Source organism: Cricetulus griseus, chromosome 3 (assembly GCF_003668045.3).
Source record: "Cricetulus griseus strain 17A/GY chromosome 3, alternate assembly CriGri-PICRH-1.0, whole genome shotgun sequence".
NCBI lineage: Eukaryota > Metazoa > Chordata > Mammalia > Rodentia > Cricetidae > Cricetulus > Cricetulus griseus.
In genome coordinates, this window is record NC_048596.1 from 169774151 (window position 1) to 169846239 (window position 72089).

The window sequence follows — 72089 nt, forward strand, 5'->3', positions numbered from 1 at the left end:
GAATTGAAATGTACTCTCCTAGGATAGGAGTGTTTATTCTCTTGGGCCTGGCTGTTGTCACGTAAGAACTAGACAGTACAGAGGGACTGAGCCACTAGGGTCCCCAGATCCTCCATGAAGCCATCCCCCTTGCTGTCGTCAGTGTCAGTTGCCTAGCAACTGCCTTTGGCAGATGGTGGTACAGAGAGCATGCCAATCTCTCACAGGGCTAAAAATACATTCCGACGACAACAGGTCTATTTTAAAAGATACAAGGCGCTCCCAACGTCTTCCCTTGTCTGTGAGGAACCATACTATGCCAGCTCACTCTGGACTTCTGATTCCATCTGACAGTGTGGAAGGGAGCATTCAAGGGAAAAAACTCAAACAACAAACAACCAAACAAAAAGCTGCAGGCAAAGCACAAAAGGGATGCTCTTAACATTGTCGTAGGATAAGAGAGATAGGAGGAAGAAAGGAGAGAAGAAATAATATCTAGGAGCCAGCAACAAGCCTCATTTAGCCCTATTTTTAACCTATTCAAGAGGGTGGGGTTAAAGGCAGCAAGAGCATAAATCGGAGAAACCTAGGTATGGAAGAAACAAGGTCCCATTTCACAGCTGGGAAAATGGAGGTGCTAAGCATGAAGATGAGGAGAACTGGCTCATTGTCCATGCTCATAGGGCACAATCTCTGGAGACTGTCAGCCTCTGACCAACTTAACATGTCTAATCACCGGAATCAATTCCATCTGAGCATGTGCAAAGCATTTTCATACTTATGCATGGAGCCTCACTTATGCACTCACTTGTACACTCGTGTCTATAGTCACCCATCCATATGCTCACATATATACTAGCACATGTGGTTACTCACTTGCCTAAGCACTCTTTTCTGTGACCATTCATTTATACACACACATGCCTGTGGACATTCACATATACACACATGCATGTGATTATTTATACATTCCTATACACATTTATGCCCACGGTCATTCTTTTATATGTTTACTTGTGTATGCACTCATGCTCGTCATCATTCATTTATGCAGCAAATATTTATCAAGTCCCTGCTGCACTATCACACCGTACCCTGGAGACATAGTGAGACTACATGAGACTACACATGATCCTCATATCCTGTTACTTGTGACCTCCTAGGTAAGACAGGAATTGGGCAGGCAAGCACAAGGGGACCCCTTGTTGCAGCCACTAGTTACACATTCAAGTCTGGGACTATCTACAGTCTCTACAGCCACAAGCCATTACTTAATTGACACTAGAAGATAAAATATAGGAGGCTCAGCCACACATTAATTTCCAGTGGATAAAAATACTAAAATATAAATACATTCCAGTACTGTATTACCCCAAGTCCAGATTTAACCACACATTCTATGTTTTCCTAGGTCTGCTTTATGAAAACAAACAAACAAAAAACCCTTGTTTTCTTACAGAGTTATTCCGTGGATTAAAGGACAACATGGTGATTCCTGTGTAGACATGTAGGTCCCAGTTGCTGCCCTCTCCAAATAGGATTTGTGTAGGGGTCTTTGCTCTGACCAGCCTAGTAGTGGAAAAGGGAGAAATGCATAGATCCAAGTCCCATCCATACAAATCTAACCAGGGGTGATGGGGGGCGGGGGCAGAGAACACAGCTTTATCCTAAGACTAAGCCAAGAGATGAGTGACACCACATGGTGACTTTGACAAGTGAACTGGCAAAGGAACTAAGAACCATGAGACTAGAGGGGGCAAAGGGCAGGGTCAGCCACTCTCTGTTGGCTACTTGTTAAAAGTAAAGGTGCCAAGGCTGTGGCAGAGACTTCCCGAGTAGTGATGTCTATTGAAGGATATGCCCTTCAAGCAAAATCCCTGCTATGATTATGATGTTTGAGAGCCGCTGGCCTGGGCCTTGGAAAGGAACTGTTCTCCCTGGGGAGTCATGATCACAAAAGGCCGCCACGGAATGTGAGGTCCTGGCCTGGATCCTGGAGCAGGAAAAAAGGACCTTAGTGAGAAACTGGGTGAAATCCAAAACACATCAGTAGCTTCGTTAATGGGATTGTGCCCATGTTAATTTCTTTGCTTTGATCGTTGTTCCGTGGTTACATAAGACATGAGCATCAGTGAAGGATCTATGGGGACTCTCTGTGCTATGATTGCTACTCTTGTGTAAATCTCAAATTATTTCCAAATTAAAAGTCTAGAGGGAACAAGGAAAAATAGTCTGCTTTGGCTCAAAGCCCATCATGGGCCTTGCCCAGTCCCTACACCCACCACAAACAGGGTGTGGAAGCTGACTGCTCCAAGCTGGAATTAGCTAAGCCTGCACAGGTAGTCGAGAGCCTCCTCTCGAAGCACACACAAGGTACCCAGGCGTGTTGTTTCTCCTCCCTGCTGCTCACACTGGGGCCTAAATGTCAAGCCCAATGAATTACATTTTAATCTGTCTGTGTTATCAACCTGGCCAAGGACTTAATTGGATGCCAGGCACACCCGCTGGAGGGTTTGCATAATTCATCAGGATGGAGGCTGGGAAGGCCTTTCATCATAGGCCAGGGAGGAGAAAGAAAGGAGGGAGAGGGAAGAAAAGAGCAGGAGATGAGAAGAAGATGGAAGGGGAGAGGGGGAGCGGGAGACAGGAATTGGTGAGGAAAAGGCCCAGGAGAAGAATGGAGAGAGATTAAGGAAGAGAGGAGCTGGAGAAGGAGCCAGGTCATGGAAGGAGAGGGTAGGAAGAATTGGAAAAGGATGTGAGCGGGTGGGGCTGGGAAATAGGCCCAAAACAACCTTCTCATCAGGCAGCTGGCCACTCTGTGTTGAGATCTCCTGAAAGTCTCCATCCACTCTGCCAGGAAAGCTTCCCAGGCTCTCCTATAGTATGCTGGGCTGACTGTTAACATCCTACTGACAGTGTAAAGCATCTGCCCTGGGCAGCCATGAATCATCTCCCTCTGAAGATAACGTCTACCTGGGAGGAGTCTTGGTTGAATGGCCAAAGGATGGGTTTCCAGCTCAGGCCGTAGAAGAAACTGTCTCCACCAACTAACCCAAACAGGACTTGAAAGCCTTCCACTTGAGCTCTCTGCCATCAAACTCTGCCCTGTTCCATGCTGTCCATCTTTCCTTTACATGATACCCATTTACGCATAGGTTTGTAGGAGCCATGGGAGGTCTTTGTGTTCACAGGCATGCACTAGGGGAACATGGAATGTTAACACACAGGGCTGTCCATTCAAGGAAAGGAATGCATAACCTGTTATCCGCCAGGAAGGCTGGGAGTGGACATGTTAAAAGCCTGATGGCCTTTGCACTACCTGTGACCAAGCCCACACAGGATCCTCCCTCAAACCCTTATCTTGAGCTATAGTCAATCTATAGAACCCATCTCTATGGGAGGCTTCAAGCATACTTCACAAAGAGTTTCAATGTAGCCATGTTACCTCTTTATTTAGCTTACTTTGTGATTTACTGTGCATCCAGGATTAATTATCACCAAGAAAGTTTTCCCCAAATTGTGCTGTGCTTAAATATGCTTAAAACAATGCCATCTACTTAGCCATATTGAACCAGTCTTCTTGTCTCCTGTGGATTGTTACTTTGCTGTTCATGTGATCTCAGAGACCCCACATATATTAATTATCAATTACAGAAATTTTCTCCTAAAATATAATCATTTCTATCAATAACGGTTTGTTGTATCACATTTTCTGTAAGTCCAGAATCTGGAAGCCCCATCTGGTAGCCTCTGGCTCAAGCTGTTTCTTGAGACTGGAGACTGGAGACTGCTGGCTTGGGCTGTGGTCTCAACTGAAGACACACAGAGGGAATTTTGCTTCCAAACTGTCCTATGTGGCAATTGGCAGGTTCAATTCCCAGATGGTCCTTGGACTATAGATTTCAGGTTCCCTCACTCAGATCCATCACCCATTCCAGGTCTCCTTCAGTTCCTTGTCATGTGGGTCCCTAAAGAATCAGCTATCAAATGGGGAGCTGAGATGCCTCAGGGGATGGGACTAATATTCAAGAAAGACTACTGAGACAAGAAGACACATCTTTTTAAAACCTGGTCTCAGAAATGATGGAGTGTCACATTTCTGTTTCTTGAAATGAGTCCCTACAGCAAGCCCAAACTTGAGGGGAGAGGATTCCTCAGGACATGAATGGCAGGGGTCACAGGGTATCATCTTAAACAGGCATCTCAAGTGAAATAGAGCACTCTGTCATTTTCCTCCTCAAGTTTTCTCTACCTTGGGAAGTAAGGTACCACCCTGTGATAACTGACATCTCACTTTGGACTTGCTGGAACTATAGCTCCCAGAATCCTTCTATTGTGTGGTTCTGGGATAGATGGGAATCTCTTCAAACCTGGGAAGGTAGGAAAACTGGACAGTTACCAGCCTTGAGCTGTCACCACAGGGAGATAAATGGACACAGAGACACCTGGGTCACCAGGCTTGCCTTCCATCTACCCTGCCTTCCATCTCCTCTGCTCAGCATCCACCTCCTGGCAACAGGCAGTCTTGGCAGCAACAGCCACCCAAAGCCTGTAAGTCCAGAAACACACATAGTCCAAGAGAGATCAAAGTTGCCCATCGGCAGTGTCTGTCATCAGCCTGTCCAAAAGTTCCTTCACAGCCTTGCCTGGGGGGCTGGACCTGCCTACCTTCTCAGCCACAATCAACTCCTTCTTAGTTAAGAACTGTGGAGTGGTCTCTCTGTCCCCATAGTTGGAATGTCTCTTCCTCAAAGAGGTCTTTTCTGCATTTACCAAGCTTCTGTGCTCTAACCCCGCCCCCCACATTTCACCAGATTACTGAAAGCTATAATCAGCTGCCTTACTGGCCTCTACTCTGTCCACGCCCCGCACTCTGAGCTTTGTGCCACTGGCAACCAATTTAGCCTCACACTAAAGGGTGTGCTTTTTGTGGAGAAATGAGGATACCAAGGGGTGAAGAGAGCACCCAGAACCTTATTGACAGCAAGCAACAGAAGAGAAGGGGACATGGCAACGCAGGTCTGCCTACCGTCTAGCCTGGTCTCTTCATCAAGTGGCAAGGACGCTGGGGCTGAAGTTAGACTTGGTATTGCTCAACCTCACTTCAGTGCTGTCTTCATTTCAGACCTCAGGTTGATTAGAGACTGAGGGGGATTCAACAGAGTGTGTTCCCAGTCACATATCTCAAACTGGCTCGATCTCTCCAGTAAGGTGGGTCCCAGAGTAGATTGAAAGGCGGAGCCATGGACCTATGTGCCTTCTTCAGGATTTCGTGGCAGTTCTCATTCTAGAGCCTTGGCCATGCCCTGAAGGCCATTCCCAACTACCAGTGCCTCATTGACAATCGCCAACAGATCAAGACCCAACCCTCATTCACACCCCAAAAACAATCCTAGAAGGCCCAAACTATGTCACTTGACAATGCTTCCCTACAAAATCTGTGTTATTCCAGGGCACAGGCTTTCTCCTCCTGCTGGCCCTTTGCAGGCTTCTTGGAAGTATGCACTGAAGCTAGGTTAGATCAGACCTACCAGCCAGAGTTCTCTTGAGGTTTGTACAATATGTCATGATAGGTGTGTGTGTGTGTGTGTGTGTGTGTGTGCGTGCGTGCGTGCATGCGTGCGTGCGTGTATGTATGTATGTATGTATGTATGTATGTATGTATGTATGTATGTATGTTTACATGTGTGTCCACGTGGTGGGGTGTGTGGAGGCCAGAAGCCAACATCGGGTGTCTTCCTCAATTGCTTCTTTACCTTAATTTTTGAGACAAGGTTTCTCACACTGAGCCTGGAGCTCACCAATTGGCTAAACTGACTGACTGGTCAGCAAGCCCCAGGGATCTTCCTGTTCCCACTTGCCCAGTGCCGGGATTACAAGCATAGCCACTGCACCTGGAATTTTACATAGATACTAAGTATGAGAATTCAGGTCCTCACGCTTGACTGGAAGGTTTACTCACTAAACCATCTCCTAGCCCCTGAGCCATTCCTTATATTTTTGGTTGTGAGTCTAGCCTTTAACGACTAAGCCATCTCTCCAGCCCCATCTGAGCTATTTCTTAAGACAGGAACAGATTAGGAAACTATGGGACAACGAATGTCTGTCATGCTAGTGTCACATGAGTGTCACTGCGATTAGCTCTATCTCACTGCCTGCCAGGGTCCCCGATCAAAAGCCATGATTCAGTCTCTCCCGGGAGATCCATGTCCTTTCCCCAACTTGACCCTGGGATTCTGAGCTCTGTGCCCTTGTCAGGAGGTGACCTATCCTCACCCTTTACCCAGATCCTTCCCTGTCCACAGGTTCATGCCAAAGCCAGCCCACAATTAACCACACAGATGAATCCACTTTTATAAATAATGTTCTCTTAAGATTTAAAAAACACTCCATTTCATCAATTTACACATTCTAGAAATGTTTCCCATCTGTTGTCTCATTTAATCTATCAAAAGTTATCAGGTGGGCTGAAGATAATGCAGCCATTGCAGAGCTGCAGGGGAAAGGCATTTCTGGCATATTCGGAACTCTCTCTGCCTAAGCCTGGGAGTGTGCCAAGTACTTTCCACCAGAAAAACACCCTGAATTCTTCTTAAATCACAGTCGATTACCCATAGTTACTACCTCCATTCTCCAGAGGTGAAAACTGACAAAGATATTTTAAAATAAGTGTACCCACTGTCCTTGAACTAATAAGCAATCAAAGTCATGAATCAATCCCTGCTTCCAAACTTCAATTAGTCACAAAACTTCCCAATCACAGAGGCCCAGGGAGCTAAAGAGATTTGTTCTTGTCCTCCACAGAAATGATCTTATATTTTCTATAATAAAATCCTTGGGGCTGGGTACTTTTAAACAAAAAGAGGTTCTTGTATCTTATAGTTTGGAGGCTGAATATTCAAGATAAACAAACCCCATGGCTTCAGTCTTTGGTGATGGCCTCTTGGTAAATGCCACACAATGGCTAGAATTTGTGCAAAACAAACACATAATAATACAGGAAGTCAGATTCAGGGATCAGAATTGTTCTTTCTTCCTATTCTTGCAGGAACTAATCCGGACCCTTCCAGCATTAACTGCATTAATCCCTTCCCAGGGCTGCACCCCTATAACCTAATCACCTCCAGTAGGAACCACCTCTTAAAAGTCCCACTGTCTTAACAGCACCACTCTGGGGTCCAAGCTTCCAGAGCACTGACCTTTGGGGGACACATTCATACTACACCCAAACTGTAGGGCCCCATAGACCTTAGTGAGTGCATAATCATTACGTGACCTCTGTTTTAAAATAAAGGAACAAAGGTTTTGATTCCACAATCTGAGGAATGACCTTAGATGTCTAACAAGTCCCTAAATGGTGTTAATGATGCTAAGCCAATGGGCATACACTGAGTAGTCAAGTCTCTACACTCCACTTGCTCCTCAAAGGACCTCCTCCTTCTCCTGTGTGGGGTCCTCATAGCTGTCCAGGCTGCAGCACTCAACAGAAAACTCAGATAAAGTTTTGCTCAAGACAAAAAAAAAAAAGAAAGACAAAGAAAGGGGGAAGGAAGGAAGGAAGGAAGGAAGGAAGGGAGGGAGGGAGGAGAGAGGGAGAGAGGAGGGAGGGAGGGAGGGAGGGAGGGAGGGAGGAGGGAGGAGGGAGGGATAGAAAGGAAAGAAAATGGCAGTTTACTAACTGGTGGTCAAGGAGTCCTGTATCAAGATGCCCTTCCTCGTAACTGCTCAGCTTTGTGTTTCACATTGGCTTCACTTCCAGGTCAGCATAGGCTGCTAGAAGGATGAAGGCATACTGAGATGTCTTGAACAAATTGTAGCTTGGATTGGTGAGCAGAAGTCATGGCAAGATTATAAGTAAGTCTGTTAAATGTGGCCTCTGAGCACCTCCAAGTGCTTTCTCCAACACAGGAAGATTCCAGGTGCTTTGCTTTCCCTTCACCTGACCAGGATGTCCTTGATATCCAAGCAGAATAGCAATGTCAAGGCTGTGGGAAAGTTTGAAGACACTCAGGTAAGGACTGGGTAGATGGGAACTCGGGTCTGCGAGTTTGTTCACAACGGGAAAGCAGAGCTCCCCTGGGCTGTAACTGGGGTGAGTAGATCAGAGCAGGTGAGGTCCAACACCTTAGACCCACCCAAGGCCAAGGTATGGCCGAAACATCCGGAGGTGCTTCTCATCCTCCTGAGAAAGTAGCTCTTCAACCTCACTGAGGAAGTGGGTGCTTGCTCACAAGCCTGTTGTCAGGGACACTGTGCAGATGGAAGGCTGAGAGCATCCCCCACATCCAACCCCCTCCTCAGAATCCTCAGAATGGAGAACAAGCAGCAGGCCTACCTACACACACCTCCTGCCTTAAGTACACATAGTCTGGCTGCATCTCACACCTCAAGTGATCTTATAACTTTTGGAGTGTGTGCATGTGTGTGTATGTGTGTGTGTGTTGTATATACATGTGGGGGTATGAACACCTATGTTTGCATGTATGGAAGTCATAGAAGGACAAGAACGGTGGGCATCCTGCTATATCAATCTCAGCATTATTCTCTTGAACAGGGTCTCTCACTGAATATAGAGCTAAGATCAGGAGTCCAGTAAGCCCAAGCCATCCTCTTGTCTCTCCCACCTGATTATACCCCGAGTTATGAGTATACATGAGGTCACATCCAGATTTTATTTGAGTGCTAGGACCCAAACTCAGTTCCTCATGCATGTGCAACAAGCTCTCTTACTCACTGAGCCGTCTCCACAGTCCCCTCCCTTCCTCATCTTGATGGTCCATGTCCAACCTCAGCCCATGCCAGAAGCTTCCTTGCTCACACCTCTCCAGCCACGCTGGGTTTCTCCCTGTCACTTTCAATGTGTTGATCCATCTGCCTGCCACTGCCCTGGTTCCAGACACCACCATCTCTTACTTGGATCACTGAAAAGTAGGAGCCAGGGGAGCTTCTGCTAAAAATAAGAACCATTTGATCATCCTTCTGCAAGGCAGCTGCAAGCACTCCTGTCTGGACTAACGCCACATCTTTTTATGTTGTAACTTTCTTACTGGTGTGTATTGCATATTGAGCATATCCCTCCCCCTTCATGCCCTACCCATCCTGCCTTTTCTCCCCCACCCCACTATGCCCTTTCTTTCCGATAGACAATGCCACGCCTGCTTTATAGACACATGCATGATTATATGTGTAGGAACCACAAATGAGAGAAAACATACCTGTCACTATGACACGGGCTCCTTTCTCTTCAAATGACTATCTGCAGTCCTATCCAATTTCTGCCACTGACATAACTCCAATCTTCTTAAAGCTGCAGTCTCCCCATGGTCTGCAAGGCTTGGCATGCTCTTACCTCTCTCACTTTTATTCTTGGCCTCACTTTCTTCTCTTTTCTTATTCACTCCCATCCAGCCACACTAGCTTTGTTCCATACCCTTCCACAAATGCATGGACCTTTGCATGTGACATTTCTCTCCCAGATCTTCTCCCTCCTTCACATACTTCTTAATTCCTTGCTCACATTTCATCTTCATAGTGAGGGCTCCCTGAGTAACCTGTTTAAAGTTGCACCGCAACCCCAATGCTTAGTGCCCTTTACTTAATATTTGTATAACAATAAATTACCTTCTGACATGCTGTGTGAATGTGACATGCAATATGTCTATTGTCTATTGTTCTACACTGCCTCAGCTACAAAGTGAACGTCAAGAGCATATGGATTCTTATCTTGTTCAATGGTACATTCCAGACATTCGGTAGATAGCCAGTAAGTGTTTATTGATTAAATAAATGAACATGTGAAATACGTCACCACTGCAGACGAGACTAAATACACAATAAATACTTGTTATTTAACTATCAGTGCAGTATTGATCCATAAGCTGGATGCAGAAATGTGATGTTCAGCCTGAGCCTGAGGACTCAAAAGGACGTGCAGAGAGTGCCGAGTCCTGTGCTTGCTTCAGCCATTACAGCTGCCATCTGATTAGTCGGGGTTCTGCAGAGAAATAGAATAGACATCCATTAAGTTGTGTGTGAGAGAGAGAGAGATGGAGAGAGGGAGGGAGGGAGGGGGGAGGGAGGGAGGGAAGGAGGGAGGGAGAATCGTCACTGAAGTACAACGGAAGCTGAGAAGTCCCAGGATCTGCTCCTGGAGGCACAGGAGACATGATTCACAAGCAGCCACAGTCTGAAAGCCCGAGAAAGGCCGTAGTTGTCAGAAGCTCTGCCTGGCATTGGCAGGCTAGAGAGCAAGTACTGAGGTTTGAGATCATCCCAGCACAAGACAGTTAGGAGAGGAATCCCCTGCTGTTGTCTCTACTTAGACTTTCAGCTAAACGGATGAGGGCCACCCATATGGGAGAGGACTAATTCTAACTCTCATCTAAAAACACCTTCACAAACACATCCAGAATGATACTTGACCAAATATCTGAGCACCCAGTTACCCAAAGTTGATGCATAAAAGGAATTGCACATCCCTCTTGGGCTTCCATGTCTCCTCTTTTCAAATACCAACATCCAGCTAACCAACAAGGCCTTGCCAAGAACCACTTCTCCATAGCTCATTAGTCTCAACTCCCGAGTTCGGCACCATTTTAAAAATGGCAACCTCAGGTTCTCTCTGGAAAAATGCCTGAGTGTTACCTTCTATGCATTTCCTCTGAGCTGTCCTGATAACCTGTTTTATTGATTGGTTCCTCTCCTCTCCCAGAAAACTGTCCTTCCCAGACACACTCCACCTACTCCTCCTGGGACTCTAAAGGACATGAGACAGGCATGCTGCCTGACAACCACTTCACCACAAAGATAGCAGGGACAGAATTTAGTAAACAGGAAGCCACATATAAAAACACTGAGTCAGAGATGACACACAAAAGCTGAGGTTGCCAGAGCTGCCTGAATTCCAATTCTGCACGAAGGTCCTTCACAGTCACCGAGTACAGAGCCCCGTTCTCAGGTCCCATATCCTCCTGACTGCAGACAGCGTTTGCTACTGTGCACATTACCCCACCACCTGATTTAGGCCTCTGTCACTTCTATTCTTCCCAAGGCCATAATCTGAAGCCTAACTGGATCCTTGAGATGCTTGGAAAAAGCAAGGAGAGTGTTTTGTTTGCTTTGCATGATGCTATCATTGCTGCTTTGCAGGCCAGACTCTTCCTTTCCTTGGTGTGTTGCCCAAAGTACTTGCTGGAGTATGCATTTGAGAATCCTCTGGGTTAGCTATGCAAATGGATAACTCCCCTAAAACAGCCTCCTGGTGATGATGCTCAAAGGCAAAACATCTGCAAGCCTGCAAGAAGGGCCATCCTGGTATCTCTTTAGGATTGGGTCCAATCACACACTGTGTCCCTAGCTGCCCCTACATCTTCTGCCAGCACTGACTCACCTTCGATGCTCCTGAGCTTTAGCAGTGAGTACCCCTTCAAGCCCCATTATTCTTTATGCGATACTGGCATAGTTCATACAAACAAGCTCACGCACATCTGAGTAGACATGTGCCCAAAGTAGACACTTCTACGTCCTGGGTATTTGTTCCCTCTAAATTTCACATTGAGACTTAATCCCTCAAGTTTACATTAGTGGATATGTAAGCAGAGCATTTGGGATGTAATTAGGATTAGATGAGATCATAAGATTAGATGGAGCCTTGATGATGATGATGTCAGTGTCTTTAGAAGAAGATTCAAATTCGCTACTTGCTGTCTCTCTGTGAGAAACCCTATACCACTTGGGGACCCCACCAGCACGAGCTCTTCCCTGGATGTGCTCTCTCCACCTTGGACCACCCAACCTCCAGAACCATGAGTTAAATAAAGCTTTATGCTTTATTAGTTACTCAGTGTGTGGTATTCAGTTGCAGCAGTAGAAGAAGGACCAAGAGAGATGCTCTCTGAGAATGGGGCATTAAGCTACTAGAGGCTTCCAGCAGGCAGAATAAGAACTTCATTTTAGACAATAAATGTCATTTGAAGTTAAAGAACAGTTTAATTATTAATTATTATATTAATTATTGTAGTTCATTTATTGGGTATTTACCGTGCATAGGACATCATTCTGTACACTTCATATGTATCTCTACATATTGAATAATAATCAAGAAGGAATGCTGTGATTAGACTCTCTTGACAGATGAGAGAAATAGGATAGATGGATGTTCTGTACAGCCACAAAAGGCTTTTAGGAGACCAGGCAGACCTGCAGTGTTGACACAAAGGCCAGTATGAGACAAATGTCACAAGAGAAGCAAGGACAGCATACGCTTCCCTCCCTTGAAATCCACTCAGATGCCTCACTAACAAGGAGAGCTCAGTGTAACCTTCAAGATGTAACTTCACACCTTGATCTTCTGGAGAAGTCTCCCCTCCCTAACAACCCCTGCTCCTAGCAGGGCTGCACATTCCCTTCTTTGACTTGTCCTGCCAGGAGTACAACACTGATCCAGCCACACCAGCCCTAAATAGCATACGCTTCCACATCTCACTTTCACTGGGCTAGGAACTCCTGGAAGGTAGGGACCATTTGGGCCTCCAAGGTCCTCCCAACACTGTGTAGGGCACATAAGTGCTCAATAAACCCTCCTGATGCTGATGCTGCCTCCTTCACACTTCAGACCTTGCCTGCAGTTAATTCTCCACATGACCTTAAGTAGCATCCTTCCCCAAGGTCCCTCCCCTCCATCAGCAAAATTATCTCTGTGGTCCTAAGTCTCCTAATATCTGTGCTGGGCACATACCTCACCTAAATGTGCCAAACATGTCACTTTTCCCATAATTTGGGATCTTGATTTAATAGATGTAGCAAAATACTGTGAAGAAACAATGTTCCTTTTCCCATTCCTAGACGGTCTGTTATTTTTCTCCACGTCTAATTATTTCCCTCTTTTTAAATATTGAGTTCCAAGACTGAATAAACTACAATATCTCCAAGTTGCCAGCAATGTGGATTTCATATGGACCAGCAAAAGAAGGAGCAGCTGGCCTGTCCATATAGCCAAGGAAACTGCCTTACCTTTCAAAGTAAGATGAGCTCTTGACCGTTCAAAGTTGCCATGGAACACAGCCTGCCTTTGCATCAACCATGCCTGCTTTTCTGTTCAGTGTTAACACTGAGAGTCTCCGAGGACAACCATTTCTGTTTGGAGACCACTGAGATATGCTATTTGCCCTCTCGGGGAAGGGAGTGCTACTCTATGGCTTAAGGGGGCAATTGGTCCCTTGAATCCTGGCTGGGGAACTAATGGAGTTGAAAGGAAACTTAAAACATACAGATGCAGTAAAGGGGATTGAGACACCTTTATAGTAAGAGAAATACCAACTACTCTGGCTAATGCTGAGAAAACTGTTTTGCTGCTGGGTCCAGTTAAACCTGGTTTGCTTAAACAGTCCAGTATGTAAGCGATGACTACTGATTTCAGGAATGGCTGGACCTAGGTGTGTAAAGGAAGCTCATTGGGAGTTTGCCTCTCTCCTTTACTGAATAGATTATTTCCATCAGTGTGTCAATTTGCTCTCATGTAAATCCGTCCCAAGCTGTGAATTCACCCCAGAAGTTCATTCCAGGAAAAAGGTTCTGTTTCTTTCTGGGTCACACAAAAGGCTTAGTAATGACTCTCGCTGTGTAACTTGAGCCATGTGTCCATTGTGCAGCCATTCTTAAAGTCTTGGGGTAGAACACACTAGCTGGCCAGGGTAGGGTGTGAGGAGTTGGAGCCGATGTTTGCTGTCATGCTTCCTCGTTAACTGATGATGTGGAGGTAGCTTCCCCATGGAAACAGCACCTCCAAATCTGAGAGCATCCACCAGAGGCTGCAAAGTGAGCAGTAGCAGGCAGACAGAGGGCTGAGGCCAGGTGCAAGGTACTCCTGAATGGGCTATGAACCACTGGCATCTTCTCTGACCTCCTTAGAACTAAACCTGGCAGAGCCAGAAACCAGGAAACAGGTTTATGATGGACTGAGAACATTGAAATCGATTTACAATTTGGACTCAAGAAGTAAGAAAGGACTTGGGGGGAGCAATAGTGTGTGGGTAGAGAGGTGCAAAGGACTGGGGAGAAACTGGTGAAAGGAAATATGATGAAAATATATGTGAAAAAGTCTTTGCAGTAAATAAATAAATAAAATCAGAAACGATCTCAAAAGAAAAGGTAGGACAGGAAAGTCTGTTTTAGATATGAATAAACCAAAGATCTTCAAGAGCAGTAATAGTAATAACCTCCCCAACATGAGGAAACACTCATTCTTTTTAAAGGCACATTAAGAGCACACCAATGGAAGCCAAAGCCGTGAATCCTGGAGCACACACAAACCAATTCAGAATGCAACTGCACAAAATTCATTCCAAACTGTAGTAGAGTTTAATTGAATATCAGTAAGAAAGATAAGAGGAAAATCTCCAAATGATAACATATCAAACGGTACACCTCTAGGTAATTTAAAACAAATCAAAACAAAAGAAATTAGGAAATACTTGAAGTGAATTTAAATCAATATATAGCATTCCCAAACTAGTAGAACGATCTCAAACTGGGAGAGAGGCCATCACGATAGTTGTGTGTGTTCGGAAGAAGAAACAGTCTTTGAAGAGTTTACAAGAAATTAGAAAAGACCAAATTAACCCAAAGAAATCAGGAAGAAATGAACACAGTATGTGGCTGGAGAGGAGGCTCAGCTGTTGGGAGTTCTTCCAGAGGACCTGAGTTCGGTTCCCAGCACCCACATCAAGTGCTCACAACTACCTGTAACTCCAGTTCTCAGGGATCACTGGCCTCCATGGACACACACACACATGTGACAGAAACAGACATATAAATGAAAATGAAGATAAAGTTTTTGGAAGAGCACAATAAAGCTAGTGTAAAAAAATAAAATAAGTTTAAAAAAGAAATACAATAGAAAAGTCAGCCAGGCTAAGTGTTCTTTAGCTGGTGCCTCACACTCCCTGATCTTAGGAGCTATTATAGTGTTCAGTAATCTAGGTGCTGTGTGTCAGTCAGAGGACAGACATGTAGAGTGTGATGGAGGTTTGGGGACATCAAACTCTTTTGTATCTGATTGTGGCAGTGGCTGTATGAATCCATACAGGAGTAGGAGCCTATGGGACTGGACAGCAGCTAAGTACTCAATACTATGTGATCTGTGGGAGACTTTGGTTTTTTATTTTGCACAATTTTATTTTTTAATAAACTTGCTTGAAGATTTTATCTTAAAAATTAACTTCCAAAGTTTTAAGCCAATTCAGTGGGAAAAGAAAAATATTTTTGACAAATGGTGCTTAAAGGGTTCTCATCCATGTGGAACTAAGTGAATCTTGATTCCCTCTTCTCTACCCACAAAAATAACTGCAGGCAGGGTCATTGGCCTAAGCAGGAAACTGAAAACCATGAAACAGGTTAAAGAAAACACAGCGGAGGATATATCTGCAGCCTTAGAATGAACAAAGAAAATCCGAGAACATTAAAAGAACACTAAATATGAATCAAAATGGTAGGTCACTAAACATAATTTTTAAATCCCTGCTTTTAAGAAAACATCATCAAGAAAATGAAGGTGAAAATCTCATATTAGGAGAACAAGTTGTAAAAATGTATACCTGACAAGCATATCAACGCATAAAGAGCTCCACCAAGTCAATAGGAAAATGTCAAGACAAGTTTTTAAAAATGGTAAACTGGCATGAAAGCTGCTTCACAGAGAAAGATTATTCATATGGTTAATAAGCTGTGAATTGGGTCCTTGACATTCATGCAGATTTTGACTATGGATTTGATTCCATGCCCACCAGAATGACTGTCATGGAAAAGATTGGCAACACAAATGTGAAGTCCAAAGACCACTGTCATGCATTGCTTCTAGAATGTAAAATGACACAGCTCTCTGGGACATCTGTTTGAGAGTTTCTTCTAAATGTCCATCTAAATGTGAGGTGCTCACAGTGGAGTTGGGGCTGGAACTGAGTAGAAAAGAGGTCAGGCTGCTGTCTCCAGTTGAGAATGCTTTATCTTGGGTTTTGGTTTAAACCGATTACAATCAGCCAAACTTACAGAATTGAACTCTTATGAGTCACAAGCATCTGTTGAATATTAATTAAACTCAATTGTGAAAAAGCAAATAAGCCATTTATAAATAGAGTACTTTACACAAACCATTTTTACACTTATTCTCCAATTATCTGCATTGGTTCTTCCCAACAACCTAACGATTGTTTTACGAATACAGAAACTAGAAGATCCAAATGCCAGGGTGACTCCCGAGACCACACCACCAAGCTTTGGCTCGAGGACGGTAGGATGGCAGGAGCTGGAGCGCCACACCTGGAGTCCCTCACAAATTGCCTTGGTTTCCACGCTGTGTCTCCTTTGCTCTCAGGTGTTACAAGCTTGCCCAAGGGCACGACAAATGTCATTCTCTGCAGTTTTTATTCCTTGACCTCATCAAATCAGAAATTTAAGTCTGCTGTAGATACTAAAGCATGAGTATTCCTGGCTTCTCTCTTCAGTTGCAAACTCCGTGGGGCAGGAGGGACCTTGCAAGGTTTTCACTCTCGCCAAGCAGTTAGATCTGCCTGACATACGGCAGCATCAGCTACTATAGCTGAGTGTGCAAGAGAGAAAGACAGACTGGGAAAGGGCTGGCTAAAGCCATGGTCAGTCACTGAGTGATGTCAGCCTAGGCCTTCCTCCTACTGTTAGTTTCCTCACCTGTATTGCAAGGTATTCATGGCTGGAGAGTCAGTGTTCTGCTACAACCTCTAACCTGAGCATATCTTGGTACAAAGCAAAAATTAAGTGTCATTGGGCCAAAAGAGATCTGCTTCTATGCAGAGAAAACCCCGAGACCTCCTGGAATAAATTATCTTCCATTCCCTTGTCCAAGGAGAGATAAGGAACCAGACAATCTCGCTGTGTCACTTCTGAGTTTATTTGTGGATGTGTGTGCACGTGTTGTGAGTGTGTGTGCATGTGTGTTCCTGTGTGTGAGTGTGTGTGCATGTGGTGTGTGTGTGAGAGAGACGGGGTGGAGAGGGAGAGAGAGAAAGAAAGAGAGAGAGGAGAGAGAGAGAGAGAGAGAGAGAGAGAGAGAGAGAGAGAGAGAGAGAGGGAGAGAGAGCACAGGACCCAGTCCTAGTTCCATTAAGAGGGAACAATATATATTTGAGCAAAGTCCCTCCCTTTTGGGGACTCAGCATGTTCATAAAGTGGACCTGCTTGAAGGAATAGAGACATCTCTCCAGGTTCGTCAGCAACCTTTCCCCATGCCGGTGCAGTTCAGTCCTCACCACTAGGTGGCAGTAGCTGTCACTTGACAATTCAGAAAAGGGTGTGGGAAGAGCCAGGGGACTTGCCTGCTTTGAGAAAACTAGGCCAAAGCCTGCTTGTTACATCACTTCTAATCGAAGCAGCCAGTTCAGTCTGGATTTTTCTTTAGTACAAGCAACAATGCTAGGAAGCATCCAGGCTCCTGTGCATTTCAACACTAATTGTTCAATCTGAAATCAGACTTCAGTCTCCAGAACCTGGGCCTGGAGGCCCTGCCTACCTCTCTGTGTGCAGGCCGCCCCTCCTGAGGCTTCTTGCTTGCTCTCCCAAGCTAGTATCTCACTCAGGGTCACACTTAAAATGTGTTTCTTGGCTTACATTGAAACCTGTTTCCTTTGCCAAGTATTTACTAGCTAATACCACTTAGAATGGGGGCTGGTACTTCTCATAAGCACTAATTACTCATTTATTGCACACTGGAATGACTGAAATATAAAAAGTCTCCCTTAGGCTCACAGGTTACATGCTTGGTCCCCAGATGGTGGCGCTATTTAGGGAGGCTTCAGCCCAGCCTCCCCCTGCCCTCAGTAGTAGGTCATGGAATGCCTTTTAAGGCTATGTCTGATCCAGTCCCTCCCCTTCTCTCTGCTTCCTGTTCACCATGAGGTATGCAGCTGAGGCCTCATATACTCTTTTTTTTTTTCTTTTCTTTTTTTAGTTTTTTGAGACAGGGTTTCTCTGTAGCTTTGGAACCTGTCCTGGCACTGGCTCTGTAGACCAGGCTGGTCTCAAACTCACAGAGATCTGCCTGCCTCTGCCTCCTGAGTGCTGGGATTAAAGGCATGAGCTACCACCACCGGCCCTCATATATTCTTGCCTTTGTGATGCTCACTACGAGCTCTTGGGACCATACAACCATAGGCTGAACCTTCTAGAACTATGGGCTAAAATAATTCCTTCCTCCTCAGCAGGTGTCTTCTCAAATAGTTGGTCAGAGAGACATAAAACTGTCTAATAAATGTTCCTACTAGGTGCAGAAACATCATGTCATCTAAGGCTCATATTGATGGCTCTGAATTGAGTCCAAAGCCAAGCCCAAGTGTTTTGAGCCTGGATCTATCTGCCTCCAGAGACCCTGCCTTCAGCTTTTCCTACAAAGAAAATACAAGCTGCCAAAAGCAAGGGAGCAGCAAAGACACAGGGGACAGTGGCAGTTCCAGTGTGGCTACAAATTGGCCATCTCAAACCATGTCATTCAGGCCTTGGTGGCTTTGTTCTGTAGATCCAGTGATAACTGGGGCCCTGTGATCTAAAGTGAAACCAAATCCTTGAACCTGAACCTCCTGCACCCTTAAAGCAAGGTAGCTTGATTGGTCAGTGTTTGCCATGCATGACTAGTTACCTAAATGAGCTTGGGTCTTCCCTAAAAGTGTGGGTCTTTGGACTCCACTTCAATCTGCTGAAACCGTATCTGCAAGGGAAGGCCTAGAGATCTATTTTTAGCAAGTGAGTCAGATGATTCTCAGGACCAAGGAAGTCAGGCAAACACTGGATGATCGTGATGGCTCCCGGCTCTGTCCGTGTTGATTCCACCACCACCCACGGGCTTTGGGCCCACCTCTACATGCTAGCTCACACTGCAAACCTGACTTCCACCTTGAATCCAGCCCCTTGCACTTCCCCATCCCACACAGACGTGAAAGTGCCTCCCCTCATGCAGGGCACTTAAGTTCTCAGTGAAGCTGAAACTGTTTAAATAATGAATGGAATTTTCAGTAGCATTTGGAATTCTCTTAAGCAACAGAAACACGATTGCAGAAATGCTCCTTGAAATCTGTCCTTTCTTTGGGTGGGAAGGAAGACAGCATGGCTTCTCCCAGACTCTCCTAACTACACATCAGGGCTTTGGGGAAAAACTTGACTCCCAGCTTCCACACTATACGCCTGAAGGGTATCATTTCCTCCATTGCCCTGGAGGAGATTCCGAGAATCCCTGAGTCAGATGGTATTTTAGGAGTGGGGCAGGATGGCAGGCCCCTGTCTTGGTAGGAAGCATCACAGGAAAAAAAAAAAAAAAAAGGAGAGGCCCCCAGGCACAAAGCCACCTAGTGTTTGTCTGTTGTCTCCTAATGGAAATTCTTTATGGTTCCAAATCATAGGCATCAGAAAGTGTTAAGTGAGCACAATTGGCTATTTGGTGTATTTGGGTTTGGGGGCGGTGGTGGTTGTTGGTTTGTCTCCTTTCAGCTATAGTCCCCATCTAAGGCCATGCAAATAATTGACCTCACTCACCTGAAACAAACCTGACTTTACTGCTAGACCATGCTTTTGGACAAAGCTCCGTGTGACGATTTAGTATCCTCGTCTAGGCTGGAAGACTGATGTATCAGTCAGCATTTGATGTAACAATGCCACATAACAACCACCCCAATAACTGGTGACTTAGAGAGTGACATAAACCAGTTTGGGTCCACTCCATTGTCTCCTACTGGACATCCTCTCAGCCCTTGTTCCTCTTGTTTGTAGACTCAAATGGTGTACCTTGTACCTGAGCAACCTTGCCAGCAAGGTGCTTCTCTTTAATTAAACTACGTAAAATGAGAAAGAGGATGAAGGTAAAAATGTGAACTGAAATAATTCAAATACATTCAGAGAAAACAAGGAGGTGAATGGACTGAAATCACAGGAGGAGCTGGAGGGAAGAAAGGGAAGGGGGGATACTATAATTAGATCTTAATTAAAATAGAAAATTATAACTTAAAAAGCATTCTATTTTTTCTAACTAAAGGCCTAAGGTGGGTGAGCATGTAAGTACTCATATGGGGAAGAATGAGAAGCAGGAAGTAAAAGAAATATGAGGTTTTAACGTTTCCACTGGAGAGATGCATAGGTGTCGACACCTCAGAGGGCTGCCCCAACCTTCCACAATGGGCTGAATGTACAAGAATAGAACTTATTATGGATAACATGCTCTATCAGTAATCTCAGCAGGTGTGAATGAGTAGAAATCCCTACTGAATGACAGAGATTCTCAAATTAGAATTTTAACATAAAATATAGCTACCTGTGGCGTATTAGTCACGTGTAAAGCAAATGGCACAAGGGCACTAAAACAAATAGCAGACAATGTATGTTAAGCCAATTCTAATAAAAACAGCATACTCTGAGAAGGAATAACACAGGTTAAGGTAAAGAACGATGAAAGGAAACAAGGGGAAAGCTGTTTTAAGCCAATGAAATACAGTATCTAGCGGTTCAGTGATAAGGTGCTTGGCCAGCATGAACAAAGCCCTGAGTTCAATCCCCAGCACCACAAAACGGACACGCAAAGGATATGTAATACCCATGAAGATGTCTCAACTTTTATCCACCTGAAAACATGCCTTAATGTATAAAGTAAAAACTCAAACATGCATGAGGAGAAAGGGATGATTTCCCATCATGGCTATGTGTTTTATTCTCCAGGTCTCAGAATTACCACATCAAACAGATGTATGTACAGAAAGAGGAGACCTGAAGAGTATACAGATCATACCTTGTAACTGTGACCAAGAGCCTGGGGTGTAGCTCAGTGGCAGAGCACCTGCCTAACCTGTTCAAGGCCCTGGGTTCTGTTGCCAGTGCTGCAGGAGAAAAAACTTCCCTCATATGCAAGTGACAAAAGATATGTAAACAAATCCCATACAGAAGCAGTCAGATACATTGCCTCCTGTGATGGAAAGGAGAAAATATAGCACATAGCTAGCCAACCTATGAACTTTACACTGTTTAATATCTTTTAAAGCAATTCCTAGTTAACAAAGAAAAAATAATGCTCCTATCTAGAAAGGAATAGCAAGGAGACATCATGTACCAAAAAGCGTGGCATATACTAAGCCAAGAAAACTTGGCCTTAAACTTTTTTGGGGGAAAAGATAATTGAAAACAATTAAAGTAAATTCTTTTCTTTTTAATTCAAGAAGTTAGAGGAAAATAAATAATCCTAGTGAAATTGGAGGGAAAGAATAATAAATATGCAGAAATCAGCTAGCTATAAAATAAAAAAGTACAATACAACTAAAAGCTGGTTCTTTGAAAATATCAATAAATTCAGTAAATTCAACTTATGAAAGACTAAGAGTAGAAATAGGGAGGAGTATAATAATGTAAACAACATTTAGATGAAGTAAAGGGGTATAATGGACAATTTTTTAACTTTTGAAGGGTTCATTTTTATTTAAAATTCATATAGTGTACTACTTGCCCATTTACACACTTCAATGTATAGCTTAGGATTGTATATATGTGTGTATGTGGTATATCCACATTCATGTGTGTGGGTTGCACGTGTGTGAGTATACATGTGGAGACCTAAGGTTTTTGTGAGCATCTTCCTCAATCACTTAGCACCTCATACACTTAGATTTGGTCTTCTGATAGACTTGGAGCTTGTGTCTCTGCCAGTCTGACTAGCCAGATTGTCCTAGGGCAGTGATTCTCAACCTGTGGGTCACAATCCCTTTGGGGGCCAAACAATCCTTTCACAGGGGGCACATATTTACATTATGATTTTTATATCAAATATCTACATTATAATTCATAACAGTAACAAAATTACAGTTATGAAGTAGCAAAAAAAATAATTTTGTGGTTGGGGGTCACCACAACATGAGGAACTGTGTTAAAGGATCGCAGCATTAAGAAGGTTGAGAACCACTATGGCTTGGGGATTCCATGTATCTGTCTGTCTTCCACACGCTAGAAGCACAGGCAGGTCATCAAACTCACTGGCTTTTCCATGGGTTCTAGCAACCTAAATTCCAATTGTCATACTTGCTAGGCAAAGACTTTATTTGCATCGTCATCTTCCCATCCCTTCATTTGTTAAGCTATCCCCACTACCAATTTTACAACTTGTTGAGAGTTTCATACACGTATACCATGAATCATGATCCTAATGACCATAACCTCACCTCCTTCCCACAGCTGCTGACTTCCTCCTCCTCCTTCCCAATCAGTCCCCTCCCACTTTTACGTCTCCACACCTGAAAGTGTATGTACATATGTGCATGTGTGCGTGCGTGCGTGCGTGCGTGCGTGCGTGCGTGTGTTAGGTCTTGAACTAGTAGCCACAGCTGCTCTGTGTGTGTGTTGATGGTTGCAATGACCCCATCATATTCAGCAGATAGTGTTTCACAATTCTTTTCCCCGTCCTCCAGCTGTAACAGTCTTTTTTTTGTGATGGTCCCTAGTTCTTGATCGATTTGATACAGATGCCCCACTGTGGACAGAGCATTCAACAATCTCTTACTCTAGCACTCTGGCCAGTTAAGAGTCTCTGCAGAAATCATATGGTGTCTTCGGCAATGGGGTTGTACCATTGTTTTTATTGGCAACCAACAGCAATGGCAATAGCCCTAGGGAACTCTGGGGGTTCAAAATATTTTTTTTTAAATTGACGAGTAAGTGCATACTAATTTACACAAAATCATTTCAAAAGTAGTCAAATTGAAATCTTTCTGGGAAACAGTAAATCAAGAAGACTAGAAAAGAAGACCACCATGGAAGAACAACTAATCAAAGAGATGGAAAAAAAATAAAGATCTACCTACCCCCAACCTGTGCAAAAGTATACAGATGTGAAAAAGTTAATGGTCACTTTCTACCAAACATCCAAGAAATCTATAATCCCATGCACTGCACTCCACCTGGGAGACAGAGGTCGTCTGGTTCATTGTATAAGGCTAGCACAGTCCAGAACCAAAATTGGACTAGAAAAACTGGAAATGGAATGGAAGGGACCATTTTATTTAGGAATAAATATACAAAACTCCTACATAAAACATCGGAAAATCAAAACCAGCAGTTTATTAGTGACAGAATTGTAAGGCTAGTTCAAAATTAAAAAAAAAAAAAAGCCCATGTGACCCAATAGACTAAAATCATCTCCAGGAATGATTTTAACAAGCTGAAATTTGTTAAAAACTTAACACCTTTTTTTATTAAAACAGACAATAAATGTAATGTTTGTTTGCCCCAGCACAAATCACACAGTTGGCAAAACTGCTACCTTTTAATGTTGTACTCAAAGCTTGTCCACTGACAGACAAGAGAAGGAAAGAAACTCGGCACTGAACAGAAACAGCCAGAACTGTGAATATTTGCAATCAATACAGTGACTTACATCAAAAACACACAAGAACCAAAACACTCCTGTAATTAAACATGGATTCATCGAGAGAAGTATGCATCAAACCAGCACACGACATTAATAGTCATTGTGTAACCCGGAAGTAACTAATCAGAATGTATGTTGCTGTAATCTTTTAACGAAGAAAACAAAACTGAAAAACATGAGAGATGAGTTTAATAAGAAATGTCAGCAGAATGGTGTGGGGTGCTTTAAGATGGGAAAGAAAATACGGAGTAAAGTCTGACTGCCTCTCTTTTTTCAGTGCTAGGATTTGAACCCAGGGAGGGCTTTGTGCATACCGCAAGCGATCTACCTCAGAGCTCTGTACTTAGCGAAAACACAATCCTCCTCAGTCCTCTTTCTGTTAGAAGAGCGTACCTGCTTACATAACCAAAAACGAAAACAAAAGCCCACCTTTGAACCAATCCACACGCTTTTCCGTTTTGGTATTTCATTAGCTGATAAGGAAGTTGAGAAAAATGTCTTTTCAGAAAACAAGATGAAGAGAGTGGGGAGCAGAAAGAGAGACTGGGATAAGAAGAAGACAGAAATTGCAGACTTGGCAAAGTTTCTCTTTGTTGGCCCTGACCGAGGTGAGACCCAGAAGTGGGAGATGAGGCCTCCCCCCTCCCCACGCATGCCCCACAAAACCTCCGTGGCCAAACAGATGGCGCCGCACATTTTTAAACCACTTTTAACACAGTAACTGTTTTTTTGCTGCTTGCTCTTTATACCTTTAGTCAAAAGTCTCACCAGCTGTCACTATCTCAAAGAAAATGTCAGGGTCTGTGTCTGCCTGTGCCTGTGCCTGTGCCTGTGCTGAAACCAGTGGGGGACAGGGCCCCGGGAACCTCAGCTAGTGGTAGGCACAGCTGGTAAAATGGTAACGGAGGTGGGTTCCTCACAAAATGAACGTAGGGAAGTTCACAGCCAACCCTTCCCCACCTTTCCAGGGACTAAATATATATCCTTTCCATCCCTGGCACAGCTCAGTGAGCCACTGTTAGTATTTCCACTTCATAGAAAGGACAGTGGAGAAGCTTGGCTCGAGGCCCTGCAATGGACCCCTGAATGAGCCTTTCCTGATCCAGACTTCAGTGTCACAAGGAAGCTGGCCAGATGTCTTCTGAAGGTCCTCCCAGCTGTGAGGCTCTGGACTCTGTCAGCAAAGTATTCCTGACTCCTGCCCACAAGGACAACACACTAAATACCAAGAAACCCAACCCTGGGGACTGCACGAGGCCACCAAACTCATGTCCCTCTCCCTTGTTTTATACACCCCCATCGCTAGCATATTGAAATTGCTGCCAGACAGGGGAGGGGGGAAGAACTTGATTCACTGAACCAAATCCCCACAACCTTTCAAACCACGCAGCTAAACTGATAGGGAACTGGGAAGGTATGTTTAAATTTTCTTGTTTAACCATGTAATTGTTTTCACTCACAGTCGTCTCTTAGAGGTTTATGCTTAACCTACTGAATAAATCTTTCTCCACATTTGAAATCATCCATCAGCAATAAGCAACTGACACTCCATTGCGCATAATGAATTCCAAGGCCACTAAGTTGCTACATGGAGAAGAGAAGGCACCAGCATGATCTCTCAAAGTCCGGTCAGGGTCAGAACTCAGCCTGGGAGCCTATCTCACATCTGCTAATCTCTGTTTTTTATTCTAGCTCTAGATTCTTCCAACATCAAGGTGGCCATCCAGTCTTTTGAAAAGCTAACTTCAAGGGACAGTCTCTAAAGACAATTTTCCTGTTCCAGGATTGGAACTGGGGTCCAGGCAACAGCTGCCTCTGGCTAGTACCTACCTTTAGGCCAACATAGACAGCAAACAGCAGGAATCGGGCCTACTCTTGAGCTTGATGCAAAGTCACAGTGGCTCTGCTACCTCGACACAGAGACCCAGTCTTCTTGAACGTCATGGACGTAGCACTGCCAATAGAGAAAGTCAATGTGTTTACTGCTTTCTGCACTGCTGCCAGCTGGCTGCTCTCTCAGGGGACACTGAAGCTGAGCTTACAAATGGTGACGCCTCCCAAGCTTACCGTCAACAAGTGGCTCCAGCATGGGGAGAAAGAACTGAATCATTGCCCTGGGGGACCTCAGAATGAGAGCTGAAAGACCTCTGAGGCCAGATTCTAGGGTTTCCCAAGCTGTTCTTGCATCATGTATGAAGCCTACTGAACACACTAATTCTCAGCCTTATTACATGCTGGGAAATGCTGACTTCTAAATCACACATTGAAACTGGTAGAGAAACTTGGTGGAGCATTTGCATTTTCTTCACTCCTTGTTTAACTATAGCATTGTTTGCAGTCATCATCATCTCTTGGAGGCAGATGCTTGACTCACTGAATAAATCCAAAGCTGTAGCTGTGCCCACAATTCTGAATATCTAAGGATCACACAGCCAGGGGTTGATGTGCCCTTAGGTCAGAGAACAGGGATGTGGCTCCCTGGCTCACAACACTGCCTACAGGATACAGAGGCTAATGATGGTAGAGCTAGATGAACTCTTGTAAATTCAGGTATATTCCACACACACTATCTACCAAACATGCTAGCTTAGTCACACAGGCCCCTCCAAACATTTTTCATTTCCTTTGACAAGAGAGTAGAGTACCATATCACATATCATTGACTTGTAAAAAGATCAAAATTGAAGAAGGTGTGTTTTTTACTGAATATATCACTTTCACACCATCATAAAGTCAAAACTGTATGCCCAATCTTCAGAAGTCAGGGACCAATTACAATGATGTGGGAAATTTATCATTTGACACAGATTTTCTGGCTGTGGGCCCTCAGATATCAGAACCATTTAAAAAGCCTCTCCAGGCAGTAACAATGGGCAGTTAAGATTGAAAATGACTGATTTGGGCATTTTACAGAAGGAAAATGACCCAGGGAGAAATTAGGACTTAACACAAACCACAGAAGAAGGGGATGGGGAGTATTGGATAGACCCTAGGTCTCCATCAGCCTGGTGAGAGTTCCCTGGGTATTCTGAGATACACTTCTGATAATTCAACTCCAAATGGTTCATGCCATGCAAGGTCTAGCACAGGCCCTAGAAACACCTATCACCCTGCAGCTGCTGATCTGACGACCATATTTTAAGTAAAAAGAATCCAGATTCTTTTTATTTTACTTCCTGCTTTTAAAATGTCAGTATTCACCCAGCTAGTGACGACTCCTGGCTTTGCTGGAAATGTTCTGAGAGCAGGTCTGAGGCCCTTTCTCATATCCCTTGCTTTGGAGCTTTTACAGGCAAGCTGATAAAGAAAGTGCTCAAGGCTCCACCCACTCTTAGGCAAGTTGCTTCCTGGCAGAAATCTTGTCTGTAAACTTGGGGTACCACAGGCTCACTTCATGCACCTACAGCCTGCAGGCCCTAGAGCATCTGGTTGGAGCTCATGTGGCAGACCGAATGCTGCCATTTGACTTTCCTTGTTCTTTATTATCATATGAAATCTGGATTCCCCCACTAAACTGCACTGCTCCCCCCTCCCACACAGGCAACATAAGCTCCCCTGGGACCATTTCAGAATGTCTCTGCACTGTGCAGATGAAGAAAATGACCAACAGAAGTCCTGCAACTCTCTTAGTGTTCATGAGTTGGGATGTAAACTGCTGTAGAAGTAGTTTGGGAGTCACCTATAAATTAAAAACCTGTGGTTCTTCAATAAACAGGTCAATGATCTTAGTAAGAGAATGTAGTGTCTACTTCCTGTGTTCCAATAAAATTTTATCAATGGCTGGGAGGAGGTGGCACATGCCTTTGGTAGCCCCTGGAAATTTTCTACTTCCTACCATCATGGTGACTCATCAAACAAGTATTGTGCTCCCATGAACTCCAGAAGAACAGAAAGTCATGAGACATAAAAGAGACTCAAAGAAAGAAAGAAAGAAAGAAAGAAAGAAAGAAAGAAAGAAAGAAAGAAAGAAAGAAAGGAGAAAGGAAGAAAGGAGAAAGGAAGGAAGAAAGAAAGAAAAGGGCCAGCAGGCAATCAGAACATGCTAAGCTGAGTCTTCAGTTCCACTGTGCACTGAGCATGTAACAGGAACAAAATACTCAAAAGATGTTTAGATGGAAGCACACATCTCTGTGACTTAAGATTGCCATGGATTTGTGAAAAGAAGTCCCAGAACTAGCTCCAATTCTGCCCAGTCTTATGGCCAGAGATCACTTCTTTTTCAGAGACTATCACAGCATCTGATACAGGTTTGCTTTCTGGCCATCATAAGTGCTCAATACTTGTTTGATGACTGTCTACAATAGAATATCATAATGCAAAGACTGCCTTGAAGAAGAGAGAGAAAGTTTCTCAGGAGATAGCAAAATATAGCCCCTGTCTGTTTTGTGTGTCTGCCTCAAACTCAGTGGGTTTTGCCTCATTGGAACATCAGAGGAATAGTATTTCATTGCAGGCAAAATGGTGCAGTATTCAAATTTAAGTGTCGAATGATAACGGTTTATTGGAATATAGCCGCACCCATTTGTTCAAATACTATCAGTTACTACTACCACAAGAGGTAGCAGTCATGGCCCAGAAAATCTAAAATCTTTATTGTTGGACCTTTTATATAAAAAAAAGTTTACCAATTAAAAAAGCTTTTAGATATGTGAATAGTTACGAGGGAGGGAAAATGAGGGCAGTTGGATTAAGATGATAGGAAGACAGTCCAGGCTACTATAACACATTACCATAGACTGGGTGGCTTAAACTTTTGAATTGTATGTTCTTACACTTCTGGGGGCTGGAAGAGCAAGAGCAATGCACCAGGAGACTCGGGAAACAGCTTTCCAGCATCAGAGAGAGACAGAGAGAGAACACTAACTGCAAATAGTGTGGGCATTTAAAACCTCAAAGCCCACTCCCAGTGACACACCTCCTCCAACAAAGTCATACCTAATTCTTACCAAGAAATTCCACTAACTGGAACCAAGGATTCAAGCACACGAGCCTGTGGGGCCATTCTCATTCAAACTACCACCACTTTGGATAAAAGTGGAGCATCATTAGGGACCAGAGATCTTTAAGGTCTGTGTGAATGAACCATAAGACCTGCAAGAATGAGGGTAAAATGGAGCACAGATGGGAGGCAAGACATGTAAGTCCCAGGGACTGGGAACAGACCCAGTGGTGGCTTGTCTGTAATCAGCAGTACCTTTCTTTTATGGAATGGAGACTTGCTGTTGTTTTGTTTACATGAGTATAATATTTATGCCATTTATGTTATCTGTACCCCATCTTCTCTTCCTTCCAACTCCTCCCATGTCCCCACTCCCTCTCGAGCTTATCAACACTTCTTTTTTAATTATTGCTACAATATACATAAAGTCTGCTATGTCCATTTAGTGATTCTTGTATGTTATGTGTTTAGTGCCAACCATTTAGGATTAAATCATCTACCAGAAAATTTATCCAGGGAGGCAGCTGCCTCTCCCTCTCTCGGCAGCTCTGAACTGCCTGTAGCTCTTCTTCTAGGGGTGGGATCCTGTTAAAATTTTCCCCATTAACACTGGAACGTCAACTGATGTTGTAGTTGTACATGCAAGTCTTGTTTAGGCAGCCATAATGTTCTGATTTCAAGGGTGCATCCCTGAAAAGGGACTTTTGAATGGAGACTTCTATCCGGGACTGGGCTGTTGCTGAAACAAATCAGAGTTCAGCACCATGTGAGAGAAGCACACCACAGACACTAGGAGAGTCACAGAAAACACCACCAGTTAGCCTTTGCGTTCATTTCTTAGGGCCACCATCAAAACACACCACAAATAGGGTGTCTTAAGACATGAAACTAATCTGGAAGCTGCAAGTCCAAAGATCAAGAGGACAACAGTACTTTTCTCCCTCCAAAAGATCTAGGGACAAATCTTTCTTTGCACTTTTATAATTAACTAAGGCTGCCATCAACTGTTGGCATTCCTTAGTCTGTGGGTACATCACATTAGTTGAGTCTCTGTCTTCATACAGCCATCATCGCTGTATCATCTTCTCCACCCAAATGTTCCTCTTTTTATTAAGATGTCCATCATGAGGATAGGGTCCATCTCAACCCACTACAACCTCATCCTTACTAAACTAATTTCACCTGTGAAGACCCTATTACAAAAGAAAGTCATATTCTGAGGATTCTCCCCCTGAAGGTTTGGGGGACATAATGAACTTGGCACAGCCTCCAAGGATTTCAGTGGGAGACTGTCCACTTCATGTGAGAAGTTGCTGGATCTTGTAAAGCCAGGCTCTCTGTTTGACATGTTTACTCTCCCAGTGCTCCTGGATACTTTTGTCACCAATAAATTGGCATTGCAGAGTGCTCTGTCTCTCTGTCTCTCTCTCTGTCTCGTCTCTCTCTCTCTGTCTCTCTCTCTGTCTCTGTCTCTCTCTCTCTGTCTCTCTCTTCCTCTTTCTCATCACAGCTACAGGTAAGCAGTATGATGGTTTTTACGATCTGTTCTGAGGGAGGAGTTGCTTGTTCTTGTCCATCTCTTCAGAGTAAGCATCCCTTGAGACTTCTATACCCCAGAGAAACTACAAGGGTTTGAAGCTGCCTGAAGCAATATGAACCCAAGAGAGGAAGGGCACTGATGTCAGCAACCCTGATCCCCACCCCTTGATGTTCTACCAAGTCCCTCAAGAAGTCATCCTGTCCCTGGCCACCCTCACAAAGAGGAACAACTCTATTCTTTCCTATCTCTACAGACAATACTCACAGTTAACCTTGGGAGAGATTTACCAAACTCTCTCTCTCTCTCTCTCTCTCTCTCTCTCTCTCTCTCTCTCTCTCTCTCTCTCTCTCTGTGTGTGTGTGTGTGTGTGTGTGTGTGTGTGTGTACATATCTGTGTGTACATATATGTCTCTGTATCACCCTCACAAAGCCCTATTTAATGCAGGTGAAAACGGAAAGAGTTGGTAGAATCAACATGAGAGAGCCCAGCCCTCTCCAGTAGCCAGTGAAACACTGCTCTGTGGGTTCCATGTGATTAATCTGAATTGCCTCTTCACTGTGAGATGAACAGACCTGAAAAAGCCAGCTAATGTAAGATAATGGCTCCAACAAAATGCAGCCCATGAAAAGGGCCATAAAAGAAAGTGAGGTTAATGGTTAATGATTATACTGCTGAAAATCTAGGAAGCAGCTTCCAAGCCCAACATATTTCAACCAAGAAAACCTCCACACCTTTCCAACAACCTTGGGAGACAAAGTAGCAGGAATCACTCTCCCCACTTCACAGATGGAAACAAAAATTCTTTGAAGACCATAATTCAAGCTAGCAGGAAATGACAGCTTCAAGGACATCCGAAGGGCTCTTTGGGTTTGGAGATAATAAAACGAGATACACTGGAATAAGGTCACACAGCAGGTATGGTGCCGAGTCAGGATTCTGGCTCTGCTTTGCCATGGTGACCTCTAATGATACAGTCCTGTGGCTCTCTCAGGTTCCTATCATTAGGACAGTTGAAATACATAAAGCAGGCTCTTCCCAATTCTGTCCCTCCCTCCTTCCCACTACATCCCCTTGGCCTTGAAAGAGCTTGTCACTGCTCTTTCAAGTCACTTCAGACACTTGGTGAATCTATGTAGAAAGATGGGAGAACCCTTAATAAGCCCTCACTGGAAGAACAAGCCCTGACATGTACCACAGGACCAGGCTGTGTTCTCAAACTGGGCCAGGCATTTGTTGTTCTGAATCCACTCTGAATGCTGAATAGCAAGAGAAAGTGGGACACTGTAGCTTGCCTCCGTGCCAACAGGGTGTCAGTATTTTAACTTCATTTGTATGGTACAAATGAGGAGATAAATGTCAAGTTCTAGCAAGAGTCTATTAGTGCCTATCAACTACCACATGGAAGGGTTGCACATACTGAGCACATTAGAGATGGGGTGGAAGAGCTACACCTAAAATCTAAACCTACATTCTTTCTGGTAGGATTCTTCCTATATTGTGCATCCACCAAGTTAGACATCTACAGCCAACTGAACTATTTCTATTTGGTTGATGTGTGTTTATATTTCTATTTGTTGATGTGTGTACTCTTAACCACAGTGATCCTCCTGCCCCCGGATTATTATTTGTTTTAACTGATAGAATGTTTACAAAGCAAACTTACTTATGACTCTAGAAATCCAAACAGTAACATAGAATAAATTACAGGCTCCTTCATTCCCCCTCCTATTCAAAACTATGACTTGAGCTCTAGAAGAAACCATGGTTCTCACCCATGGATAACAAAAGAAATTTCAGTGTCTGAGCTTTGATTAACAGAATCGTGTGTGTGTGTGTGTGTGTGTGTGTGTGTGTGTGTGTGTGTGTGTGTGTGTGTGTAATTTCTGTCTGAAATCTTTCAGCCTCTTAATGGATAGATATTGTAGAAATTACCCATGTTGTTCTGTCAAGCAGCAGTGTATTTATTTTTATTGTTCTATTGTATGTTATTATATGTAAATATCTTAAATTATTCATCCGTTCTTCTACTGGAGGACACACAAATTGCTGTCAGTAGAAGCTGAGAGAAATAGGGTTGCACAGAGTACCCTATACATGTCTGTAGATCATCATACAGAATTTTATCCAATATAATTGAGACTAGAATGCTGGGTCATACAGTAACTTTTTCAGATATTGACATGCCATTTCCAAAGTCATTGTTCTAATTTTCACTCAAGCTATAGTATGTGGGTATCCGATTTGTATCCTCACTTAACTTCATAAATTTTGTTTTTAATGCCAACTCTATTGATAGATCAGTAATCATTTTTAAGTATTATGTGTATATAATAATCTAGTGAAATGCATAAACAAAGTTGCAGATTGGGGCAATCGCCTTATTGCTGAGATCAAAGGCTGCCATTGCTTCAGCTAGTTCTCTTAATTTTTTAATTCATTTACCAACTTTCTGTTTTAAACTATGGGATTTAGAAAACTGAAAGAATCTGGGAAGGAACACACACACCCACACACCTTTTATATGCTTGAGATTTACTAACAGTTAACTGGTCACTTTTACTTTATATTTATTTGTGTGTTAGGATGAGTGACACACATCATGACACTTTATTCCCTAACATATAAATGAATTTTTACTAAAAACAGGAGCATTTCTCATATACAAATCATAGTATTTTACTTAAGCTTGAATATTAATACTACTATGAAACATTTAGTCTATATTCACACTTCCTCCATTTTTCTGACTGTGCATTATTGCTTCCTTTTTCTTAATTTTAAAAATATGTTGTGGACCTGTACTACATTTACGTCATTTCTTCCCATCTCTCTTTTCCTTCCAATTCCTTCACTGCTTCCCCTTTCAAATTCATGGCCTCCTTTTCTTTAAGTATTATCACAACATATGTAAACTAATCTTTATATAAGTAAATAAATATAAAAACATCACCTGCTAAGTCATATACTTATGTTTTTAGAACTGAACATTTGGGATTGAATAACCGACTAGGTGGCCTATCCCTTGAGAAGACTAATCTCCCTCCCTCAGCAGTCATTAATTGGCTCTAGCTCTCCAGCTCAGGGCCTTGTGAGAGATCCCCCCACATTAGCATAGCAAGTGTTTTGTCAACAGCATCGTCAACAAATAGTGCTGGGAATGTGGAAAAATAAAATTTGACCTGTATCTATCATCTTACACAAAGATTAATGCCAAATGGGTCAAAGACCTCAATGTGAAACCTGAAACACGGAAACTGACAGAAAAGGTGAGAGGCAACACTCTACAAGAAAAAAGTATGAAAAGGACTTTCTGAACTGGGTCCCTTGCTTTAACATTTAAGATTTAGGATTCAACTCAACAATCACACTTTGAATTTAGTTGACACATCCATTTCTTCTCCTTCGGTCTAAACAGTAGTGGGTTTTCCCCCCCTTGAAGGACACTGACATTACTTTGTCCCATGGAAGTGCCATGCTGCAACATTCCTTGCTTTTGCATGATTAGCCTTATTCAAATAGTTTTGCTAAGTGCATCCTTATGTTGCTTCTACTTAGACTGTTTGTGTTTTCTGGAGTGTGACCACTAAAGATGGTTTTATTCCACCAGGATGATTTTAGATGTTACTATAAATATGGATTTTTTGTAATATGAGAGCTTTAGTTTTTGATAAATATAATTCAGAACCATAAAATTTACCCATTTAAAATATACAATACAATGTATTTTAATGTATTCAGGGTTGTACAGCTGTAACCACAATCAGTTTCAGAATATTGTCTTCACCCCTGAAAACAAAAACCACACACTCTTTACCCATCAACCCCTAACTCTCCACCATTCTTCTAGATCTCGTTACCTATTCCTTTTTCCACTCCCAGATCTGGGTATTGATCTACTCTCTATATTTATAACCTTATATAGTTGAGGCATTCCATAATCTCGTTCATCAGTACTAAATGAAGCATCTAATTTGTCTGTTTGTCTGACTGCTTTTGTCTGATGTATTCAAGTCGTCCTACTGGTATGAAGTGGTCTCTCCCTGTGCCATCTATCTGTACTTCCTGATAACTGCTTATGCTGGGAATCTTTTCATGTGTTTAGCTCATCATTTAGGTATGTATGTTCTTTGGAGAAAAGTCTTCATATCCTTAGTCAAATTTTAATTCATTACTGAATTGTTGAGGAAGATTTGCTTGTACTGTCACACCCCAAGACTGTATTAATAAAGATAATCTTCAATCAGGGGCAGAACCAGCAACAGTCGACAAGCATCAGTCATAAAGTACATGGAGGATCCAGGATATGGATAGAGAGGCCCAGGATGGAATAGGGAGTGACTCTTCCATCTGGGAAGTGTGGAGAGAAGTTCAGCTGTTCGCTCCTCTGCTACTTCTTTGATCTATCAGGTTTTCACTTTATTGGTAATAGAACAACTTAGATAAACACATCATTAAATTATAAGAGAGAAAAGGTGTACTTGCCTATTCTTTGTTAAAAGTTGCAAATTCTTTGTCCCACTTTGTTATTTCCTTATCTTTTCCTAGGATTTGATTATGGGTTTATTCTAGGATGGCTCTTGTTATCTTGTTTTGAGATATGTCTTAGTTACTATTCTATTGATGTGTAGAGATACTATGACCAAGGCAACTCTTATAAATGAAAGCATTTAACTGGGGCTAGCTTAAAGTTTCAGAAGCAGGAAGCAGACAAGAATGGTGCTGGAGCATCTATAGCTGAGAGCTTTACATCCTGATCCACAGGTATCAGGTAGAGAGAAAGACTGGACTTGTCATGAGCTTTAGAAACCTCAAAACTCACTTCCAGTGTGACACGCCTCCTCCCACAATACCACACTTACTCCAACAAGACCACACCTCCTAATCCTCCCAAAAAAGACTTTCTAGTGACTAAACATCCAAACATCCAAAATAGTCTATGAAAGCCATTCTCTTCAAATTACCGTAGGAATTTGTTTTGTTTTGACTTTTTTAGATTTGTATGCTAACCGAAAGATTGAGAGAAAGGTACAAAGATTTCCCATTCCATAATCCCTACCCTCAAATATGCACAGTCTCTTCCAGAATCAGTATACTCCACCAGGATGGTTTATTTGTCATCACTACTGACTTTATTTTTGGCATATTAGTAATCACTTGAAGCCCACAGTACAGAGTCAGGCTTTGCTCTCATACTTTCACCAAGCCTGTGTCAGTGGGCTGTGACACACCTGAGTGACACAGGACAGGTAGAGTGGGATGGGGCTGGACATTTACCATTTCTAGGCAGCTATGTTCTGAATAACCCCCAGCAGATCAGGCTGTGGTCATAAGACATTCTAAAGGCAGACTTTGATAGAACAAAGTAAACTAGGATATTCCAAGCAGCCTTGTTCCCTTCTCCATGATAGAAGCACTGGAATTCAGTGTGAGAACCTAGAGAACCTTGAAAGTAAAACTGACCCAAAGATATGCCCCGTTCTTCATTATTGGGTCCCTAGAGACTTTACTCTCAGACATATTTCACAGAGATTCTCCAGCAATTAGTCAACTGTAAGTTGGGTGTTTCTCCTCCAAGCACTGGTTTCTGGAGTTTTAATCAAGGTGAGCTGTGATTCTGTCTTCCCAGATTTGGAGGCAAGGATTTGACCCATGATCTCAAGACTCTTAGATCTAGGAGGAGTTGTTCAATTTTTTTTAATTTGTCAGGTTTTTATTTACTGTTAGGATAGAATAGCAAGCTTCAGGCTCCTTTTCTGCCAGGAGACTACTGATGTGGACAGATACCAAGATTAAAATAGTAAAGGACCCAGTTTTGTGATGGCTATTCTTGTTTGTCAACCACATTTGAAATTAACTAAAAGCCCAAGTAGCTGGGCACACCTGTGAAGGGTTTTTCTTGAGTGGATCATCTGACCTGGGGAGACTCTCCCAAACTCTGGGTCACACCTTCTCATGGCAGGTGATATAAAAGACATAGAAGAAAATGGCTTTTACTTTTTGCCTGCTTGCCCTCACTCTCACTGGAAGGGTTGTATATCTGCTGCTGAGGCATTCCTTCCCTGACATTAGAGCCTACTTCTTCAAGATTCCAACATATACTGAAGAGCAGATGAGATATCCAGCACCATGGACTGAACAGCTATTGGATTCCTAGACTTCCCATCAGGAGATAATCATTGTTGACTAGCTGGACCACAGCCTGTAAGCCACTCTAATAAATCTAATATATATTCTCCACTGGGAAACAAGTAACTAAGTATGCTTGAGAAAGAGCAAGCTTCTTGGCTAATGCCTTTGAGCGTATGTCTTTCCCCAGCTCACTCACCCACTCCCACACCGAGGAGTACCTTTCTTTGTCTTAATAAAGTGTCTCTGTTTGCACCACTCTTAAGTGCCTGGTTCAATTATTTGTCCTGGGATACAAAGACCTGGAAATCTCAATTGGTGCCCTCAGCTCAGATCTACACAGATAACAGTTCTTCCTGGAATCTCTGCTGTCAATTTTTTCTTTCATGGCTTCTAGAAGATTCTTCCACGTTTCCTTTTTGTATTTTCATATCCCTAGTTAGCATTCAAATCTGTCCTAGTTTGCTTTCTCTCTCTGTGATAATCACCATGATCAAAAGCAACTTAGGAAGGAAAAAGTTTATTTTGCTTAGATATCCACATTATCATCAGTCATTGAGGTGAAATCAGGGCAGGAACATGATAGGAACTGAAGCAAAAGTCATGGAGGAACTCTGTTTACTAGCTTGCTTTCTTGTGGCTTGTTCAGACTGCCTTCTTATATGACTCAGACTCACCTGCCCAGGGGTGGTACTGCTCACAGTGGGCCCTCCCACATCTGCAGGCAGAATTTTCCCATCTGGGAGCCCCTTCCAAATTACCACACAGAGGCCTATGTTAATTGTAAATGCTCAGCCAATAGCTCAGGCTTATTGCTAACTAGCCCCTACATTTTAAATTAACCCATATTCCTTATTTTTGCTCTGCCACATGGTGGTACCTTTTTTAGCATGGCACGTTCATCTGGCTTCTCTGAGTCTCCCTCTTGACTCTCTGACTCTGCCCTTCTTCCTCCCTGCATCCTCCATTTGATCACCTCATCTACATTTGTGCACAGCTATGAGAGTAATATATATTCATAGTGTGCAGAAGGGTTATTGAACAGCACACATCAATCATTAATCAAGGAAATGAACCTCATGCCTCCCTGTAGGCAATGTGGTGGAGGCAACCCCTCAGTTAAGGTCCTCTCCTCTCAGATGACTCTACTTCATGTCAAGTTGACACAACACCAGATAGCACAATAACTTGATAACTTTGGGATATTTCCAAGTGGTAACACAAGTTTTCCGGTTTCACTTTCTGAATTATCCTCTAATTTGTGATGCCATCTTTGTCCTGTTTTAAAGTACCACAGAATTTTTATCTATTTTTCATATTGTTTCCTGGGCATGTCTATTTATTTAATGTAGCTATCTTGCCTTATTAAGTGTTCTTATATCTGATAAGACTAATTCTTATTATATTTTCTAATGTATTTATTTTTTTCAGGTGAGCTCTGCAATCTCCTTGCTCGATATATAGCCAGCCATGTCACCTGCAGACAGAGATAGTTTCACTCTCTCAGCCAAACTCTTCCTGTCAGTTTCTCTTGTCAGTTTGAATTCAAGAGTCCACCTGGTATAATTTTCAGTAAGACACAGTGGTGAACACTGCAAACCTGCCCTTGCCTGTAATTAGAATGTCAGTTTCCACCGTAAAGATGCTCTTGGCTTTTAGGACACACCTCACCACTTTAAGAAAGCATTTAGCATTTTAACCAGCATTGGAACTTTGGAACTTTCTGTTCTTTCAAAGCTGCAGAATTTTTTCCTTGGTACCATCATTGGAAAGAAGGCCATTTTTGGCTCACTTTTCTCAGTTCCTATATGGAAATCAGTTTATTTAGACAACTTACCTATTCTAGAGGTTATTACTGACCAAAAAGTCATATCATTTAGATTTTTCACATCTGCCTAAAGCTGAACCACGTGATTTCTTATAGTTTTTAACTTGCCTTTACCTTGTTGGTTCTCCCTTTCAGCTCTTGGTGTGTATGCATGTCATCTTTCTTTGTTGTGTTATCTAATGAAATTGGACTTTTGATGAGCACTGTCAATCTGCTTTATAATTAGTTCCCACTTTTGTTATTCTGGTATCTTTCTATTTATTTTGATTTTTTCCAATTTTGTAAATATAATGCGTAATTCATTTTCCCAATTCTTGTTTTCTTATTTAAGGTGGTAGTTCTGATGAGGACAAGAGAGAAATTGACTGTATTACTTAGGGACCCCAAAAAGGATGGGTTCTTGTCCTTGTCAGAAGCAGAAAATGTCCTTGGTTCTTCAGGGAGTTCAGGACTGTCAGCAGGGGTCCCTGGTGACAGCAGTGCCTACCTGAAGGCCATTGTATGAGAATGTGTGTGACCCATACTTTAGTCCAGACACTCAGTCCTTCCCTCAAACAGCTTTGGTACTGAACATCTGGATCTTCAGGGTAAAATGGGTTTTATCTATTCTCCAGTTCAGCCTATCTCATGATGGTTTTAGGATCTCAACTCTTTTTTTTTTTTTTTTTAATCTTTACGTTCCTTTATTGGAGCAAGATTCTTGACGCATACAGTGATGTATTTACTAAAGAGTCCTGTACAGAAATTACACACTATCCATCTAGATAGATTTCAGTTACACTTTGCCTATTGATGGAGTAGTTCGATTTATAAAGTTTTATACATCAAAAAGCTTTGAATTTGACCAGGCTGCTCAATAATCATCTCTGAAAAAGTGGCATTTAATTTTATCTCTATTTTACATTAAAAAGCTTATGCACGAAGTAGCTTCCCAAAACATTATTCTTTGCACAATGGTGTTGAGCAGGCAAGAGACTTTATCCACTCAGATTCACAGAGTCACATCTGAGCTCCTGCTACATACCTAGGACAGAGCACTCCAGACCACCCACGTTGACAGCCTACTTTCTTGGCCAGACAGCCCACACTGCTAATGAAGACATGCCAGCAGCTGCCCTTCATACATATGGCATTAAAGTTACCAGTCTGTAACACAGTAGGAGCAGGTACTGTCATAATATCCAGGCAACTGGAATCCAGTTGCAAAGAAGGACAAGTGATGAGCATAGTGGACAAGACCAGGCTTGTGAAACACACAGAAACAGCTGACCTGAACAAGGGGGAGCTCATGGTCCCCAGACTGATAGCTGGGAATCCAGCATGGGACTGATTCAGACCCCCGAATGTGGGTGTTAGTGAGGAGACCTCAGAAATCTATGGGGCCTTTTGTAGTAGATCATTACTTTTCCCTAGCATAGGAATGGACTTTGGGAGCCCATTGCACATAGAGAGATACTCCCTGAGCCTAGACACATGGGGAGGGCCTAGGCCCTATCCCAAAGGCTATGATAGACTCTGATGGCCCCCTATGGAAGGCCTCACCCTCCCTGGAAAGCAGAAAGGATATGTGATAGGTAGAGGTTTTGGTGGGGGGGGGTTGGTAGGGGAGGAGAGGAGAGAGAAGGAACTGGGATTGACATGTAAAACGATCTTGTTTCTAACTTAAATTAAAAATGGAGGAAAAATCACATAAAACATACCAAATTGAGATAAAAATCAAGGGTTCAAGTCCACGACAGCAAACTGTACCCAATCACTCAGTTATGGAGACATTAAAATATGGTTCAAATCACTTTTACTCAGTCTGCCTAGCCCTGAGGTCATTCTGCAAAGTGCGTATCAAAAAAAAATGCCAAGTTAGGGAGAAAAGAGTTTGACATGATGTCATTATCCAGGTCAAACTTGGAAGGTCATATTGAGCATCTGCCCTGACAGAAAAGCATCTGGTCCTTCGTGTACACATTGGTTTTATTATAACAAAGCAACTTGTACACCTCAACATTTAAAAATGAGACCCTTTTTCTTTCCAGTGAAAACCAAAAATAATAGTTATTATTATTACAATGATAAAAATAAAAATTAAAAATAAAGTTACAACAGAGAATGTTAATTCCAAATAAAACCCTACAGGTTCTGCTGATTCTCCCATTGAGTGGCAGGGCTCATATCATAGTTAGGAGAGAATTTTATTTTAAAAGTGACATCTTAAACTGCAAGGATATCTGTTAAACATCACAATTAAACATGCCAAAGGAGAAGCCATGTTGTCACAATGCCCACTTACCTGCCTCAGACACCTCAAACCCACCCTTGCTGACTTTCTATACCCCCTTTTCTCTTCTTTTTTTCTTTTTATTAAACAAGAGAAAGTAGACAGATACATGTTGGTAAATGCTAACTGTCTGTATTCATACAGAGACACAGTGTGATCTCTGAGCCCAATATACAGAGAAAGGAAAAAAATCTAGAATTTTATGCACTACTACACAGGGGCCTAGCACCGCCCCCCCTCCAGCCTCCAGCAGAGCCCAGGGAGCCGGAGGGCTTTTCTTTTTTTCCCACAGAGTACGTTGGCGGTGTTGAATCCATAGTTTGAGACAAGAAAGGACAAAAACTAATTTAGAACAGAAGAGTGGAGATTCTTTTCTCGTATTTTGCTCAAGGTATTTCCCCCCAAATAAGTTGAGAACCATGGTATTGAAAAAAGACCTCAAAAATAGGGTAACTGAGCACAAGAGGGATTGGGGAGGGGAGAGAAATGACTGCAACTTGCTCCCAGGGACTGGAGAAAATTAAAATAAAAGAAAATAAAAACAGGTTTGGAATCCATCAGTCTTCTGTGCCACTCATCCTCGTCTCCATCATCTTCATCTTCTTCACCTTCATCCCCTTCTTCATCAGTATCTTCCAAGCCTTTCTCCTCTTCACCATCATCATCTTCTGTTTCTCCTTCATCATCCATATCAGGAACCAAATAGTACTGCAAGGGGTTTGGCCAAATATCATCTTCGATGACCTCTCCTAACTCACCTGCACCTGCATCAGAATGGTCAGTAAACCCAGGTAAAGATGCTTTTTGGCTCTTTGCACTGCCTCTTCCTGCTGGCCTTACTCTGCGTTTGACTTGAGTGTTTTGTCAAATCCTTTCCAGATTCCCATTTGATTTCAGTGAACTTTGATGATGGGTCACCACTCTCATTCGAATGAAATTCTGTGGAGAGAACTTTATTTTCAAAGTAAGAATTTTCATCAAAATAAAAATCTATTCTGTCACTTCAACTCTGGTCAAGCAATACGAACCTCTCCGTCTTCCTCCCCAAGCAGTGCAGACACTTGTGGATGGTTGATAAACGTCGTTACCCAAAAATTTGGGATTTTGGCGATCAATTCTTACCTCTTCTGAAAAAATGGCTGATGGAGTTTGTTATATTTTTGTTCTACTTTCAAAATTTCTTCACTGGCATGTTCATTAAGTCTGTCTATTTCATTTTGTATTTCCATCAATGTGTTCAATTGCTTCTTGCTGTTCTTTTTCTCCTTTCAGCAGGCCGGAGAGGCTAACTTGTCCTCCAGCTTCGTGGCTGGAGCTGATTTGGGTTTCTTGGACTGAGGCAGGTGCTCAGATTGCTGTTTGGGGCCTATGACATGAGGGAAGTGTCGAGAAGCCAGTGGCCAGAGCCTCCATGCTCAGAGCAGGAAGACAGCCAAAGTCGCAGGATCTCAGTATCTCAACTCTTAGTGGCTAAATGTCACAACAGCCTCAGAGGCTGTTGAGGATGATATCAAGGCTCTGTTGAAACACATCAAAGGAAATCTATTTCCTCCTGATCAAAAGAATAAAAATCTACTCTGGCCCCAGATGAAGACATGATATTCTGATCTGCTCCAAAATTAGAACATTATATTCTAGGGTCTCCTTAAGGGTTAATTCAGCTTGGACTGTCAATCACCTGACCAAGAATCCATCTCTGACACCACCCCTACCTCCCACCCATCCCACGCCTGCCACAAATGGATTCACCTAAAACCATTGCTAAAGACATGGGAGGAATAATTACACCCTTCTGAAAATAATGTACTTGTCCTTCCCGGAAGCCCCGCCCTCAAGGCCCCACCTGAAAGCCTCCATGGTGCAGCTATAAGGTCTGCCGGCTTTTCCAAGTTACTCAGAAAGTACAACCTCTCTCTCTTTCTCTCTCTCTCTCTCTCTCTCTGTGTGTGTGTGTGTGTGTGTGTCTTTCTCCATTCCCTCTCTCTCACTCATCTTCTCCCTTCCTCTCTCTCCCTCTTCCCTCCCCCTTCCTTACCCTTCCTCCACCTTTTTGCAGTGACTCCATCCCCAATATCTTCCCTGTGGCTGGTTACAAATGCTGTGGATTTCCTTCTCTTTGCATCTTCCTCCCTGAGCAGCTTGCCTGCCCTGTTGTTTTTCTCTCAAACCAGATACAACTGACCTCAAGCTTCCTTTCAAGTTCATTTTTGAATCATTTTATCAATGAAACTAAAAACCCACTAAGGTTAAGTTGTTTTCTCTGTATTTGGCTTTAACTGGGCATTCATTTCTTAAGGCTCCTATCATGAAATATCACAGGCTGGGTGACTTAAGCATCAGAAATTCATTGCTGACAGTTCTCTCAGAGTATGTTTGTCTGCAAAGAACAAAAAAAAGAGCTAGCAGTTTTTAGAAATCTTAACACAATGAGTCCAAGGCTGGTTCAGTGACTGAGCATTGCAGTGAGGTCACACCTTTCTGTCCCCTGCTCCCGTCATCTCTGGTAGAAAATGGCTGTTGGAGCTTTAGTTGTCACACTCAGACTTGGTAAAGCCAGAAACGGAGACACAGAGGTATTGCCAGCTGCACCTCTTACGCTGTTCTGAGGAAGCCAGGGTCTCACCTGAAACACTCCCATACATGGCCTCATGTCCAGATCTGGGTTTTATGGTCACCCTTAATTACAAGGTCAGTCTTTATGTGAGGAAAGGTAGGAGGGGGCTGAGCGTGGCTTGGGAAGTGGTCCTTCATCTTGCAGACTGCTTCGAGGACAAGAGAAGCAAGGTGTATGAGCTATTGACACATAAGTACTCAGTTGCCACAGCTACTACTGTTAGTCAGATAAACCTGTCCTTTCAAAGCCATACAATCCCTCCCCTGCCAGTGTGAAAGCTGCACTTTCTCAGATGAGGTTAGAAAGCCTCACACCCTCACTTTAAAGTGCCCCATTTCATATACAGTTAGAGTCAATTTAGTGTGATGTGTATAGGGGTGTGTGTGTGTGTGTGTGTGTGTGTGTGTGTGTACTGACGTATATGTATAGCTGTATGTGTGTAAATGTGTCTAGCCTTATATCTCTGTGTATGTGTGTTTTTATATGTGTGTATGGCTATCTGTCTCTGTGTGTATGTATGTATATATGCATACGTGTGTGCCTGTCTTTGTATGGTATGAATATATGTGTGCATATTTTGTTACTGATGCGTACTATTTCACATTACATAAAGCTGAATATACACACACACATCTGCATAAGGAACATGTTGGTAATGATAGACATGCTTCTACCCTGTGTGTTAAATTAGCAAACACACACTTTCTTCACACTGAAGGCCTGACTCATCCAGCCTTCACTCTTCCTCTCCCTTCTCCTAGTCAGTCAACAGTCCTGCAGACTGAGTGCCACAATGTGTCTGCCATTGTTCTCGCTCTCAGTGCCCAAGCACAAGTTTTATCACCTCTTTTCCAGGTGAAAGCAGTAAAACCCACAAGCATTCTCTTGTCCCCTCCCAAAGTAATCCATTCTCACCTTCTTGTCAGTGTTATCTTCCTGAAGCAAAGCGCCAAATATCTCATTTTCTTGCTCAAAAAAATTGAAAGGCTTCTTATTGCTCGAAGATAATATTATCCAAAGTGTTCCTGCCACACGTCCTCTCTTGCCTTCCCTTCTCCTTACACGTTTGACTTAGAAATTGTTTCTAGGGGTGTTGAGCATAGCTCAAAGGTAGAGCATCTCCTGGCTCACTCTCTAGCACTAGGAAAACATCTTCTGAACAAATCCCTCCCTCTGCTTTTCCTGCGTTTGTCTTAGTTCATCTCTGCTCCTCTGGATCCTACCTGCAGCGATGATGGTACTTTCCACTTTAAGCTACACTGAAGCTCTGCCTTGTTCAAGACTACAGGGAGCCCATAATTTTGTGGACTATAATTTGTGTAAAAGTATCTGATTAAATCAATAAAACAGTCAGTAATTCCCTCTGATATTTCCTAGCTCTGGGATGTGCTGACAATTGACAATTTAAACCGGATGTGCTCCATCAAACACGCTGGGAAGCAGACAAGTTTCTTTGGGCCAGCAGGCTCAGCCTCTAGAGTGGACACACAAGGGGCCTGGCTGGAGTTCAGCTTGGTTCTTCCTTCCTTTTTGTAGCAATGTTCTCCATGCTGCTCTGAAGGGAAAGGACCGATCAGGACTGGCACAGGTATTGTACTAGATATTTACCATTTCGTTGTCCAGTTAAGTTCTTCGGGGTAGTCATTTGAGGGTAGGGTGGCTGGAAAGAGAAAAAAGAGGAGGGATCCATGTTTTGAGTTGATACAAAAAAGCCCTGTTACCTGGGGACTGGGGAGCCCTATGCAAGATGTAGTCTGATTGAACTTTAGCTCTGGAAAGAACAACTTGGTGAGAGAGTGGAGAAAATTGACTTGAGTATGACAGTCAAGGGACTAAGAGTGAATGCATCCAGGATGTCAGTGCTGCCAGGCTAAGAAGCAAACCCTTCAGACCTGCACAGACTGGAGAGCATGCTAGGAGCAAAGCAGTGTCGATGGCTCCTGCTCAGGACCAGCGTGCATTGCCACATTGGAGAGTACACCCAAGGGCAAGGATGATCTTAATTGTTTTTTTAAATCTTGACTTTTAAAATCTAGTATCCCTTTGATCTTTGCCATCCCCAGTACTGTCTAAACTCTAGAATGAAATCAGAATTGTCCTGCTGCTGCATGTGCACTCCAACAGGAGAGATGGGGAGATTCAGATGGTGCAGCATCAGCTAGCAACCCAGTTGAATATATAAAAACTGCTTGTCCATTTCAATACAGCTATAGGTCCATATGTATAGCACAGAAATGCATGCATATATTTATACATATGTGAAAAGTCATGTGTATACATGTTTGTGTGTGCATGCACACAAGCATACAAGAGGCAGCTGCTGCCACGCTGAACCACAGATACTCCATACCTCAGAGTTGCCAGATCCCTCGGGAATCCTGGGTTCCTGCACACCCCTTATACATTGTTCTTGGAAACAGAAAAGCTACTTGAAGCTTGTGGTCAAGTACAGGCTTCCAATTCAAGATAGCTTCCCCATCCTCAACAGACCTCAGAAACATCCCCAGGAAGGTGGCCAAGGAATTGAACAGTGTAGGGTTAGTGCTGAGGCTTTCAACCCATCCTACTATCTGGTTGTTTCAAAGAAAGGAGCCCTCTCCTTCTTCCTCTCCTCTCTCTCCTTCCCCCTCTCCTTCTCCCTCTTCCTCTCTGACTCCCCCGTTTTTTTCTGACTAGTTTCCTGAGTGCAAAGTGCACACTCCTTCGTGCGGTTCCAATTCCCCACCTACTGTTCTATTTCCCCCACTGGAAAAGTTCCCTTTCCTCCCACTGACCAGCTCTTCACAAGAGATGCAATGAACCGTCCTGCTCTGTTTCTTAATTATTTAATGTGTTTGCAGTCAATTTTCTGGACCTGGAGAGAGTGCCATGCTGAGTCCCTGGGCGCACTAAGAGTATTCTCCTGGAAGCCAAAGCCTCTTACTGGGCCCTCTGGTGGGGGTAAAATCCTCGGCTTCTCTCACACCTGACCCTGAAATTCACCATTCTGGTTTGCTGTATTCTTCATAATTAATTAACTAATTAATTTTACATTCCAGCTGCAGTATCCCCTCCCTCCTTTCCTCGATCCCCACCTCTGTTTTCACCCTCCAATCCACTCCTCCTCTATTTCTGTTCAGGAAAAGGCAGGTCTCCCATGGATACCAACAAAATATGATATATCAAGTTACATCAAGACTAAGTAAGCATCTCCCCATGTATTAAGGCTGGGCAAGGCAACCCAAGATGAGAAGGGTGAGTCCCAAAAGCCAGCAAAAGAGTCAGAGACAGTACCTGCTCTCACTGTTCAGAGTCCCATTAAGAGGACCAAGCAATACAACTGTAACCTATATGCAGAATGCATAGGTCAGTCCCATGCAGGCTGTCTGGTTGTCAGTTCAGTCTCTGTGAGCCCCTATGAGCCCAGGGTAGTTGATTCTATGGGTTTTCTTGTAGTGTCCTTGAACCCTCAGGCTCCTACACTCCTTTCACCCCTTCTTCTGCAGGATTCCCTGACCTCCATGAAATATTTAGCTCTAGGTCTGATTCTGTTTCCATCAGTCACCTGAGGAAGCCTCTCTGATGAAATCTGGGCTAGGCACCAATCTATGAGTATACAGAATACTGTTAGGCACCATTACATTGACTTTTTTTTTCTTCTAGTCATGTTTAATTCTATCCTAGTTTTCTGGGTCATCCAGCCTGTGGGTCTTGGTGCTCTAGGCAGTGTCGGGGGTGGGTTGACTCTTCTGCCATTGGTTTTAGGCTAGACCAGTCATTAGTTGGCCACTCTCTCAATATAGGCCCATACCCCAGCATGTCCTATAGATAGGACAGACTGTAGATACAATGTTTTGTGGCTGGGTTGCTGTGCCACTCCCTCCACTTGAAGTCTTGACTAATCACAGGAGACAGCTAGTTCAGGCTATGCATCCACCATTGCTAGGAGTCTTAGCTGGGGTCATTCTTATAGATTCCTGGAGAAGTCTCCGTGCCAGGTTTGTACCTGACCCTGAAATCCACCTCCCTCTTTTCCCAGCACTCTCCCACCTCTGCCTCTACAACCTGATCTCTCATGTTCCCATCTCCACCCGCCTGCAGTCACTCACAAAATCTCTTCTATTTCTCCTTCCCAGGGAGATCCGAGTCACCCCTCTCCCTGAACCAATGGCCTAGGATTTGGTTCAGATAAAGTTTCTAGCTTAGACCCTTTGTAGTATATCTCTAACTTGTGGTAGATGGTTTTATATTATGGCAGCAATAAATAATCCAAGCACCCTTTTTCTGATCTGTCTTTGTGGGTATCTTTGTGTACCATTAACAAAAGTAGTTTGTGCTTTTAAAATAATTTGGCAAAAGTACTTATAAAACCTGCATGAGTTTGGAGTGTAGCTCTGTGGTAGAGTGCTTACCTAGCATGCACAAGGCCCTGGGTTCAAAAGCCCCAACAACAACAACAATAACAACACACACACACACACACACACACACACACACACACACACACACACACACACACACACCACAGACATTTGTGTTCCTAGGACCTGTAAATTAGCCACCCAACAAACACACTGTGTATCTACTGTGTATAAAGCACAGTTCTGGAACAATGACAAGCAACTCCTTTACCTATTTTGTAAATAAAGTTTTATTAAAACAACATCATCATTCATTTACACATGGTCTATAGCTATCGTCAAACTAAAATGGCACAGAGTACTGGCAACAGAGATCTTATAGCCCAAAACCAATGAAGAGTTTACTTCTGGACCTGGGCTACAAGCCAGGCACTTTACAGTAAGCTCTCCAGCTACAGGCTCTCGTGGTGTTCAGTGTAAAGCTCAATTTGGACCTCTTGCCAAAGCTCCAAAACATTCTGAATGCCATCACAATATTCCTTAATATACTCATACAAACCTCTTCTCCTACAGTGTCTCTTGTTCTTTTAAGTTGTCACTGGCCCCTAGATTCTGGGTCTTGGCCACCTTGGCTCTTGAAATAGGTATGAAAAGGCCATAAATGTCTCATCCACCCCTCAGGGTTGTCACACTGACCTTCATCTCCTACTGCATGGACCACTGAAGATGGTGTCTTTTTCTACCTATGGAGTCCTTTCCTAGTGAAGAGCCAAAAGCTGCCAAGCTGAGGATGCAAGAAGCATAACCTACATAGCAGGCCTTACAGCTCCAGGACAGCGATAGTGCTGTCTGTGTTGCTCATACCATGACCCGGACAGAGTTCTAGATATCTAGATATCTAGAGCTCTGTCCTGGGACTCTCATTATGGACTTAGGAGGTGGACGCACTATCACCTCCAAGTCCTGATGGAGAAATCAAGACTTGATGAAATCGAATAATGTACCCAAGGTCACAAGCAAGCACGGTGTGTGGACAGGAGGCAAACCCAGGCAGGCAGCTGGCTAGAGCCTGTGCTCTTTACCACACATTTGTGCTGACTCTGCTTCCCTAAGCTTTGTCTGTTCTGCTAGGGTCACCAACACAGAAGCCAAAGTCAGCCCTCATGACAACTTCCTCACAGTCTGGACCACTTGTTAAGAGAACATCGAGAATTCTCCTGAGCCTAGCTCACCTGGCTCATGGGACCTCTCCCTCGGCATTAGGAGTGAACACCAGGGTCCCTCATAAGAAGGAAGTACACACGGCCAAGTTGCCCTTGGAGAGGATTTTGGGATGGGACTGAGTAGCTAGGCAATTACACCCTTAAGCAGGCTTTCTTCTGCTTTTGTCTGAGATGAAATCCATTATTGAGTTACCTCTCTGCTCCCAGATCTGTCACTCGACAAGCTTTTATCATGAATAGAAACACACTTAAATATTCAGCAAGCACCCTGCAGAGCGCCAGATACTGAAAGCACACATGAAAGGTCATGCTTTCAACGGCCTCCCTAGAACCTCTGAGAAGACCCCAACCTGCACTCTGGATAAAATAGGGCTTTAAATCTAAAATATACGATGTTTTGTCCTTTTTTTCTTTTTTGCATGGTTGACTTTCTCTGTCTTTGTCAGGTAAAGTCAGAAGGAAAGGGTAAGTCAAAAGATATAGTTGATTCAATTCACTTGAACCAAACATGTGGAATTTGCTTTACCGCAATCTCTGTCCTTGACATTGAAAGGAAAAACCAGGATTGCCAAATAACTCCTACCCTCAAGAAGCTATCAATTTAATAAGATAAATTTATCCCAATAAGTGGGATAAATTATGTGTTCACATAAATGCCACACTGTTAATAGTATATCCTTCCATTTCTGTTATATAACAAAATACCCAAGGCTGGGTATTTTGTTCATAAAATAAATTGGTTCAGCTCACAGTTTTAGAAGCTGAAAGCTTAGACTGGCCCCTCCCCTATGGCTTGTGATAATACTGAAGATGTCTTCATGGAGGAACACAAGAAAGAGAACCTAGAGGGTGGTCACATAGTGAAGCAAGAAGCCATTGACCAAAGGGACATAAGTCTTTCTCATTTATAACTTACTCTCAGATGGACTAAGTCACTCTACAAGACTAATATTAACCCTGTTTAGGACTGTTCCTCCCAGTGACCTCTTAAGGAGTCTATTACCTCTTAACATCTTCAAACAAGGAACCAGGGATTCAAAACATTAACCCTTAGAGAGCACGCCGTCTCCAAACCAAAGCAACCCTATCATTTCCTATAAAGGATAAACGAAAGGGAAACTGCAGCAAATGCTGTTCGCTGGGCCCAGTGAATGCTAGATACTGTGTTTGGTTCTGCCATCACATGTAATTCTCACTGCAACCCTGTAAGGCAGTGATTACTGGCTTCATATTACAAATAAGGAAACTAAAGGCATACAGAGAAATTGGATAACCTTCCTTAGAAGTAGAAAACTGGGACTTAATCTGAAATTATTTGAACCCTAAGGCCTATTGTTTGGCCCCAAAGAGTGAAAAAAAATGATAATGGAGGTAATTTGGGTCAGTGCATCCCAACGTACGCAAGAGTATGAAGGAATGCCCCGGTTATCGGAGTATAGGATGGACGGCAGTGGTAGACGGCAGACATCTACGGGGCATCTTGGGAAGTTGGGGAACATGGGATGCCACTGGCTAACCAAAATGGTAGCTCCCCCCAAATACATGACTTCTTAAAAAACACAAAAATGGCCTTAGAAATCTCTAACTTTTTCTGATTTTTTTAAACCAGATCACATCCATCTCCCTCAAGACTGCTTCTATCATCTCTGTAGCACAACAGCATCTTGCACAATGTTGAACTGAGCAAACATCGACTTTCAGGGCTGAGCATTTGTCCTTGGAGCTGTTCTTCATACTCTGGTGATAGAGCTAGCAGGGGCTCAGCAGCCTCTAGCTAATCACTCCTCCCTCAGAGAGGGAAGTTATTGCCTTGCATCTGTGCCTTATCAAAAGCGAACCAAATCAGTCTGTGGGCATTCTACAGGGATTGGGCTGTTGTGTGTTGCATTAAGAGTGTTTGAAGTTCAGCCTTCAGACAGTTACTTCCATTTGTTGTACTTTATCCTAAGAAGAGATTTAGAGCATCAACAGCAAGGAAAAACAGTGTGAGCGACTTACCAGATGAAAAACCAATGATAAGGGACAGGGCGATAAGGAGAGCCAATCAATGTTTACAGTCATACCATACATTTCTACAGTGTCTAGAGATGGCATCTTACAAGCAAGAAGACTCAAGGTTATTGGGAGGGAATGAACATGAATGGGCAGGCAAGCTTCCAGAACTCTATAGAATTGTGTCAAGCATGACCTCAAAGGTCTAAAGGACTCAGACCATGAACTCACCACAGGAAGAAACAAAAGAGATCAGTCTCTCATTTAAAATCCAGAGAAGCTGGAGCCAGAGGATTGCCAAGACTTAACCAAGGTCACACAGATGGAACAGTGGGACATGCTCTGAAGTGCCCAAATTTCCAGCCCAGGGTCCATTCATAATACACACCATCTTCTGGGAGAATTTGACAGAGCAAACAGCAAGGGTTTAAAAGGTCAGAAACTGTCTGTGGGGAGGCTGCTAGGAGAACAAAGGACAATGTGAGGTGGGCTTTGAAGAGCAACAGACAAGATGCAATGGGCAGACAGCAGAGGACACTATAGGGAGTGTGGGGTGCCCTCTACCTGTCCAGAATATGTCAAGTCTGGCATCTCAGTAAGTAACCAGAAACTTACCCTAAATATTGCTATGACAGTAAAATTAAATCCCCCCTTCCCAGAAGAAATGTAAGCTCTTATAGGGACAAGAAATCTAAACCTTTGTGTCTGAGTTAACCATTAAGAAAAAAAAATCAAACAAAAAAAAACCATTATGCTCCTTGAAAGGTTGAAGAGAAAAAGAGGAAAAATCCTCCTCTGGCCTCCTCCTTAAGAATGGATGTTTCCTGCTGGCAGTTATAAACATTCATGAAGCATCCTTAGGGCTTCATCCCTGGAAGGGTAGCCAGGCTAGGGGACAGAATAGGAGGTAGCAAATCCAGCTTCCCTAGAGCCTTGTCCACGCACCAGTGAGGGCAGTGTCACAGGAGTCCTGAGTCACCTCTCTAATGGAGCTCAGCTCACTGGACCATTGCCAAGCTCCTTCAGCCTGAATGGAACGAAGGCTCTAAACAATGGGCAAAGGCGGCAGCTAACATTGGAATACTTCTAAAATGAATCCAGATGAAAGGTGTAGAGCCTATGCTCAACACAGCATGATGCCATAGACACAAAGCATGCATGCAAAGGAAAATGGACATATTTAGGTCCAGTTGGTAGGGTGGTAGGTGAATTTCTAATCTTTTAAACAATCTTCATTAGAATTATATCTAACTTCAATAATAGACAAAAAACATTTGCAATAACTTTTTCACTCGTGCTTGCCGTTATATCCAATCCACACCAACATACATTGAGCCAGTGAAAGGGATAGGTGAGATTCTCTACAGTACTCCCCCTAATCTTCTATCTCCCAATCTCATTTTATATCCTGCTTTATCTCTGTCAAATCTAATTCCTTAACCATTGTCTCAGACACTACTGTTTTTCTCTTCCCTTTCTTCCTCCTACCTCCTCCAAATCCAGCTGATCTTGAGCTGTTCCCAGTGCTCAGCAGTGCAGCAAATTCCCTGATAAAGGAAGGCCGTTGCAGAGATAGGTTGTCTTCTGGGATATCATACTTGAAATATGTTTTTTTTTTTAAATTCTGGGACTTCATATATGCTAGGCAAACACTCATCCAAGTCCCCAAGATAAAATATTTGCTTGTAGCCAGGCCGGCTCCCATGATTGCCACTGCCAACGCCTTTGAAGCCTCCCTGTGTCTGGGCTGGTCTTTATGACTCCACCAATAAAATGATCTTGATATGCTATGGCTCCTAAGGCAAGGTAATAAGAAACTTGCTGCTAGTCACTGGCTCTCTTGGAATGCTCAATGATGGGTGTTCCCTTGGGGAAGCCAGCTGCCATTCTGTGAAAAGCCAGGTGGAGAGGCCAAGTGTTCTAAGCTGGCCCCATCCAGCACAAATGTGGGTGATCCAGAAGCTGACATCAGCTGGCCTCAATATGAGTGTGTCTTGGATATCTGCCCAGTACAGCCTTCTGATGACTCCAGTCCCAGCTTCTACATAACTAAAAACTGCATGGCAGACCTCAGGCAAAAAACAAAAACACCCAGCTGAGCTTAGCGTGTCTAGTCTACAGAACCACGAGAGAAAATGCCCTGGTATTTTAAGACACTGAGTTTTGGAGGTTCTTTCTAATGTAATTGATTAGGACAGTGTTTTAAAAGACATTTCATAAAGTATAGCCCTAAGAGAATTTCTGTTTCTATGGTCCTTGATTTGGTGAAAGATATTAGGGATGTCACTTTTCTGGTTGGTGGTTTTGTTCATCATTCATTTGTTAATTTGCAGTTCTGTAGAAGGCATTGTGCCAGATATTATAGGCACACAAGGTAAATCAAAGCAAGGCCATGCAAAAACTTGACTTTGTCACAAGGAACAGCTCTACAATTGATTAGAAAGTAAAGGTTTGAGAGAAAACTGCAAGTAGTAAGGTTGGCTGAGAAGGTTGGGACTGGAACCTGTCACAGCACTCCTGAGGGGACAGCCTTCTGGGCTATAACTAGGAGATGGGCCAAGGGCCAGGCTCATACGATCTACATTCTTCACCGAAGACTAACCATCAGTTGCCCAAAGCTGAAAGCTTGGTGCTTTGCAGAGAACAGAGACTAGAAAATAGGAACCAGGACTAAAGCAATCTCTGGGACCCAGAGTCCATGTTCTTATACCTAAAGTGCAGACCCAATGCATTTAAACAGTGCCGTAAAGGCCACACATCCATTACACATAAACATTGATGGACCCGGGAAATCATTGGGTGGGGGAGCTCAGGCATAGCTCATAGCTAATGAATGAAAAAAAAAAAAGGAAAAAAATCCCTTTTCAAGGGATCAGATCAAGTTGGAACTAGACAATGGTCATGGGTTTGTTGTTCCCAGCATTGACCTGGGTTCCTGTTTTGCTGGAAACAGCAGTATAAACTTGCTTGGTGAGTGGATGGAAGCAGGACCTGGTTCTCATGCCCAGGTTACCAACCTCAAAGGCATTCACAAGATTTAGATGGGGTTCTAACAGTCTCAGGTCTCTCTGGTGATGGGCCTAACTCGAGAGTGAGAACAGGCCTCAGATCAGCATGCAGAGAACCTAGAAATGCCAAGTTTCTGTCATATCTCCTGTCTCTGAGACCAGGCTTTACTAGCGCATGCTAAAATGTAATACATGTTGATTTGGCCTCAGGAATAAAACATTGGAAGGGGGGGACACCCTTCAGATTTTCATCCCTCCTTTCTTCAGAGTACATTGTTCCTTCATTTCAAAGCATCATAAATTCGCTTCAACGAGTCAGAAAAACAATGTTCAACTTCTCGTCAATATTTAAACAGCTCACTAAGAGCCTGTATTTTGCTCTACACAAGAAGCCACAAAGCTCACGACAAAATGAATTACTAGCTCACTAACTTACAAGCTGAGCATTCTCAGCTTTTAATTTGAGGAGACACTAGCGGCTTTATTTAGGATAGCATAAAACTTCACAAGAAGGGAAGTCCCATGGCCGAGTTTTGAGATGTACCATCCTATCCACCACCAGTATTTCCCTGACTCAGGGGTTAAGGTCTAGAAATCAGGTGTGAGCAGCCCATTCAGTTCGGTTATCACACCCTCTCCCCTTGTTCTTTATGTACCTGAGATAGCCCCATGGATTACCCCCCTCTTTCCCTCTCCCTCCCTCTCTTGCTGAGCCTCCATGTAGGATTTAAAGAAGAAAATGCTCCCAGGGTACACACTCTTCCTATTGCTGGCATGGAGGAAATTGTGACAAAGTAGAATCTTAAGTAATGTTTACTTTGGAGCCCTCACTACCCTGTGATGCTCATCCTGATACATGTTCAAAGACAGTTCTTCCTGTCTCCTTTGAGCTGCTGAGTGTGGCTAATCAAGAGGAAGTCTGAACCTGGGGAAAGGCAACTGTGAAGGACAGCCCAATGCCTCATTGTCAGAGTTAAGAAAGAGGCAGGATAGCTTGGACACCAAAGCATGACAGTCTATGTTTGAGTTCCAGCTGTCACTTACTGTCAGTGTGAAGGAGGCAGGTTCCCTAACATCTCTTTCACAGGTTCCCTCTTAATGTAGGCAAGGAGAGTGACAGTTCTCACCACAGGGGGATGCTGGCATATTAAATGATATCACACCTCGTAGTACATGCCTTAGGTCTGCGTTACTGCCACAACAGCAAAGTAACCATGAAATAGAGCTGATTTCACACCCACTGACCTCCTCGCACCTGGGCAAAAAGAGTAAGTTTTTTAGATCTTCTCTGGGGAATTCCAAAAGTCATGGACAGCTCCTGGCCTTACTCCCAATCAGAACATGGAAATAGTAAATAAGGCAGACGGTTGGGTAAGTCTACTGCACACAGGCGGGAACAGCCTGCTCCAGTCCCATTCTGACTTGCAACATGCTTGTGAGTCTACAGAGCATGTCCTAAATGCCTGAATGGTCCCTGTCCACCCTAACACTTATACCCCACTCATGGAAATAGCCACTCTTGGCTTCCCTTTGAGAACAGGAATTTGTGGCATCCCAACTTCTCTGCGACTGGATCTGGAGCCCCTGAGCATCTTGTCGTGCAAGTCTGGGTTCTTTCCAGGTCAGCGCTGCCTTGGCTCATACTTGCCTCTGTTTCTGCCCTAAGATACAATGATGGTACTGGACAGGCTGTTCCCTGTCATCCTCGTTGCTTCTGGAACCCCCATATGCCTAGGTATCTGAGACATCTGGGACACCACAGATCACAGCCCATGCATCACTTCCTTTTGCCTTTCCAGAGCTCAGGTCTTTTCATGGGAAACTCTGACATAAAACTATACTTATTCTTCTGCCCTTACCAAAATAACAGCGCATATTTTCTAGGTTACATCAGCTCCCTGAGCTGTCGAAGACACTTGAGAGGAATCAATGTTCTCCATTGGATGGTGTGACCACACACCTCACCCTCACTCACACACGTTGCTCTTTAAACCATTGCATACAAAGAGTCAGGAAATATGGAAGATTGGTGTGCAGGAAGAGAATTTTATATGCGCTTACCTATCATTTCTCCAGTCAAAGCTTCAGCCTATAACAATCCAGCGGAGTCCCAGTTCTTATCCTCATCAAGCTGAATAAAGTATTTGGCCACCAGAGTTCAGTCAGCAGCTTTGCTGACCCTGCTTCAGGCTTCCCCAGATCTCTTGTCTCAGCAGTTGTTAGTGGGCCACAATTGGTGATAGAAGGGGACACAATGCAGCATTGACACAGGAATGTGACCATCTTACGCAGTAAGCATCCCTGAATGCCAGGCAGGTAACCAATCGTCTTGTCCTGTCATACGCTCTTGTGGGCATCACCCAGCTTATTGATGTTCTCTTCACCTTTTAGGCTCCCCTGAGGAATAGATTCAATGGAAGAGAACAACACTGTTTTCTTTACTTAATTAGAAGTATTTCCTACAAAGTTAGAATGCTTTGATAAAATACATAACATGACCATTATTTAAATTATCATAAGTGACTTATTGAAATGGGCTATTTATTTATATCTCATAAACACAAATATGAGGTACAATTTGATGCTTTTGGCTCTTAACCTCAGGGATGTTCCTAGACACTTTGGGAATCTTTTGGGAGCTATCAATTGCTCTCTGTAAAAATGCATCTATGAAACCATCTGCCTAAAGTTTGCATATCAGCATAGGTTTCCTAAGAGCCTCCTCATGAACTTCCCTTTTCTTCCTACACACAGTATCTATGGAGCCTGGCTGACCACCCCTGCATTGGTTCTCAGCCCTGGTCTTAGCCTAAACACTATGCTGTTCTTTCCTTGGATTGTTATAACATTAGGGTCCAGAAAAATTTCTTCCCATCAAAGTGATAGTTTAATGTTTGGCATCAAAAGCACACATGGGGTTTCCTTATTATAGCTTTAACTGCCCCGGCAAAGGTTTCTCTCAATTTAATAAAACACGGGTCTCTATTTTGCTCTCTCCCTTCACTACCTTGGAGCTTATTTATTTTGATCCTGTAACTAGAAAAAAGAAGAGAAAATTATTAGTGATTAGAAAGGTCATATTGATGTTCAAGTAGCTTGGTTTCCTCTGATTGAGGAGTTAATTTTTCCTTCTTTTGACCAAAATATTTTGAAGTTTCTACAAGCCTTTCTAATCAACTGTGTGAAATATAAGTATACACACTCAGCCTTTCTCATCAAAGACTCACTCCTGTTAAACTCTCTTACCAACAGTATAGACCTCCAGCACCTCCACCCTCAAAAGGAACAACACACCTTTCACAGACCAGAGAGGGGGCATTAGATTGTTCCCAGATATGAGGACAGGAACTCACAGTCTCCATCCTTATCACATTCCTTTACTACCCTTTGTTTCCCGGGTGATGATCTAACCTTTCTCCATATCTCCCTTGGTCTGGTATGTGGGTTTGGGGCACTCTCTTGCTACATTTGGGACAGCTAGCTCCCACGAGTGAAAATGCCAGCCAAGGCACTATCTAAAAAAACACTAAGTAAATGTTAGCAGGCATCTTCATCAGCACGGGGCAGGAGCTGCAAGGGGGGCTGAGCAAACATGGAGATGTGCTCTTTGATGACAGGCATCAGCTGCTCAAGTTCCTACCACATGCTCTGTGTGGCTACCCACGGAAAAGCAGGCGTATGTATACCCTGTGTCCTACCCACTAGCACCAAGACATCGATCTCGACACCTCTATGCCAGCACCACTGGGGGCAATACAGGTAGGCTCTGTTAAAAAAAAATACATGTTAAAATAAGAATTTTACAATGTCCTTGTTGCTCTGTTGCTAGCTGGTTCTAGGACTGAGTGCCTCCTTTTCATTTCTGAGAGCAGTTAGGCATGGCCATCTGACTTGAGTGGCTCAACATATCCTTTGCAGCTGAGATCCCTTCTGCCAAACCAGTTCTGTGTGGCATGGAGAGCTCTCATCAGGCAGGTCTTCTGACTCCCCCAAGGACAACACACAGAGCCTCATACTTCCCTTTCCACCTTTTTACTCCACTGCCCGCCCACCCAGGTTACAGAAAGCTGCTGGGCAAGCAGAGCGTGTGGCTAGTGCGTGTAACCCCAGCACTCAGGAGACTGAAGCTGGAGGGTCAACGCAGACCAAGGCTAGAGAGAACTAGATGGTGAATTCCTGCTCACCTGGGGCAATAACATTCGAAACCATTTCAAAAACAAAGTAAAAATAAAGGAAGGGAAGAAGGGAGAGAAACTTCTGGGTGAAAAATTGCTAAATCTTATCTAAATATACATAGTCCTGCTTAAGTCATCATGTTTGTTTTTTAAGATTTGTTTATTTTTAAGGTGTGTGTGGGTGTGTGCGTGCATGTGTGTGTACACACACTTGGGTGTGTGTTCTCTTGGAGTCCAGAAGAGTGTATCAGTTTCCCCTGGCATATGAGACCCCAACTGAACTTGGGGGGTCTCTGGAAGAACTGTAAGCACTCAAGTGCTGAGTCATCTGTTGCATCCCCTTGTGTTTTTTTTGGGGGGGTTGTTTGCTTTATTTTGTTTTGGGGTAGTGTCTCACTATGTAGCCCTGACTGGCCTGGAATTCTTTATGTAGACCAGGCTGGCCTCAAACAGACAGAGATCTGCCTTCCTCAGCCTCCCAAGTGCTGGCTTTAAAGGCATTCCCCTACCACACCTGACTCTCCTTATTTTTTAATATATATTTTTATGAATTTTTTGAAACTCAAATATATGAATACAATGTATTTTGATCATATTTTATCACCCTCCACTCCTTTTCCTAATTCCTCCCAGATCTACATCCAATTGCCTCCTAAATCAATCAAGTTCTCTCTCTCTCTCTCTCTCTCTCTCTCTCTCTCTCTCTCTCTCTCTTCTCTCCCTCCCTCCCTCCCTCCCTCCCACCCTTCCTCCCAGGTATAGTGGCACATGCCTTTAATTTCAACACTTGGGAGGCAGAATCAGGTGAATCTCTGTGAGTTCAAGACCATCCTGGTCTACACAGTGAGGTCCAGACAGCTAGAGCAACATAGAAACATTCTTTATTTTTATGTGTACAGCTGTTTCACTTGCATGCGTGTATGTATGCAAAATGTGCTCGTGGTGCCCAAGGAGGCCAGAAAAGGGCATTTGATCCTCTGAGACAGAAGTTGAAAACAGTTGTGAGCCACTTTTTGGGTGCTGGGAGTAGAACCCGAGTCCTCTGAAGAGTAGCCAGTGCTCTTAATGGTTGAGTCACAATTCCAGCTGCCTTCCTCCACCTCACGCCTCTCCCCCCTCCACACCTTTTGATGGCTCTTCAATGTCTATAAAATATCCACAGGCATTTCATTTGATATTAAGTGGTATGGCTCTTGTTATGACTTCAGCCAACTTTCCCTGACATTTTTGCTAATAAATAGTCCCCTTGTAAATGCTAGGTTAATAGTTTCTATCATGCTGATTTTGAGCCTTTATCTATGTTTATATGTATTCTAGAATGATCTACCTCTCCCTATAAATTGGCCCCATTATTCAAGGCTCCTACAACTCCCATTCCTTTGTATAGCTTTTGCTAAATTAATCAAGGGCCTCGTAGCCCAGGCCTGTAATCTCCTTTATTGAAGAGGCTGAAATAGAAAGGTAACACATTCCAGGCTTCCTTGAAAAAAATGAGTTCAAGGCCAGCCTGGACAACTCTATTAGTCAGTTTTCTTGCTGGTGGGAAAAAAACAAACAAACAAATGCAACTGAAGGAGGGAAGGGTTTGCATTGGCTCAGTTGGAGATGATTTAGTTCACTGGGCAGTCAGACATGAGGTGGCTGGCTACACTGAGTCCCCAGTCAAGAAGCAGAGAGAGGAGCTAGAAAGGTGGCTCAGAAGCTAAGAGCACTGGCTGCTCTTCCAGAGGACCTGGTTTCAATTCCAGCCCCAGATGGTGGCTCACACTAGTCTGTAACTCCAGTTTCAGGGCCTCAGCAGACACCAGGCATGCATTGTGGGCAACAGACATACATGAAGACAAAATAGCCATAAATAAAATGAATACATAGTTTTTTGAAGAAGCAAAGAAAGATGGTTGCTGGTACTCTTCTCCCTGTTTGTCAGTTCTAAGTCTCATCCCAGGGAATGGTGCCACCCATACCTAGGGTAAGGCTTCCTATCTCCATTAACCAATCTAGAGACCTCCTCACAGACATGCCCCAAAGTTTGTCTCCTAAGTGATTCTAGATCCTGCCTAAATGACAATCAAGATTAATTATCAGGGGCTAGGGAGACAGTTTACTCAGTAAAATGTCTGGCACTCAAGCATGAGGACCTGAGTTCAATCTAGGGAAACAGAGGAAGGCAGATCCTTAGGGCTCGCTGGCCAGCCAGTCCACCTAATCTGTATGCCACAGATCCCAGAGAGACCCTAGCTCAAGACAAGGTGGGAAGCTGCCGAAGGATGACAGCCAAGATTAAACTCTGATCTCTATGCTTGAACACACACACACACACACACACACACACACACACACACACACACACACATTCACACATACACATGCTCACACACATACACACACACATAGACACACATACACACACTCATACACTCACTCACACACAAATATATACACTCACACTCATACACTCACTCACACACAAATATATACACTCACACTCATACACTCACTCAAGCACACTCACACACATATAGACACAGACAGACAGACAGACAGACAGACAGACACACACACACACACACACACACACACACACACACACACACACAGCCATCATGGAGAACCTAATTCAAAATAAAGAGTGAAAAAGAAAAAAGGCTCAGGGATATATAGTTCAGTGGTACAGCGCTTACTACCATGCATGGCACCTTAGATTAAATCCTCAAAGCTAGAATTAAGCTCTCAGGATAGGGAGGCTGGACATGGCACATTACTGGCATTACATGTCATTTATTACTGACCAAACAGTCTATTACTGCCTGTATTTTGCAGCTGAGGAAAAAAAGTTTAAGAAATAGAGCATCTCGCCTGGCATAGCAGAACTGCTAAGAAGTGAACTATGACTCATAGCCAGGCAGCCTGAGTCCTGCTCTCTCGCCTTTAAATACCTCCATGTGCTGCCACCACTCTGCTGCCGACAGAGGCTCTTACAGTGCCCATATGTCCCCATCTCACATTACATTATCATCCGTGTACCCGTCTCCATCACTGTCTCCAGATGTTGAATGCATTACTGACTTTGACCCACGAATTGATTTCCATCTGTATCGATAGCCAGAGCTGTGTCTGAATCTTGTCTGGAACATCACTATAAGGGGATGGTGATGTCAGTGTAGACATGTGGATAAAGAAAGGAACCGGCTGTGCCCACAGAGGTCTGTGAACATGAGAAGAAACTAGCCAAAGCCATTCTAATGGGGAAAAGAAATAAACACCTTCCTGCTTAGTACAGGTACTCAAAACACTATCATCTCTTCATCCAGGCAGTTACTGTTCTTGTAACTGTGATCAAATACCTGACAGAAAGCAACTTAAGCAGGGAAGAGTCTGTGTTTGACTCACAGTCTGAAGGGATGTAGCCATTGTGGAAGGGAAGGCATGGAGGCAGGTGGCTTTCTAGCAGCAGGAGTGTGCAGCTGGGACCTCTTCCCACTCTGGTGGAACAAAAGCAGAGATCAATAGGAAGTGTGCTGGGCTATAACAACCCAAGGCTCGTATCCAGGGTCCCTTCCCTTCCTCCAGCAAGAAACCTCCTAAAAGTTCCACAACCTTACAGTGACGCCAGGGGGGACCAGGTATCCAGATCCATGAGGATGGAGGACCTTTCACCAAATGCTGTACCAGCCGCAGAGGACTGCATTTTCCAAACCGCTCTTTCTTCTAAGAAAGAGGCTGCGGTAGGTGACAGCAAGCACACTCAGAAAGCAAGAGTCGTGATGTGGTTGACCTCAGGAAGAAAGCCTGTGGCCCAGGGGAAGCCAGCCAAGCCTCAGACTGAGGCAGAGCTCTCTAGAAACAAAATGAGGCTGCAAAAGAGAGGGTGAGCAGGATGACCTGTCAAAGGGACTTCTTACTTTGGCAATGCCAGTCACAGTCCCAATGCCTACAGGCTGGGTGATTTGAGGCTAGGGTAATAAAAGGACACTTCTCAAGAGTGGGGTATGGCGTGAGGAAGTCCTGTGGTCAGTAATCATGGAAGTATTACCACCACAGGCCTGATGGAAAACCTGGTGACAGAGGCTGGAGGACAAGAGATGTGACCTTGAGAGAAGGGACATGGCCGGCCCATGACAACCTCTCCTAAGCCCTGCCCCCAGTCTATTCTTAGACTCCTTATGAGCCAAGCCTACCCAAAGGCAGAAGGCAGGAAAGTTCATTGGTCCTATCCATAGAGACCAGAGACCAAGCACAGGGTAGGATGAAATAAGGTAGAGGAAAGATCCCAAAGGGCAAGACAGCCAGGTTGGAGTAATGGTCTTGCTCAGTGACCTGTTAACAAAGTGCAGATTGTGAGAACATTCTATAGGCTGGATTCTCCCCCTGGCAGATGCAAATGCTGAAATCCTAGCCCCTAAATAGCTGCTTTAGAGAGGTAAGTAGGGTCAAATGAGGTCATAAGGGTGGGGCTTGATCCACATAGATGGTGCTCCTGTATGAAGAGGAAGAAAAGACTGGGGAGAAGGTTCGCTGGGTAAACTGCTCACTATGTAAGCCTGAGGACCCAAGTTCAGATTCCCAGAACCCACATTCTGGGAAGGCTGGGCATTCTTGTGCACATCTGTAATTAGAAAAAAACATATGACTAGACATCTCTTAAAAAAGAGGAGGAGAGAAGGAGAAAAGGAAGAGATATCTGGGATTCCTGTGCACAAAAAGAAGGTAGCCATCTACAAACCATAGGGCAGAGGTGAATTCAGACAGATCCCCATATCTCACTACCAGGCAGTCTAACCAATTAGAGAATACCACGTTCAGTGAAATACTGTGTCTCAGAAAATAAGAAGGAGAGTGAGCAAGGAATTTCATCTTGATGCAAGGTGCTATGCCTGCTACCAGAGGAGAAAAGTAATCCTCAACCATGCCCAGGTATACCTGAAAACTACAATAATGAATGACTTGATAAGACCAGCCTACTGGTTCAATAGTGGCACAAATATAAAGGGAGTAACCAACCACTTTCTGGTTGGATATAAGTCTTAGTCCACAGATAAACTCATACTTGGCACTATTACTGGGACAAGAACCTATGGATAGAAAGGTCACAAAACAACAACTACTATTTTGGTAAAAAGACATAGTATTAAATCAATACTAATGCCTTATCATTGTACCCATCAATTCATGCGTCTCTCAATCCTCACCTGAGAAGCTTCTATTTACATTAGACGGTGATTAATACAGAGATTCACAACTGGCCAAGGTCCAGAGAATAAGAATCTGCAGAATGCTCAGTCCTAAATGGAACATGTATACTGCATCCCCTCCTCAAAAAGCTTGAGGATCATTGCAACAGTGGGGATGGAAAGAGTCTAAGAGCCAGATGTGTTGTGGATGACTACACAGAAAAAGCATCTTCCAGATCCAGCGGGAAGCTGAACTCACAGCAGTTGTGACAGCCAGCATACACAAGACCCATACAAGCCCAAGTCAGACCAAAGCCAAGCATGGAGATGGGAGTTGACCATGAAGTCCACCCCTAGCTGTAGAGCCATTGGCAATTGTTAGCTACTAGGAAAGGAAGAACAATTTTCTTTAAGTCCTTGGTAAGTCAACTATAGCCAGTAAAAGACCATACATAAAAATAAAACAAAGTGAAACAAAACAAAACTGCTGATAACTATCAAAGCCCTCTCAGGGCAGGGAGGACTATGGTCAGGAACAGAGCTGCCTCCCTCCGAGGATGGGAAGGTCTGCTGTGCTGTGAATGCACACCCACCAACCCTCTGAGAGATTTCATGTTCCTTGCCCCAGGTGCATACTCGTCAAACTACCTCTATATCACACTTCGGGGTTCCTTCCATCACCCAGTGCCTAGCGGGGGAGGCTTCCCAGCCTCCCCACACATTGACATGTTAGCTTTCTGGCTGACTGCATCCATTTGGGGAGCTTGATTAAAGAGCTCCCACCTCAAAAGATCAATTTGACTCTCTGTGCCCTGAAATTCCTGTTTCTGGACCTAAAGGCAGAGCCAGATGTTCCCTTAGAGGTCTCCCGAGAACCACCAAGCTGGCCTTGCTGGCAAGCTTCCTCTTCTCTCCCCTCCCTTGTCCCCACGCACATGCCAAAACCCATCTTTAGCCATATGGCCTTGCTTCAAAATAATAATAACACAGAAGCAATTGAACAGTGTTCCACACACTGAAACTTAATGAAAAGAAGGGTTCTGGTCCATGTACCCACAGGTGGCTATTTAAATTAGTGCAGATTAAATTAAATTAACAATTCAGCACCTCCAACACACCAGCCACCTTTCAAGCATTCAGTGCCTACCTGTGGCTAGCAGTTGCTGTGGTAGGCAGCATAGAGAGACCATTTCTTTCATTGCTCAGAACTCTTCAAAGCAAGGATGATGATGAAATCAGAAAGGCTAGGGGATAAGTGTGAACAGAGGCACCTTTTAAGGGCTTGCAAATCATACCTCTTGGGTCACCTGCAGAGGAAGAGTGGGCCAGAGGAGTGAGGGCAAGAGCTTCTGATGAGTCTGTCCCAGCCTGACCTACACACCTCACCAACCTTCTGTTTAGACATGAGTTTGAACTTCTGTTGGTTCAAGTTCACAGATACTCCATTCTTGGACAACTAGGTGCTTCCAAACTCCTAAACTTCAGGCAAACCTCAAAACACCTCCCTCCCTACACCCGACACTCTCTGAAAGAAACCTCACCAATGGGACCAAAAGACAAGGAAAGGAACATCTCTCCCATCCGGATAGCCCTGCAAGTCTCCCCTGCCAATGACGGCAGTCGTTCCTCACTAGACATTCACACAGATGGCACAGAGAGATGACTAAGGCATTTTGCAGAAGGGAAACTGGGCTCAGGGGAATCTGAATATATGGCTTTTGGCAAAAGGCTAAGATGTTTTAGGTGAAGCTAGGATGTGAGATCCAACTTTCCAACTTCCAAATAAATGTTTCTCTTATACCGAGTTGCCTCTTTAGAAAAGAGCCCTCAAGATTGCAACCGCTGGCCCAAGTGTTAAAGAGCTGGGCGCACTGGGAAGAAAAGATGACTGCACATCCGGAGCTCTTGATGCAAAGCCATGGATGAAGACACAGGGGATCTCTAGCTCGGGAGACAGAACAGAGTACATTTCACTTATGACAAGCATTCTGCTTGCACGAATGAGGCTGATGCTAATTGTCTCTTTCCAGCTACCTAGGATGCTAGAAAGATGGATGAAATCGTAGATGGGAAATCGTTGGAAAGATGGTAAGAAGCCAGAGGATTACTAGCCTCCTGCTTCTCAGAACCCAAACAAAAGTAAAGCTAAAATAAACAGACGCTTGTTCTCAGCCTTTTATTCATATGAAAGAGAGAAATGTCAAAGAAATCAAGCTTACTTCAGACAGATTATATATATAAATTTTCCCCCCGGGGGGTCCACGTGTCAGCAAAGGCTCTGCTCAGCCTCCTATATTCACCCAGTTGGTGTCCTAAATAATGAGAACCACTGAGAACATAACAAGTTAATGAACCCACCAGCCTACGATGGACCTTCTTAAATGCCAGAAGCACACCCTCAGACTTTTAAATACATTTCCCTGTATTGTAATGAGCCAGGCATTGACAATCTACTTAAGCTATATAACTGCCTCCTTTTAACAAAACACTCTATTTTGCCTCACCATTCTGGATAATGGGGTATGATTTTATTAATGAGGAATTATTTGAACTTGAAATTTACTTATTGTAAGGAGAAAAGTGTAGTGAAAAGAAAAAAATATCCAATTTCCCTGAGACTTGCCTCTTGGGCTAGCTAGTATTTCATATTCTGCTTGTTTCTCTGAACTGTGCTTTAAGGAGATGGGAATCTGGAAAGTTTCATGGAATAATAGGCTTTAGGGGAATAAAAATAAATTTTAAAAACCCACAGAAAGTAGAGAGACACAGAGAAGTGTGTATGGGGGATGGGAGCCTAAGCCAACAGATAAACTTCTAGAATAGTTGACTCTCAAGTTTTTCCCTGTGGGTAAAAGGATTCCGGAGCCCCCCCCCCCCAGAGAGTTCATAGGATTCATCCCTCATAAAGAAAAAGTCTACACCTGCATAATAGCTTCTCCAGAATGCCAATTCCAACCTGACAAAGTCTTCCTGAATCAAAGGTAGGGCAGGTGGCTGACAGGCCCAAACTGCAAAAGAGCGCAATGCCATCTAGTGCAATTCTTCAGGCAATATTTCTTCACTTTCCCAATGGGTCTGATTTCATCTCAAGCCTATTGATCTCCTGCCAGATAAGCTGCTAGGGTCCTGAGATATTTCCATCAGTGCCCTGGATCAAGCACCGTCAACCAATGGGAACCATTTCCCACATTTGCCCTTGGTATTGGAGCCAGAAGTACAGTTAGAGGTTTGTATTACACTTCCTGGGAAATGAGTCTTTCTTTGAGGTAACTGTTTTCTCTAAATCAAAACAATCCCATTGGTTTGGGTCTAATGGTCCCTAAGAATTTAAACTAAAGCAATTTCTCTTAAGACTAGGTTTTCCATGGGGTGAGTGTGGCTGGCAACATATTATAAACAAGTATAGCTTACAGTCGGAAATCCATGAAGTGTTTGTGGGCCTGTTTTTTTTATACTCAAAATGCACTTTTCTAATTCATCTGGATTCAAGAAAAGAGAACCTGAGACCCTTCTCTTGGGATTATCATCTGTCTGATGATGTTTCCCTTCTGAGACCTAGCTGGACTGTGCAAAAGGATGTGAAACATTCATTCCAGGAAACATTTAGGCTTCACTAGGGACCACAAGGAGAGAGACACAAGGAGAGAGACGGAGGAGATGGGTAATGTAGAGATGCGAATGAGTACTGGATCACATTTGCCAAGCACTCTGGGCTCCCTTGCAGGCTGACTACCTACTGACCTTTCCTGAAAACACTTAGCCTTTCTGAGCTTGCTCTGCTGTCCAAATTAAATGCCACGCTACCGGAGAACACACATCGGCACTGATTGTTACAGTCAGGTTAGGCTGGAGTATGCTGTGATAAGAAACAATCCCAAGGTCTCTTTGGTTTCACACCATACATGGCTTTTTGTTCACCGTGTATTCTCCATGACAGTGGGTTTCTGGTAGTCCAGGGAACCAAAGCAGTGAGAGCTCCATGCTGACAGCTGTTTGCACAGTCCCCATGCAAGGTGGAAATGGATGTGTCGAGTCACATGCAGGCTTAGAACTCTTTCACCACAATGAAGCTTGGGTTCTCGTGTGTATGGGGTGCCTTACAGTCCCCAGGAGAGGCCCAAACAGTGAGTTTACACAAGCATGTGCCTTGTAAACATTCACAAATTATTTTTTTTGTATTTTGCATTTTCATATATGCTTTAGGTCCTACCAAAGCTACATCTGCTTTGGACAGAAGGAAATCCTCACATATTTGTCATTAGCTACAAGGAATACTAAAGTGTCTGTGGTACTATTCTTCCAAACTAATACAGACAAGGAGGAAGATGCAGGCTGAGCATAACAGAAAGCTTGGGAAGAGGGTGGCGATGCCTTCTGCTTCTCCATCCCCCACATCCTCTCATTGGTCTCAGCCCATATCACCACTTCTTACTTATAGGAGTCAGCATCCAACCTCCTGAAAAAATCCAAAACCACCTGAATTATAGACTTCCAGGATCCCAGCATGGGAAGTGACCTTAGAGGTCATAAAGTATCATTTACCTTACTCAAGAACATAAAGAAGAAAGAAAGTGCTCAAGCTTACACAACTAATCAGGAGGAGACATATCCCCAAACTCTGAGCCTCCACACTTTTCCTCATAGAATTGCACACAGCTCATTAAATAAGTATTGCTTCATTCTGGTACCAGTATGAGTTGAAATTATTGTCAGCATGGAGAGATCCCAAGTCACATCATGATTTTCTCTGTTTACTCCAATTGGCTCCTCAGTCACTTTCCTTTCCTCCATTTTGTATTTAAGACTAACCCACGAGAAATCCTCTCTAGTCCTCTTCATCCATACATCACACTCTTTGATCCTCTCCATCCCTGCACCACACCCCAGGACCCCATCCCTGCACCACACCCCAGTACCTCATCCCTGCTCTACACCCAGGTACCCCATCCCTGCTCCAGATCCAAGTACCCCATCCTGCTCCACACCTAAGTACCCCATCCTGTTCCACACCCAAGTACCCCATCCCTGCACCACACTCAAGAACCCCAGTACTCCCCATCTACACACCATACACCAATACCCATGATGGGGGATGTCCTTCTGTATATATGTTTCTCTTATTGGTTGATGAATAAAACATTGCTTGGCCAATGAGGCAGGAAGATAGGCAGGACTAGGAGAATTCTGGGAAAGGTAAGCAGGAAAGCCCGCCAGAGAGAGTTTCCATGAAGACCACAAAGGAGTAACAGGTCCAGGCATTCTCTGGTAAGCCAAGACCACGTGGAAATACATAGATTTATAGAAATGGGTTAATAATTAAGACAGAGCTAGCCAATAAGAAGCCCTAATCATCGACCAACAGTTTATTAATATGACATCTCTGTGTGTTGATTTGGGGCTGAAGCATTGAGACCTTGTGAAACAAGAAAACACTAGCAACATACCCCCATCCCTGTACCACACCCCAGTACCACATCCCTACTCTATACCCTAGCACTCCCCATCTACACACCACACTCCTTAGTCTTCATTATATAGACAATTTCTTCCTTATTAATAAACTACAGCTTACTTCTGTCCCCTGATAATCATATAGCCTATTAGAGCTAAAAGATCATTTATGAACCACGTGGGCCTATCTGTTACCAAAATGGAAAAGGTAGTTCAAAAGAATTAAGAGTCTGTTTTTCTGGACCACATGTATCAAAACAAAGACCAGGGATCCTGATTCTGGAGCATCTCTCTTGTACTTTTCCATACTCCCTGGTGTGAAGGAGATTCTCTCAGTTTACTTTACTCACATCTAATGCCACAGTTTTAGGAGAGGATAAAAACAAGAAGTGACTGCTGGTTTATAGTCTGATTTCTGCACTCTTGATAATAAAGAAACAATGGCTGAGATTTATTTGGAAAAAGCATTTTTTTAAGAAGGAGGTTTTTGACCATAGGCACTGGCCAGTTTTCCTTTTAAAACATTGTACCCTACCTTCCTGAATAATCACCTTTAGAAGTTCTCAGAATTCAGAAAAGAGGAACCCTACCATACATGCTTTACATGACCTACTTAGGCAGGTAGGTCTGTCAGTGTACTGAGGAAATTTAGTCTCTCTCTCTCTCTCTCTCTCTCTCTCTCTCTCTCTCTCTCTCTCTCTCACACACACACACACACACACACACACACACATACACACAGTGGCAGATTGGCTGTAGTTTAACAAAAGGGATTACTTATAACACTGTGGCAAATATAAGATGCAGCCAGTGACCCTAGGTCAGCCACAATAGCTGGGCAGCTACCTCACAGCTCCAGGCTTCAGCGATGGGAGAGGGACCAGTGATGATCCAGAGGCAGAACACGATGTCTAGAGAGAATATAGTGTGCAGTCAATGGAGAAGCCATAGCAACAGAGATGCAGGATGAAACACCCTGGCCTCATTTACCTCCTCCCTTACGGTTTCTCACAGGGCTCTCCACTGGGTTGAAGACAGAAAGCTCTTAGATTTAGTCCACTTTATTCTCATGAGTGGAGTGAGAGAATGCTACACAAGCCTCTTGGAGAGGCTGGCGGACACTGTTCCACGCAGCTTGTTTCAACGCTGTACATTTCCAACACCACTCTTAAATGCTACCCAGAGTCACAGATTCTTCCTTCCAAAGGCCACCTCCTCTATGTAAAACTTTCCACCCAGTCCCTAAAGTCTGAAATTCCCGTCTGAGTTATCTGGCCATGCTCATTCTCTCACAGTGTCACTCATAGAGAAACCCCTTCCAATTTAAGCCGCTCTCAGTACAGGTTAGGATTACTGATTCTGTACTCTGAAACATGGTGGACCCCCTGGTAACCCAAAGAGCAGAGGGTGAGAGCTGAATTCTTCTCCTCCTCCTGTTTTCTTAGCCTTCTGGTATTTCACCAGAAGAAAATTGCCACCTGATGGATGTCATGGGGAAAATCACTTACATTGGGGAAAGATTTTTTTTTTTTGATGAGTGTATCCTAAAACATAAAATTCCTCCAGGTATCCTTGAAAATAACTATGAATACTTTCTCCCTCCAAGCCATTTATTTAATATGGCCTAACACTACTTTTCTCAGCTTTGCCAAATAAAGCTGTATTTTCAGCTTTCTAGAATTTTCTTTGCTCCTCACCAAGGCAAACCTACTCCTCATGAACTCCATTCCTTTTTTGGTTTCATTTCTAAGGAAACCAGTCTTATTTGCTTAAAGCATGGGTGGTGTTGCTGTGGAGACCCTGCAGTCATGGACACCCTGTGTGTCCTCTTCCATCATCGATATAGTTACAGCAGGTGCTCTTCAGCCAGAACAGGCAGTCTTGACCCCTCTCAAACCTGGGCATAAGGATACTAGCAGAAATTTGTCTCCTCCTGTTTACACCCTTAAAACTGTCCATCTACTCTCTTCCACTAGCTAGAATCATCCTCTCTTTCCAGCCATGTCGTGGCCAGGCATGTCTCAGCCCCAAACCACAGAAGCCACGAGGTCTGGCCTGAGAGGGGGAGCGTGGACTTGGGAATTCCTAGTAGCCCAATGGCAATAAAGACCAGACATAGGCATCTTGTCATCTTTGGAGAGCTCTCAGTTCCATGCTGTGAATTGAGGACTTCCATTTATTTGAGGATTTTCCTCAACTGCTTTCTAACCATCCTCTAGTGATAGCAGAGGCCATTTCTCCTGAACCTCTCCCTAAACTCTCTCTTTTTAACTCCCCCTGAAGGGACCAGCTCCCCATTTCAGAAGCCAAAACAGCCAAACATGTACTTGTCTGACCTTATCTTGGTCACTAGGAGGTCAGATGCCTGCCTCATGGCAAGGAACCAATCAGAAGTTAGCTGGTGGTGCTATGCTTTAAGGCTCTGGGTGTGCTTTACAGACAAGTGGGCAGCAATGACTCACAGAGCATAGCAACCACCCTGGGAGGGCCTATGAGCCATAACAACCAGCTGACCAATCAACACAGGGCAAACCCTCCAAGCCTGGAGGCACACCAATCCTGAGCCTGTGCGTACCTCTAGACACTCCCCTTAAGCTGCCCTATAAGATCTCTATGCAGACGCTTCGCAGCGTCTTTCCTAGCCATCCACATGGCTGGTGGATGAAAGACCTGAGCTAACATGGGGTTAGCTCGTTAAACAACTACAATAAAGCCTCGTGCAGCTTGCATTAAGCTTTCGCCTCTGCATGGTGATTGAGGTGGCCGAGGTCCTGGGCTGAGATCCTGGGGGCCTGAGTCCCGGGGGTCTTTCACCCCCAAACAGTCTCTCCTCATGTACACTTCTTGGCAGATACCTCCTCCCCATCTGTCTTCACTTGTCAGGTACACCTAGCCCTCCACCCTGGTGCAGGCCTATTCAAATGCTTAGTTCTGTAGAGATGCAAAACTAGGGGACATTCTCCACTGAGGCTATGCCATTCAACAGCAAATCAGCTACACAGCCGAAGCCCTGTATATTTAAGCCCTGTATATTTTTGAAGCCCATCTGGCTCCCCCAACTGATTTGGCCACTTTGTTTTATACATGAAGGGAGTGAGTTGAGAGACATTCAGAGAAGTATTCTTTATGGAATAATTTCCCCAACCATAACTATTTCTCAAATCTTAAAAAAAAATATATATATATATAAATATATATAAAATATATTTATATATATATATATATATATATATATATATATTTTGTCAAGGCTGGGCACATGGCTTAGTAATAGAGCACTCACCTAGACCTGTGTTCTGTCTCAGTGTGAGAAGGAAAAAAAAATTGTTAAATGTATCAATGTTGGGGGATGATGGCAACAAAAACTCATGTATGATAAACTATGAAGTAATACTGTATCTTACAAAATTTACATAGCAGAATCTGTTTGAGCCAATTCTAGATAATAGATTGATAATAGAATCAACTGTCAAATTGATAAAAGAAAATGTGGGATATATGCACAGTAGGATATTATGCAGCTATAAAGAGAAATCCTGTCATTTGCAGCAACACAGATGGGCCTGTGCGGCATTACCTTAGGTAAAAAGTCAGGGACTAAAGGGCAGATATTGCATGGTTTCACTTACATGAACAATCTACAAAGCTGAGCTCAAGAAGTGGGGAAAGGTGTGTGCTTATCAGTCTCTGAGAAGAGTTGGGGTATAGGGGGCACAGGGACAGGATAAATAATGCTGCATCTGGCAGGACAGAATAGCTTCCCAGTGATCTGGAACACAGTAGGGTAATATGGCTCACCATAACTAGCTGAAATAGCTGGTAAAGAGGATTTCCAATGTTCCCAACACAAACCAAATGTATTTGTCTGAGGATATAGATATGCCAATTACCTTTACCTGATCATTACATATAATACACAGATGTGGAAATATCATACTGTATATAAATAGTGTATGCTAACTGAAAATAGAAATATTTTAAAATCTGCACATAATTTTTAAGTGGGAAAGA

The 72089-nt window shown here is 43.5% G+C and overlaps 1 long non-coding RNA gene and 1 pseudogene across 1 annotated transcript; both read right to left on the bottom strand.

Annotated features, from left to right (window-relative positions):
• Positions 1–9730: 9730 nt before the first annotated feature.
• LOC103158607 lies at positions 9731–25429 on the bottom strand. Its single transcript, XR_003483400.2, has 2 exons — positions 25229–25429; positions 9731–9976 (listed from the first exon to the last, which is right to left on the bottom strand). It is a non-coding gene; the product is annotated as an uncharacterized LOC103158607 (long non-coding RNA).
• Positions 25430–40182: 14753 nt separating this feature from the next.
• Positions 40183–42746, bottom strand: LOC100762039 (annotated as a pseudogene).
• Between the last annotated feature and the right edge of the window lie 29343 nt (positions 42747–72089).